The following is a 72,089-nucleotide window of genomic DNA, read 5'->3' as shown; positions in this document are numbered from 1 at the left end:
AGGTTCAGTGGGTGATATCTCGTATTGATTCAGCATCCTGTGAGAAAAATCACCTATTATATCTCATACAGCTAATCAAGGCATACATGCTAGATTTCATTTTTCTCATCTGAGAAAAGTATATTGATAAAATACATTTTGATTAAAATCTTTAATGTTCAGGAATAGGTTTGACTTAACAGCATACTTTTTTTCTGGAGGTATAGTTCTCTTAGTATTGCCTTGACTTCAGATAATCCTAAGCAACAAGCATAAAGGACTCCTTTAAAGCTATTTGTACTCCTTTCTATTCCATTAACAGCTTATTAAAATAACAATCTTTTTCAGTAGGAGCTTAAATAGAAAACTGTAAGAAAAAAAACTTGGTCCTATCTATGAATTCATTCAAAATGCAATAGTCTTAATTAAATTAGAGGGTTTTTTAAAAAAGATTAAACCCTCTAACCAGGTATTTTTGTTTCTTTTTTAGTTAATGAGCTTGCTCCCATGATCAGTCGGCAAATTCAACCAAGTTCACAGCAGCTAACAATTATCTGTAGAACTCCTTAAGAAAATTGACTGGGGATATTTGAGGAAACTGTCTTTTCCAATTCCAGTTCAGACTGATGTGTTCTATGCTTGCTGTCCTGAGACTCAGATCTGAAAGGTAGCACATTTTGAACTCGTGTACCAGTCTGAGACTGAGCCCCCTTCTGTCCATGAAGAAACCACCTTTGACTGAAGGAGATTCTCCACCCTTATATTCAGAAGTCTGAAAAAAATCTTCAAGTCAGGGGTGGAATGTACTCAGGGCAGTAGATACGGTTGATAATTCAAGTGGAGAGTTAAATAATGGCATCCACTAATCAAATTAGTGATTTGATTCACTAACTAGTAGAAGAATTAGTTGAAACCCATACTCAGAACGCTTAAACAGCAAGAAAAGCTAGCTCAACATGAACTCCCGTTCACAGGCAATGGGGAAAAATTAGCTCAGAGAAGTGCTTATATTCAAGTGCATTAGCAATTTTGTTTTGCATACACAGGCAAGTAAGAAACCAGTGGGGGAAATCATCACTGACTTTACAGAGGAGAAAATGATTTGGTTAGCATTCTCATCCTCTCCTGTAAGGAACACAAATTCTAAATATTTTAATAGTATCAAAGAGAGGCTGAAAGAAAGGAATCACCCTTGGGTTCTACAATCATTTTGAACTTTACAATCTTCAGAATGAGATAGCATCATGGAACTAGTTTTTTTCTCTTTCACACACACATTAACATCCTGGAATGGACAGTTCAAAGATTTCTTGCATCAGCTTATCAGCATGGCGATTACCCTTAATTAGAAATGCATTGCGTTTATATTAACTCCTCGGGGTGTATTTATCAAGGCATACATCTTACTTTTATTCAATTATGCACAGAAATATACATCAAGCAACAGTCAACATCTTTATTCCTGGTGGTTCCACAAGCCTTTCCCAGCTGGACTACTCTTCTTCAGAAACAAAAAAGCAAGCAAAATGGAAATCTCCAAGCCAAGCAGGCATATGACACCAAAGCACATGTGGTCCCCACATCTATATATACATTCATGTTTCAGTGTCTATAAAGTTTTTTTTTTAAAAAAAAAAAACTTACAAATTAACATGGAAAATATTGAAGACAGTTAGAAATTACCTGGAACTATTGAATCATAGAAATGGTAGTGCTTGATAGATTTGATAAATTTGATGGAGGAAAATATAGGTAAACCTGACCCAATAAGATAGGATCATTGTATTTTTGCATAAGCAACCGTGAGAGATGGAGTAAGGCAATGTCAGTAGTCAGTATTGTACTTTGAAAGCTACAAGATGTTTGTATTTGTAGACCAAGAAGGGTCTCTAGTTGACAAAATCTATGACAAAACAAATTTATTATTTTGGAAGACACACAAACTTACATTCAATTGGTAATGTCAAATTAGCCCAAAGCTTCTGCTTCATGAATTAGATTACAGTTATTCTAATTCTGGTATTGGTATTCTAATAACAATATGGGCATCAACTAAATAACTGTACCAAATACTAAAGAACCATAATAGCTGACTGCTATCATTGCAAACATTAACACACTGAGACCCCAGATTTCCTCACAGTCAACAATCTTTGATGGGGTCTAGCTCCATTTTTAGCTCTTCCTAGTCTTCAAGCTTATTTACATGCTGGTGCTCACCAATCTTGAAGCAGTTTTTCAGTACTGGGACCCTTAAGCCCTGCATGTTAAACAAAGACAAAACCTTTTATCCTTCCACACTTGAATAACAAGTACATTTATCATGTAGGTAATTTAACTCCCTGCTCCATACTTTAATCTCTCAATATTAGAACAACCCTACACAGAGACCCCAGAAATCCAATTTTTAAAATAAACCATTTCGGGCATCAGCATGTTCTTTTAATTATCTGGTTCCTTTCCATCTCCTTATCCTCCCTTAGCGAGTTTATTGAGAATTGGTTGGCAATTTTGCTGACACAATTCTCCCTCCTCCCCCAACGTCTACTATTAATTTCTCACACTAATGCTGACAAAACAGGGGCAGATCAGTTGGCTTTCCAGAGCTGAGGACTGAATACGACAGATTGCCTCCCTGTATTTTCTTTATCAAACTTTAAATATTCATAGCTCTGTCAAATTAAATGAGATGCTTAGCCTGTCATCCTTGGCAACTCATCAAGTCCACAGGTTTTTCCATCTAAAATTTTTCTGGCTATTTTACATCTTTCTCTTAACATTATTCTTTGCCAGCTCATTTATCAGTCAGATTCATATTGTTTGCTGTTGCTCTATCATATCACCCTGAGCTTATCAGTTAAGGAAATATACCAGGATACTAAAAGACCAATAAATAAATAAATAAATTCATATAATTATTGTTACTAAATTTAGATTGCAGTCTTCTACAGTAGTCAGCCTCTGAGGACATTCTAATAAGAGTTGAATGACTGAGCAATCTCTCCTTTCTGAGCATCAGACTGAAAGTATCACACCCATACATATTGTACACAGGGTGTACCATTAATCACACCCCATAGACAATTTATTATGATCAAACTGAATGCCATTTTCTGCTAAACACATCTTTACTCATTTAATGCATAAGCTTTGAACATTCCTAAGGATAGTAACATTTTCTCTGATATTCAGCAATACTAATACGATAGCCTTCTTTAGATTGCCTATTGGCCCATGGGGTCTATCTTTTGGTATTGTTTTTCTAATTGTTTAATTCATATCATGTGGAACTGTGTGTGTGTGTGTGTGTGAAGGTACAAACATACATATGAAAGATAGAATACACAAGCTCCATTCAAAGCAAGACATATAAGCAGCAGGATTTCTTCTGGAAGATTTCAGTTTATGCAGCACCAGGAGAAATAACAGAATTAAGATTTGCAATAGTGGTAAATATCTGTAGCTCAGATGTAGGATGAGGGTGAAGGTTCATTCTCTGAGCTTATGGCTTAGTTTCTAAACATGCTACCACCCGCCATGTTTGTGAGTTCATCGAAGCCTGGCACTCCACAAGCAATTCCATCAACAGACACATTGACCTACAACCAGCCTACGAACCCCTCAGAATCCAAATCAACCACACAGCCAACCAGAGACAGCACTGACCCTCAACCAACCCACACAAACCCCCTTCCCACCAGCAGTTCACCTCCCAATGATCCTGACCTTATACAACCTCCCCATCACAAGACCCATCACAAAACTCACTGATGACTCACACCTGACCCATCACAGATCCTCACTTGACACACCCACACCTGAAGCCCTTATAAACCGAATAACACTGACATGGACATCCCCTAAACTCTGCTGAAGATGTTACCTAGCCTGGTAACAAAACATTCCGAAACCAATACACAAGCTTGGAGAATGAACCTTCACCCTTATGAATTAAAATTTCTATGAAGGCATAGTTCTCAAAACAAAAATAGTTCCCATGTGAGAAAAAGGCACTGAAGGTCCCTTCTCTGAGGTACAGCAGGATAGGTCAGGAAACAAACATCATTACAAATCCTAGAACTCTACTTTATGGACATAAGCTATAATAATGGAATCTAAACAGCTTGATGTATCTGACCAAGTAAAAAGAACAAGTAACACTGATGATATTATTGAACCACCTTTTAGAACTTCTATGTAATGTGAGGACATAGAAGAATGGCTAGCCTCAAACAAGGAGTCCCATCCTTGTAAGCCTCTACATAGCATAATTTCAGTTTTCTCAAGTTTCAACAAAAGTAGGCACATTGGGGTGAAGCTCTGATCCTTTGAGATGCTATGACTCACATCATAAACTAGCCATGGTGGTAGAAAAATATTGAACTCCTTCTGGAAAATACAGGAAGGCAAAAGAAATTGCATAGGAAAAGCAGAACTTTGAATGTTTCAATTATTCATACTTCAAAAAGAGATAAAACTGAACTCCTTCAGGTGAAACAGACCTGCCTTAATACTGATTCACACACTTTCTGTTTTTCAGCATTTCAGTGTTGCAAGTTTTGTGACAGAAATGCTAAAAAGGTTTGAAATTTAAGCATTGAACTAACATTCTGAAAGGTTTCTCACTTCTGAATATCTGAGCTTTTCTGCCCAGAATTATTTTATAGTTTTGTTCATGAAGTGCTTCCCTGGATGTTTTTTTTTTTTAAGGGGGATCTTTTTCATCCTGTTGGTGAAAACGCTAGGACTAATATTGAGACTTGATATACCAACTTAGAAAAAAATAGCCCTTAAAATATAACTTTTAAAACTGAGGATGGGTTTTTAACATTGGGGGCCATATGAACAAGTTTTGCCCCATTTTATGACTTTTCTTGCCACAGTAGTTAAATTAATCACTGCAGTTGTTAAGTTAGTGTCATGGTTGTTAATTGAATCTGGCTTCCCCATTGACTTTATTTGTCAGAAGGTTGTAAAAGGGGATCACATGACCTTGGGACACAGCATCGGTCATAAATATGAACCAGTTACCAAGCATCTGAATTTTGATCACATGATCACAGGGATGCTACAAAGATTGTAATTCTGAAAAACGGTCATAACTCACATTTTTCAGTGCCATTGTAACTTTGAACAGTCACTAAATGAACTGTTGTAAGTTGAGGACTACCTGTATTATGCTTGCAAGAAACTCTACCAAAAGTGTGTTGGCAAATATTTTCAGACAATACTTAGAATTAATAGAAGATTTTTATAAACTTGAAACATCTATCTAAAAAAGTCTATCTTGCATCTCAGAAGCAAGATATATCAGTCCCCATGTCCTCAGTTCTTCTGAGAGAAAATTAAAGATCAAAACCGGACCCTCAAATTGGGATCAAAAGTAACATGGAAATGGAGAAGGAGATGCTTTGTATAAATGGGCCACTCTTGATTCAGTCCTCACCGTTGCCTTCTGGACATGTATTCATTTCTACTTTATCTTCAGGGCAGGTGGCATAAAATCTAAGGCAGGGGTAGGCAACCTTGGCTCTTTTATGACCCGTGGACTTCAACTCCCAGAATTCCTGAGTTAGCATAGTTGAAGTCCACGGGTCATAAAAGAACCAAGGTTGCCTACCCCTGGTCTAGGGGTAAGGGATGTTTGTGAATCAAGTTAGGCTTCAGACTTTTGGTATTTGAATAAAAAGCACCTGTTTGCCACTAAACTATAAAACTAGATCAAGGAAAGGTGTTTGACGGCTAGAAATAGAAATAGAGGCAGTACATATTTTATATCCATCCACCATTTTTCTTTGCTCACAATTCTTACCTTTTTACCAGCCCCCCCCCAAAAAAAAACAGGCAAGAAGACTTACACTATTGCTCCTTATTTCCAAAACCAAAAAAACCCTATCTTAATTTTCTTTTCAAGTAATTTTCAGCATATATTCCTCCCATGTGATATTTTTCCTCCATTATAATTTATGCCCTTGTTTTATCTACGTATGATTTACAACTGGAGGAAAGCTTTAAATGGGCTTTATTTGCTATCAGCACTGAGTGATTTATGCTGAATATTCTTTCTTGTATAGCATTAATTAAAAAAATCTTTGTCAAATGTTATTTATTTACTAACTTACTTACTGGAATAAAATATGACAGTTTCACAGATTAAAGAAGGCTGGCCTTTAAAAACAATTACAGCTTTGTGCAGCAGAATTCTTTGCTGTTAAAAGCACAATATTCAATAAAAAAAACAAAAATGGTTAGGAATTGCTCACCAAGGATTTTTTTCCAAATGAGACACATGTTTACTCAAAAGGAAAATGTAGCTCATTTAAATATGTGTAACATTATGTACATTAGAATGTTAGAAATATCCTAACTTCATAAATGCATTGATGGGTGGTGACATCCTGTGTGGTTTTTGTGAGTGTGGGTCTGGTGTCATTCTTTGTGTTAGGAACTCGTTTGTCAATAAGGGCGGGTTTCCAAATGGCTGGTAGGTGGGAGGTATCATCTCGTTTATTCATGCTGTGTGGGCATTTTTCTATCTTGATGGCTTCTCTGACTATTCTGTTATTAAAGTGTTAAAGTGTTCAGTTTTGGCGATAGTTCTGGTCTTTTTTTCCCCCCATCCAATCAGAGCACAGCCAAGCCCCTAACCAATCAGAACACACCTCCACCCAATCAGAACACAGCCAAGCTCCCACCCAATCAGTTTATATCCCCACTGGCAGTTAAAAGAAAGAAACAGCTATGATCACACATTGCTTCTAGAAGCATGAAGCCGAATACACCAGCCTGAAGATGACGAATGAGACATCGTCGAAACGTTGCCAAGACACTTCCAATTTGACGCGGGAGAAAACCCAAATAACCAAAGACCTACATATATATATGTTTTCTGAGGTTTTCACGGGTGTTTGTATGTAGGTCTTTGGTTATTCGGGTTTTCTCCCGCATAAAATTGGAAGTGTCTTGGCGATGTTTCAACGAAGTCCCATTCGTCATCTTCAGATTGGTGTTTTCAGCTTTGTGTTTCAGGGAGTGGGGGATTGGTCCCTTTAAGTCATTGTTGACTCTTGGCAACTGCCTAAACAAATCCCTGCAGTTTTCTTGACAATTTTTCAGAAGTGGTTTATCATTTTCTGCTTCTTAGGCTGAGAGATCCTGTGTGGTCCAAGGTCACCCAGCTGAAAGATCCTTGCTCAATGTGTGGAAGCTGTGAACTCAAAACAAAATAATTCCATGGAATCCATAGGAAAGAGATTGAAAACAACATTTTGCGGCCCTTGTACAAATCAATCATATGACTACAAATGGCTTATAATATTCAGTCTTAGATAGCCTATTTGAAAAAAAAAATGTATAAAGGAGGCAGAAAAAGTGAAGAAGAGGACAACCTAAATGATCAGGAAGCCCCAAAATGTTCCTTATATGAAAAGATTAAGAATATTTTGCTTAAAATTAAGAAATTTTGTTTTAAAAAAGCAATGGGGCAGGAGGGACATAATCATCGATGGCATGGCAAAAAGGTGGAACAAGAATTCTGTCCTTCTTGAAAGTACCACAATCAGGAGCATCCAATGACCTTAAGGAGAGAAAGAACAGCAAAAAAAAAAAAAAGTATTTCTTTCTACAGTGCATAATTAACCAGTGCAATTTATGGTATTAGACATGGTGATAATCACTATCTTGCATGGTTTTGAAAAGGGAGTGGATAAATTAAAGGAGGACATTTCTAGTAGCAACTTTGAGAGGGATCTTGGAGTCCTAGTGGACAATCACTTAACTATGAGCAAGTAACGTGCTGCAACTGCCAAAAAAGCCAAAACAGTGCTAGGCTGCATTAAGATAGAATCAAGATAGCATGAAGTGTTAATACCACTTTACAATGCCTTGGTGAGGCCACACTTGGAATACTGCATCCAGTTTTGGTCACCACGATGTAAAAAAGATGTTGAGACTCTAGAAAGAGTACAGAGAAGAGCAACAAAGATGATCAGGGGACTGGAGGTTAAAACATATAAGGAATGGTAGCTGTCATTGGGTATGTTTAGTTTAATGAAGAGAAGGATGAGGGAAGACATGATAGCAGTGTTCCAATATCTCAGGGTCTGCCATGAAGAAGAGGGAGTCAAGCTATTCTCTAAAGCGCCTGAAGGTAGGACAAGAAGCAACGGATGGAAACTAATCAAGGAGAGAAGCAACCTAGAACTAAGGAGAAACTTCTTTACAGTTAGAACAATTAACCAGTGGAACAACCTGCCTCCAGAAGTGGTGAATGTTCCAATACTGGAAGTTTTTAAGAAGAGACTGGACAGCCATTTGTCTGAAATGGTATAGGGTTTCCTGCCTCAGCAGGGGTTGGACTAGATGACCTCCAAGATACCTTCCAATTTTATTATTATTATTATTATTAGTAGTAGTAGTAGTAGTAGTAGTAGTAGTAGTAGTAGTATCTTTTATTCATTGAATATGAACCTCAGTCAACTGAACATTCAAATTGACTGGCACTGACAGTTGACATGGGTTGCTACCAGCATCCTAGGTGTCAGCTAAGTATCTCCTTAAAATATAAGATGTTCCGAGTAGCACAGTTTTTTTTGTAACATTGCTGGAGTTATTGCAAGAAGCTGCACTTTCTTGATGTATTTTGCAAAGTTTTTGGACATAGTTCCCAGTGCCCCGATGACAATGAGTACCACTGTTACACGTTTCATCCATAATCGTGCAGTTTCGATGGCCAGGTTGCGATATTTTGTAATTTTTTCCAGTTCTTTTTCTCCTGGTACAGCGATATCAATCAGCTGTTCACTTTGGTTCTCTACACCTGTGATATCCTTCTCCAACCCTGTCTCCAATTTTTGTGTAAATGAGTTAAATGTGCTAATCCAATGTACTAACAAAAAGGAAAAGACAATGTTGATGACACATGATAAATCTAGAGAGCTAAGTTTATATTTCCAGAAAAATATCTCAGAATGGTGTTTAAGATAAATTAAGAAATTGTTTTCCACTCCTAACTTTTGAGCTTGATAGTAACATATAAAGCATCATAATTTAATTTTAAATGTCTATAGTATTCCAGGTTAAAAGAATCTTTTTCTGCCCTTTTATACATCAAAATACATAAAAAAAAAATAAAGGAGAGCCAAAATGGAAAACATCAAAATCAGATCTAATTTTCAGTTTAGAGATAGCAACAATTGCATTTTGGACATACACACATTACCAAATATTGTGCTAGTTCTGTTCATCTCACCTTAGCTGCATTTCATCTATTACCCAAAAGGCCAATGTGTGTAAAACGATAACACATGCATCTTTTGAGCTGATTCAAATTTCAAATAGTATAGCAACTAAAGGTATGGGTTAGCTTTGCTTAGGTCAGAACAAACAATCTGAATAGTCAAGGCTATTACAATAACAATGCACAGAAGCACCTACCACTTGTCTTGCCTCAAAGCATGAGTTCTTAGCCCAGCATAACACTCAAGTGGGAGAAAGAGGTTTAACAACTGAACCGTGCTTCTCATGAATAAGTGATGATGTTACTTCTGCTTTAAACAGCATTTGTATTTTTCACTTGGCAATTACTGGATTTCTTTAACAGGTTTTCTCATTGTCACAAGAAACCATTTAAGATAGAGCTGTGTCTTTAAGGCTTCTAATTCTATTATCAGCTAGGAGAAGTCTAACACCAACTAAAGTTTTCAGTAAGTTTGGGAGAAAACAAAGCCATATTTCACCCAAATAACTCCAAATAGGTGAAATTGGATGGTTGAATATGACTGCAAAAAATAGATATCCTATCTTGATGTTAGCGCCATTGAACTCATGGGGACTTACTTTTGAGTAAACATAGGGCTTCTGTCTATTATATTTAGGCTGTAAAAATCCAGATAAGACATCAGCTGAGTTTCTTTTGAAAATCCAGTGTAGCATATTTTTCCATGTCATTCGTATAGCCTGTCATTTTTAAATCCACCTTCACTGGCATAATTTGTTTCTTTTTGATAACATCTTTGAAACATTGTCTATCTATAGAGGCAGGCATTCTTAAAATTAATGTCTGGGTTCAAAAATGCCCTTCAACACGTCCAATGTTCAAAATATTTGCTCCATTCTGCATTACTAAGTAAAATTTATTCTCCTTTAATTGTAATCTTTAATTCCCTCTGGTTCCCTCTAGTGTCCAATACACAAAATCCTATCCCATTTTTTTTTTTTTTTTAAGATAATTCAGAGCCAAAGCATTTTCTCACTGGAAAGATTTTTATAATTCCAAAATCTTATTTTAAGTTCATCTGGACATTTAGTCCCTTTTTAACTTTCCAAAATCAAAGTTTTTCTCTTTATTCCAAAAGTATTTTTCAAGTCCTTAAACTTGCATTTAAAATTTATTTTTCTAAGTATTAAAAGAAGCTTACCCAATACTGTAAAACCTGTCAATCCAAAGATTCCTAATAGCTGAAACACAATTACTTTCTCAATATGATTAGAAAAGAAAATATGAGAACTTAGTGTTCTTTCAAAGATGCCAGTCAAAATTTTATCAACATGGCCACTCCCCCTTCTCTCAGAGCTCAAAACCTGCCAATGGTTTTATGGTCTTATCACAAGTAGCAACAGTGGGGAGTATTTGTGTACAATCTCAAGTCCTCTTCTTATCCAGAGAGGACAAGGATTATAAAGAGCAGATCTACTTGCTGGCTCTTCATTCCACTGAGGTCATTGGTTCCACTTTCAATGGAGCTGTCTTCAGTTCACCATTTCTTGTCTAGAAGTCCCGCAGGCAGCACGTCCTTTTGCTTTCTAATACTTTAATAGTTTAGTCAGCAAATATGCATCCTAGCGAGCATTTACATCCCATTCAGTAGGCCAACTTTCTTGAACTTCAATTCACCAAGTGTCTAATTAATTATGTATCCAATCTACCTCTCTCTGCATTCAGAGCACAATGTTTCTTAAGCCCATTTCAAAAGGAGTTTGATGCAAAGCTAATCCAGCTAAAGATATGGAATCCAGTGGAGAATTCAACAACTGTTTACCAATGTCTACAGCTTTTATACATCTTGTTCGTAAAAATCTCAGATGATGGCTCTTTAATGGGTATTAAGGGGTACATATTCCCATCATTCTCTTTGATCTGCTATATTTCCCCCCCGAAATCACATACATTGATCCTTTGTAGCTGAATCAAAATGAAGTATTGCTGTTGTTGTTTTAACAAGGAATATATTTTTATTGTGATGTAGCCTATTTGTTTTTGATCAACAACAGCTGTTAAAATTTATGGAAATTTCTAATGAGGAGACATATAGCAACCCAGATACTCATCAAGAAAGCATAATTGATTATTCTTTTGGAGGAAAACTGTTTAGTAATGCATACTATGTAGAATCATGGAATATAAGCATAAGAGATCATTTAGGCCATTGAATTCTACCCTTTGATCAGGAATCCAAATTAAAGTATCTCCAACAGTTGAATATCTTCTTTCTGCTTGTGTGCATACAGTCAAGGGCAGCCCACCTCCTCTCTGGATAATTGAGTTCCACTATTGGACTTCTACTATTGTTAGCAATTTTACTTCCTAACATTCAGTTCTACTCTTTCTTCTGATAATTTAAATCCATCATTCTTCACATCACACTGATATTCTGCTTGGATGGATCCCCTTGCTGCCTAATTGTGCCAAATTCTGGAGCGAATGTGATGTTGGACATGCAAGACAACATTTGGCACATTATTTAATTCTTTGATTAAAAACATATTGTGGCTACAGATTGGCTCACAGTGGGTCATAGCCTAGAAAAAGGAAGCATAAGGAAAATCTAGATTGTAACAACGATCAGATGAAAAATCTAATTGAAGTCCATGTACATAAACTGTATCACTATAAAAGCAGCTGTCCGAACACAACTTGTTTCAACATATCAACTCATACTGAACCCTCAGATGTTCGAAGACTATCAAATGAAATAGTAGGAAATAAAATATTTGGGGAGATGCATGTAAAAGGGAACATTGGGCAATACATGGACAAGAATACTCTTAGGGAAGACAAAGAGACAAGATGTAAAAAAGCATGAAGAGAAATTGAATGTAGAATTAAAAACAGAGAAACTAGAAAGCAAGAATTGAGAAGAGGTATGAGAAATAACAAGGGAAAGCAACTAAAGAAAAACAAGGAGAGGTTAAAAAGAGAATGTGAATGCAATGTATGAGATGACACACAGAAACAAGAAACCAAACTAAACTAAGAAGGAAGAAACATCTATGATGATGGAGTTGAGAGCAAACTGGGCCAGTGGAGAATCAAAATAGATAAAAGTATAGAGAAAGAGACAAGTGAGAAGATGGTAGGGCAAGGTGGGATGGCAAGAGAAGATTGAGAGATAAGACAATGAAAGGGATATACCAAGAGTTGATCAGATTAGACAGGCAGAAGGCAGCAAGAGGACAACCAGTGCTGTTGGGGGGGGGAGCAGAAAGGGCAAAAGAAATTATGTGGTCAGGTCAAAAGAAGGAATTAAAATAGCCCAGGTGAAGATTTAGCAGTGTAGAATCATGGGTATTTAGTTGTTGAGATGAAGATACTGGTATTTAAATATGAGAGGCCTGGAAACCAAATTAAATATTTAATACAGAGCCTCTTGCTATGCTAATTTCTCAAATAGCTGCAAAAAGTTTACAACAGGACAAATTTACTGTAAAAAAGAGTTTGTCATAACATTCCATTGGTTAAATATTTCATTTTTGCTTGCAACCAAGTAGTAGGTTTCTTGAATTGGGCTTGAATTTCTCAAGGAGAAATTAAAGGGGATTTATCATTCCTTTGCCAAGTCCTATCCCTGACTGAGGTAGCTGCAACATCAAATATTACTTAAAGAAATTGATTGGAGCTGGAAAAAACCAAAGGGAAGCCTTGGGGTAAACCAGTTCTTGAAGAGATCACGAATCCAAGAGCAGGGCTGTAAATATTCCATAGTTTCAATCTGAATAATTTGCTGGATGTTTTTAGTATCAACAAAAGACACTGGAAATATGTCCCTTCATCTCTAATATCTTAGCCCTGTGACAGCAGGACATGGTTCCTCATTCTGTGAGACAGGACCAGAGTCTTAACTATAGGGTGCAGATACAAATGCACATTCTGCCATATATTTACATGCATACTACTTTGTATATATGTGATTACATATAGTTGTAGTAATATTATGGAAAATTAATACATCAAAATAAAAAAATAACAAGTATGTGGAGCCTACCTGTATGGACAATGCTTTCTGAGATTTCTTATTTAAGACATGGAAAAATAAAAGCAGATTTCCTGCTAGGCAGTTGAGTGTTCCACATACACTTGGATTAAAATGTTCTGAACAGAAACACAATGAATATTTTAAGGGAAAAAAAGATAGCTAACCTTTCAAGTTGTTCTCAGAAATAGGTGTTCTGTGTTTTCTACTACTAAGGTTAACAAAGCAGGTTGAAGGACTCCTGGCTGGGAAATAATTAGAAAGAAATTAAGGACAAAGACAATTGGAGGAAGAATCTTTTGAGATGTGGAAATCTATGAAGAACAACAAGCATACTAGAACAGAAATGAAGTTTCCATAGTGTCACCTAAGGGTTATAAATGTAGGAGATGACCAGGTTGAGCCTGGGGAAAGGGTCAAATGCATCACCAGTCATCAATCCCTTCGCATCCACAAGACAGCTAAGTCCAGCCATCTTGAATTCCTTCAACTCTTCTCTCCTGCTAATTTCCCTTGGCAGATTCTTGTACAGAACTTAAGCTTGCAATAAACCTTTATACCCATTTGAACTGTCTGAATCTCCTGATTTTTCTGGCTCTTGACAGTAAATCTGCAATTATTATGTTTCAACTTTAAGGGTTTTTTGTCCCAACTCCACAATACTTCAATTTTCTCTTTTAAGAAATGTGCTATTAGTATACGTTATGTGAATATTCCATACATTGGAACAAGCTTCTTCTTGTTCTTACAAACAGGTTTCTGGTTGCAATTTATCTCTGCTGCACACCTTTCCTTTACTAAAAGCAACTTTATACATTTCTTAAAATTGGGAATTGTATCACTACATTCAGATATATGCAGATGAACTGGACTGTGTCCAAGGTCACATAAAGGTTTGACAAGTTTGAACTGAATTAATCAGTAAATAAAAATGGATGGGTATGAACATTTTTCGCCTTTCTTCTTCTTCTCTGAACTCTGACAAATTTTGGTGTGATAATTGAAGCAAGCAAAGTGAATTGAAGAAAAGGAAAAGGTTGGCTGGTTGCCTATGGAGATAAAATATATCTCCAAACCAACAGTAACATTTTCCTTTTCTTTAATTTGCTTTGCTGGCTTCAGTAATCATGCCAAAACTTGCCAGAGTTCACAGTTGTATGGCATATAAGCCCCATGTACTTGTAACTCTCCTCCTTGATAAATCATTCTGTTCTTTGGTTTCTTCTGATTCTTTTTTCACATTAAATCGATTGCGTTTCATGTTCTTGTCAAAGATCTTTCCTTTTAATGCTATTATTTCAAATGGCTTATGGAGAAACAATTTGAAAACAGAGGCAGGGGAAGCAATTGGGAAGAAAGCAAGATTGTCTTCGTGCTCATTTTGCTGCTTTTTTAAATTAGAAAGGGGTCCCAATAGGCAAAGAAGAAATATGTTTTTCTAATTGAGGCAGAAGGCTCAACACGTCCAAGCAGACACTCAGCAGGCATCCAGACATTTTTTTTTAAAAAAAAGTTTTTGATATGGGATTTGGCTAAAGAATGTAGTGCAAGAAAATGTTTAGATTAAGACCCGCTTTAGCTTTCATACACACTTTCAGAAGATCCTTAGTTTAATTTTGGGTTTATTTATTTATTTAAACATTTGTACAGCAGCCTATCTTATAACCAGTGCTTTTTTTCTAAAAAAAAAAAAAAAAAAAAAGTGCCAGAACTCACACATGTCATACAACCTGCCTTGCCTACCCTATAAGGTTCCATCCCAAAAAAGTCCCGAAACTCCATTCTGGGCGTTCTATGAAAAAAAAAAAGCCCTGCTTATAAGTAATTCTGGGCAGCTCCCAATCAGGTTCACTACTGATTTTTTAATCTACCTGCTCTCCAAAAATGTTTTTACATTCTGTCTCATTTTAGTCTGTCAGAGCACCTTCTGCAGGTTAGGATAAGAAATAGTGGCTGGTACCAAGTCATGCTTGGATGGCCCTCATAATACCCCACAGAAGAACAGTGATGAGGAGGTTTGTTAGTTTGTTTGTTTGAATGACTTAATGCATTCCAGCTAAACACAAGCAAACCCAATTATAGTAAAAAATAGTGTTAGATTCAACAGTGTCTTTGGGGACGGGGTATGAAAAAATCAGAACTGAAGCCTCTATTCTTCTATTTGCATTTGCATTATAGATGCTACATACATCTATCTACAAAGGGCTTTGATCATATTGCTGTAACCACTATCTTGACAAATTCACTCACCCTTACCCATTGCAGGTTAAAGGTGTACTCACCAAATCTATAGAGATTCTGCCCACTCCCTCTGGTATATATATAGGTGTGTGTGTGTGTGTGTGTGTGTGTGTTTGTGTGTTACACACGCACATATACATGTACCAGAGAGAATGGGGAGGATCTCTTTAGGTTTAGGTTTATATATATTTTCTCTCACATACATGACTTAATTTCTTCCCCATTTTTACCTTACTCTACACATGCAGATGGGATTTTTTTTAAAAAAAGAAAGAAAATAAAAGAAAATGACAGCAATAACAGCTGTCCTGGTGATAAACTTTTTAAAGTTGTCCTGGCATCTACTAAGAAGACAATTTTGCCTAAATTATTCTGCTTCACCACCACAAAGGTTCCTTGGAAACTGGCCAAATCAATCTTATGCCTGCCAGCCTCCGAGTCTTTACCAGTGAGATGTAATGAGACGTCTCCCTCATTGGGAATGCAAAAATCCATGCAAGCATTATGTGGCAGGAAATATAGGTATCTATCTCTTGGTTGTCATCTTGTGGCTGTCCAAAGTTTTTCATAGCGCATCTATTAGTCATACAGAAGAGGAGACAGAAGTGCAAAGTGAACAAAAAGGGAACCAAAAATGTATCTGCCAAAGGGTGGAAATGGACTGAGGGCAAATTTTAGAACAACTGAAGTGGCCAGCATAATTGAACCCAAATGTTTCTAGTCCTAGCTAGAGCAAAATTCAAATAACGCCACTGTGTCACTAGAGTTAGTTAAGCAGCATACATGCATCAAAACACTATAGAGTAGGGGTGTCAAACTGCCGGCCCGTGGGCTGGATGCATCATGCCGAAACTGCATCCAACCTAGCTCCGGCAATGGGGAAAAAGTCATGATACATGTCACGTGACATTGCGAGTTTGACACCCCTGCTATAGAGGCAATATTCAGTATTGCTAGTATCAAAGACAAATGCAAGTCTCCCTGCCTTGAACTATTCAGGAATGCTAGCAGCTAGGATTTGTTAGTCAATAACATGTAATTTATAAGCATCAGAATGAATACGAACAACCTTGAAAGGAAATGTGATAAAATCAGCTGATTGACACTTTATACCGCTCTTTTTGGTGTATTTTAGTGTACGGTCAATACAGGAAGAACAGATTAGTGAAGTTATCTTGTGGGTGGGAAAGCAGTTAGAGTTCTAGCCAGGGTAAAGCAGGCCATTAGAATTGGGTGGATGTATGAAGCAGGTACATATGTAGTGGTTTTGGGTGCTTTCACAAGTTTGTTCCAAAAATAAATTTTAATGTGAAAAAAAAACAAGAAAAAAAAACACCCCACACTGGGCAAAAGAATTGTTTCACTTATTTCATTTAATTATTTAATTTTCTTTCTTTCTTTTCTTTCCAGTTTAATTAGGAATGTAGCAATGAATTTCCCATTACCCCTCTGGACAAGTTGAATTATTATCTCTGTCTGGACTTGCTCAGAAATGAAGGGCAGGGCTAAGCTGGGTTTTCCAGGATTCACAAGTCTTGAATTCTTTACTTCACAGCTCTAAAATGGGTAAGGGTTAGTATCTTGTTAGAAATGTCATCATCTATTTTATGTCTATGGAGATTCTCAATCATCCAGGTCACAGTACTCCCAAAGGTGCTTTTCCAAAAGGCAATTGGACTTTCTTGGTCTTTTTTTCTTTGAAAATGTTTTTCTTCTTCAGAATTGAATTGTTCAGAAAAACATTTTCAAGGAAAAAAGCAAGAAAGTCCAGTTGCCTTTTGGAAAAACATCTTTGGTACAGTCATCATCTACTGCTTTTATTCAGCTTTGCCCAGATAGGAAAGAGTGAAACTGTTACACCTCAAGTATCTAGAAAGTCTCAGCCAGGGTTTTTCTTAACCTGCTATTCAATTTAACCTGCTATTCAATTCAAATGTTGTGGCAGAACCATAAGAGGCCTGGACCTCCAAACTCATTCTTCCTATAAATCTGCTTTAATTAATTAAATGTAAGCCCCATGACCTGTTTAGTTTAATCCATGGAAGGGTAGAGTCACCATTCCAAGCAAAAATTGGAGGAAAAAATACTACTGTTCTGCTGGGGAGCTTATTATTAGAGAGTGGTATAACAATTATGACTCTCATCACCTTGAGGAGGAGGGCAAATTAAAGTGATAGATGTGCATGGAGGTTCTGTAAGGGAGCAGGGAATCAATTTCTCTCTATCCCTGGTGCGAATTTTATTTGCATTGTGAGTTGAAGGGCAATGACTTCAGGCTGCAAATTCTAACTTACCAATTGCTATTATTGTCCTGTTGCCTGGAACTGAGTTGCCTGCCGAGGAGTAATTGAAGCATTCAGTCTCTTGAGAGACCAGAACAGCATTTGCATTAGCTGACTATACACTTGAAAGCAAAAAGCTACAGATCTTCCTTTTAGTAGAGACAGACTTTGAATTTGCAATGTTGGGATTAATTTAGACTTGTGTGTTTAACTCTGTGGTTGGTTGAAATGTTTCTGTGCCGTTTTTCTTTTTTGAAATTAAATCTGTACAAGTTTCATCCAGTCTAGTTCTATGGGAACTACATGGGGAGAGGTTACATAAGTCAATTCTTACTTAGCACATCATCAGCATACAATGCTCCATAAACTATGCAGCAGGGGCACCACTTTGTTTTACTTTGACGCCAAGTAAATGTTCCCACAAGGCTACCAAAGAGCTAGGAAAAAACCTCTCTTCCATCCTTTCCTTTAAATAGAGGTAAAGTGCTTTATTATTGTTGTTGTTGTTGTTGTTGTTGTTGTTGTTGTTGTTGGAAAATGGATTTGAAGAGACCCAAAGAGAGGGCTCACAAGTCTACAGGCTCCAACAACTTCATAAAACTGTTGGAAGCTGCATTCCACCATTGCGTTGCAAGCTCTGCCTCTGTCATTAGGAATGTACAAAAAGGGTAGAGTATATAATGTCATGGTATGGTACTGTGTTCATCATTTGTCCTTTTGACATGCTCCCTACAGATTCCTCTAAGAAAGGCACTGAAGGTGGCTTCCGGTTCCAGTTCGCGGCTGTGCGGTCGAGCGAAGGGAGTCATCCCTTTGCCAATCGAGTTTTCCCTGCCGGTAGACCCCTTAGAGGGTCGAAAAGACACTCTTGAGGAGTGTCTACTGTTGAGGAGGCTTCTCAGACAGTTGCAGAGGAGCGGCAGCATCCTCTATGCACCTAGTATCTCCTTTGGGCCGACTGGGTAAAGATCAGCCAGTAAAATGGCTGATCATTTAGCTGTGCCAACCATAAGCCATAAGATCATCTAAGCAAGCAGACCCACCATGGAAGATTTGGTGAGATTTTTTTTTTAACCTCTATTTTCTTTTTTTTCCTGTGAAAAGTTTTTTCTTTCTGGAATTATTTTCCTTTTTGTTGAAGTGGCATTTTAAATGGGGGAGGAGAAGCTGAAGAAAAGGACGAAATCTATTTTTGTTTTAATGGCTGATTCTATTTTTGAATACTTGGGAGCCCCCCCCCAAAAAAAATTTTTTTTAGAGAGACTTAAGAGGCTATGTATCTGGAGAGTATTATTTTCTTTTATACTTTATGTTCTCTGAAAAGACTGATTAGTTGATTAACTTTGATTATTCGTCGGGGGACATCTTCTGCTGAAACTACATATTGTTCTTGCTATTTTTTTCCGTTCTCTTAGAATTTGCATAAAGGAAATAGACTAAGAAACTTGGGAGGAGATGGATATTGATTGATTGATTGTGTTTAAACATTTGAAGATAATGTCTTCAAATAGGATAAAAATGGAGTTCACTGAGATGGAAGAAGCAAATGTACAGTTGGATTATCTATTGATGCTGGGAAAAAGCCTTGATATAAATGGTCAGATGACCTATAACAAGGAAATGGAAGAGTGTACTCCAGAAGAACAAACTGATTTGCAGATACTATTCGGCTTTCTGATAGAGGAAAAACTATTGAAAGAAAAGCAAAAAGAGGACTATACTAAAAAAAATGATTTCAACTAAAGTTTATGCAACTTTTAAAAAGATGGGAAATGATGTTATGGCACGAGCTTTTCAGAATGACTATAACTTTTATATCAGCCTAAGAAAATGGATAATGGGAGACCTCTTATTGCTATGTACAGTGTGGCAGGAGACAATGGGAAAACTATTTGCGGAACTAGAGACTCGACTATAGAAACCTATTTAGAATAAAAGGAAACCCAGAATAAGATATAAATATTAAATCTGAGATGATAATTATGGATGGTAAAGGTTTTATAGCGATTTGGACTGTCTTGGATTTGGTTTTTGTTAAATGGGAGGCTATTATGAAATGATTTAGAATTTAATACTGAAGTATAGTGAGAATATGTGGGTTTTTTTGTGTGTATGTTTTTTTTCCCTTTTTGTGTTTTTTGTTTTGGAATGAGATGGAATTAATAATTGGAGAATTATTGAAAAAGAATAGAAATATAGCTGAGAAATGTAGGAACTTAGTTTTGGAGCTAATATGTTTAAATAAGAGAAATTTGGGGGTCCTGAATAGTAAAATAAATAGGTTAGTTTAAATTTAAATATTTGAAAAAATTAATACAGTCTAAAACAGGATCTTTGGGATAGATAAAGAGCTTTTGTAAATGTTTATTGACTAATGAAATTTATATCCGGCAATATATTTAATGAAAATCTGTGTTAGAAATGTACTAATGAGACTATAATAATTTAAATAGATAGAGAGCGTTAGTTTTGATTTAAGCATTTAATTCATATACAGCGATATATTAATGAATGAATTGGCTATAGGATTGTACTAATTTGATTATTATATTGATATTGAGCAGTTGAAAGTTTTTATTGATTAAGGAAACTTATATTTAGATATATTAATAAATGAATTTATTTGAATCTATTTGATTATAATATTCTACATAGATAGAGAGGGAAGTTTTAAGAAACATTGTGTGAATTGTATATATATAATGTTATTGTTTTCTTTTTGTAATTGACCACCATATATCCATGCTGGTTCTTAAGCTTCTGTTGGTGTAAAATGGAAAAATAATAAAAATTCTTTATAAAAAAAAAGGCACTGAAGGAAATCAATCTGTAAAATAATTCCATCAGGAGTTACTGGTGTCTGGTCTGGTCATTTGACTTAAAAATCTCCTACATTATGAAACTTATTTTTTTCTGTACTAACCTGTTTTATCCTATTTTCTTTTTCTGATTCATAAAAGGAGTTCTCTTCATTTTCTATGTCTGCTAAATTCATTCTAAAGTTCTTGATTTAAAAAAAGAACACTTCAAGATTGCAAATATAACTAATACTCTTTCCTCTTTCTATTTCCCCTACAATTCTGTGGTGTGAGTTGAGCTAAGAAAGAGTGAGTGGCCCAAAATCACTCAGTCAGTTTTCGTGCCTAATGCAGCACTAGAATTCACACTCTCCTGGTTTCTATCCTTAACACTAGACCAGTCTAGCTCTTTTCTTAGGAACAGTTTATTTATTTATTTGATTTGTTTATTTTATTAAATTTATTGACCATCCATCTTACCACAAGGTAACTCTGGGTGGTTTACAATATTAAAAACATAAATTATTATAAAACCTATACACAATAAAAAGATAAACACTCAGCCCTAACGAGAGGGAGGGAGTGGGATGAGCAAGGGGGAGGTGAGATCTGTTATTAGTCTATCAACACCCCCAGTGTGTAGCCCCTCCCCCATTAGAGCCCCAAACCAACTGGCTAGTTGCCAAGTGCTGAAGTTTGTTCATGTGACTGTGGGGATGCTGTCATAGTTGTAAATATAAGGACTGGTTGTAAGTAACTTTTTCAGGGTAGTTGTAACTTTGAACCATCACTAAATGAATGGCTGAAAATCAACGATTACTTGTATTGGAGCTTCTGGTGTTGTAAAAGGCAATGCAGTGCCAACGCTTTTAAAATGTTACATAAAATAGTAAGGAGGAAAAAGAGGGATAGTGTTCTGTTTCACTGACCATTAGACCTCATAGAGACATTGAAATAAACCATATTTGTAAATCATTCAAAAGAGACAAAAACATATGGAATATCCTTCCAATATCTTAGGGGTTGCCACAAAGAAGAGGGAGTCAAGCTATTCTCCAAAGCACCTGAAGGCAGGATAAGAAGCAATGGATGGAAACTAACCAAATAGAGAAGCAACCTAGAACTAAGGAGAAATTTCCTGACAGAACAATCAGTAGAACAACCTGCCTCCAGATGTTGTGAATGCTCCAACACTGGAAGTTTTTAAGAAGAGACTAGACAACCTTTGTCTGAAATGGTATAGGTTCTCCTGCTTGAGCAGGGGGCTGAACTAGAAGACCTCCAAGGTCCCTTCCAGCTCTATTCTATTCTATATAAGAAGGAAACAAAAAGATCAGAACACAGCTTTTCCAGCAGCCAACAGCCAGATAAGCAGGGATTAACACCAGGCAAACAATCAAGCAGAAAACAATACCCTAATCAAGGAAGATTTGCTCAGGGAGAAAACCATGTACCCATCAACACTGACAGGGCAAGCTGCTGTGTATAAACAGGGAACAAACCCCATCCTCATGCATGCTGAGGCTAATGGCTAGTTGGGGTAGAGAATGATCTGCAAGTAAGCGACTAAGCTCAGAATGCATCAAGGACTCTGAAATCCAACAGAACATAATTATGATTAAGCCATAATTGATTACACAGTTTACTGTGAAATCTGTGGACTTATACCAGAATTAATAATTATCTTTTTGTAAACATACAGCAAGAGAAAAGGAAACCAAAACTTCAAGTGGAAGATGGGATTTTTATATTTATACAATGCTACATAAGAAACCATGGACCATATGTTAAATCTGATTTTCATGACACTTTGTAAGTCAGTTTTAAGAGGATCTGGGGAACATGCTTTATTTTGATGATGTGAAAGCTTATGTTGGTTTTTTATCTTCAACACTGATTTATTCCATGATAGTGCAGTGACTGGTCTCTTTCTCTTACTTCTATAATAAAAATAATGTCAAATCCTGCAGTGAGCCAAATACCCTTTTTTCCTTGGGAATACTGGATAGGATTATCTAAATATAAACTCTACTTTGGATGAAAATGTGAGAGCAAAGAACTATCTCCTTTGATTCCATAGTTTCAAAGACAGACCAATTGCAGTGAACCGATGATGACTAAAACTTTTATAAGAAATAGCAGTGGGAATGTTCTGGTATTTAATTGTTTTTCTTTACATTTTTATATAATTGCCAAGCTGGGAAATTTCCTGCACTTGTATAATTTCTCATTCCATTTGTAGGAGAGAATTTGCTTTAGAATTTTCCCCCCCAAAAGATAAAAATATGGGGAAAATTCTCTTGTCTGGAGAATTGTTGTTATTTTATGTGTTTACTTATAAAATAACTTATGGCACAATCACTTATCCATTGAACTGAAAAGTTCATGACTGTTCATGCTTCAGTAAAATAACAAGTTATGATATCAGAAAAGAACTCTTTCCTCTCCTGAAGAATTTGAGACAAAATCATCCATCAAATTGTCTTACATAAAAGACGGGGACAGAATTTCAAAAGTTCATCATTTGTTAGCTATGTTTTACTATGTTTTATAACAAATCTATTCTCTGTTTTTCATTGTCTTGTTCACAAATTTTCATTTTGACTGAGGAAGGATATAGAAGATTACAGATCTTTGTCTATTTCCTATTTCTATGGAAATGTATGGGGATTATGTAACCTTTACAAGTGAAAATGATTCTGTAAGTAATTGTGGTGAATCAGGATGATTTATTTTAATTATTTTAAGAATAAATGAAAAGGTTAATTCAATTCTCAATAAAATCCTTGAGTGCTGTAGTCCTGAGAACTCAAAAATATGAATGTTTTTTTATTAAAATAATTTATGGCAAAACATTATACTCAAATCCAAATTGATTGAAAATTCTTCCACTAGTTATCCCAAACAATTCTTATATCTGTGAAGAAGGTCTAAGATTAACCTGCCATAGGTAGAAAAAATGTTAACTTTTCTGTTAGGTATTACAACATTTGAAATTCTCCTTCTAACTGGGGAATTTCACCATTTAAAGAAATTTATGTTTTAATGGCAAGTAGGACACATCTTTTCAGCTAAAATATTTTATACATAACACCCTTCCAACATATTGATGGTGTATCTGATGTTCATCAGGCTGGAAAAAGTTCAGTCTAAGTTGAATCATGCAGATATTAAAATGGAATCAGCAAACAACCCCAGGCTTCTATGAGAAGTAGCTGAATATTTTTGGTTATATCTTCTGTTTCCTTTAGCTTTCATTTAAGCAACTATCTAGAAGACACCTAGAAGAAGCAGATCTTTTCCTAATATGTTGCATCACTCTATAACAAATATACTGACTCAGGAGTAGGAGCATAAAACTTAATGTAGTGCATTCAGCTCCTTTAAACAATTGCTATTTTGATTCCGCTGAAACACATAACAAAAGATCAAAAGGTTATTTCATCCAGATGGTGTATTTTTTTCAATGCTATAAGGGTTTTTTTAATAACTTTTTCCCCTAGGGCTGAATACAATACAGAAGATATACAAAACATATTAAGAACTTTACTAAATTAGACGATCTCCAAGAATCTGTTCCTCCACTGACCAGCTGATGCTAGTGGGAAGTTTTAACTGGATTTTAACAAGCTGGATTTAGCTATGTAACAGTTTGCAATAGTTGATAGAACTTTGCACAGATCACGTTGCCCATGAAATAATCTCACTGATAAAAGGAAGGGAAATTATTTCCTCTTTCCATTGTGTATTTCTGTGTTCCTCAGGAAAAGAATATTTTCTATGTCTTCCAGAAAAAAAAACTACTCAGTTTTAATTGCAGATTTCTCCAGAACATTGTACCAGGTAGAACTACGACATGCAAAGGAAATGGATAATCCATAAAATCTGGCCCTATACTTCCCTGCCCAATATTTATTTTATTGTAGTTTCAGTTTAATTCTATTCTTCATCCAGAGAAGTCAGGATGACATATATTGTAATGTATGTTATCCTTATTCAACATCTTTGGAATTCATTGAGATTCATGTTATGGTTGTTTTGTTTTGCAATGTTGAAGATGCAAACAAAATCATACACATATATCTCCAGGAATTATCTCCCGATAATTCCTCAGGAAAAAGAAATATCTGATAAAAATGAATATTTTCTTATAAAATTTGGTCTGGTTGAGAAGCAAGATGTGAGGCTTGGCACTTATTTGAATACTTATTTAAGTCTTCTCCCTAAAATTTATGCACAGGCATGTTCTTATTCAAGACATATTTATGAAAGCTATAGTTTTGATTTAGGGGGAAGGATACCTTCAAATTACTGTTGGCTCCTGATGACCACCCAGATGTGGTCTGAAGTTTTCTTGGCAAATTTTTCAGATGTGGTTTGTCACTGCCTGATGCCTAGGAGTGAGAGAGAGTGACTGGCTCAAGGTCACCCAGCTGGCTTTGTGCCTAAGAAATTCCTATCAATTTTTCATTTTGTGTATCAATATGTAATTTGTAACATTTTTATCTTCTGATACTTCTTAAAATGTTGCAATTTACTTCATTGAAGAAAATGATGCAAAACATAAGCATTAGGCATGCAAAATGAATATTTTTATTGGACCAACACAAAACAACTATTTTTTTAAAATAAAATTTTATTTATTTACTTTTATTTATTAAACTTATGTGCTTCCCATCTCACTATCCAAAAAGATTCTAGGTGGTTTACAATGCAAAATGTACATGAAAAATGTAAAATGAAGAACATACATATACATTTTTCTGTATCTCTGTGTAGATATATATGTGCAAGGTAGGAATACTTACATTTTTGAAAAAGCACATCTCCCAAAAATAATAGTCTCAATAACATTTTTAGTATTTCAGTATTTTACTTGGTTTATCATCTGGCCTTTTCCAATTAATGCAGTGCTTATGAAGAAAATGTCATTTATTTTTTCATTCCATTATATTGCTGGTGTTACAACATGTTCTTATGTCAGAACACTGGCTTTTACACTTGATATTTGGGCAATGTATGTTTGTACATATGTACTCAGAAAACTATCTCTGTAAATTCAATGAGGCATATGCCCAAATGGGCAAGAGCTTTTCATGTTAACTTTCATGTTATGCATTTAAAAAAGAGTATTTTTTCCCCTGAGTTGCTATTAATAAGTGGAACATTTTGCTTTCTGAAGTTGTGAGTCCTGTATCACTGAAGTTTTTAAAGAAAGCAATGGACAGCCATTTGTCTGTTTAGATCACTGTCTGTTTAGTGTGAGAATATCTGCTATGGACAGAATTTTGGATTACAAAACCTCCAAGGTCCCTTTCAATCTAATGATTTCATGATTCTGTGAATCTTTTGAACATGGAGAAATTTATATATATATATATATATATATATATATATATATATATATATATATATATATATATATATATATATGTATGTGGCAGTGGAGGATTGTCTAAGAAGCACATTGTTATTAGTAACCTGTGATAGAAGATCAAACTAGCACTTAAAATTGTACATTGATGCAAATTGTCATCTAATGCAATTACTTAAAATGGGCCAGATTTAGAAACTATAGTAAGAAAAAATATTTGTTTTTTTAAGAGAGGAAAAGAGGAGGGTCACCAAGGATCATATGGGGAAGCTGATTGCTCACAATCAGACAAGCATTTAAAGTACAATGCTTGTGTCTCTCCTACTGTAGCAATAACCAAGTCAATGGAAAACCTAATAACAGATGTTCTGGACCACAAACTCTGATTTGTGAAGTGAATGAGTTTTAAAAGTGCCTGTTTAAAGTAGGCATACAATTTCATTTAATCTTCCCTTCTTATTATTCAGCTTGATTTTTTTTTCACCCTTGTAGGCTCTCTAAGGAATCCCAGGTTATCCTAGAACACAATTTGTAAAACCTTTAACTAGGTAATAATGAAGACATTTAAAGAATCCCCTTTGTGCTTGGGAAAAGAAGAAAATTAGCCTAAGTAGACAGCTTTGAGTCAAAGAAGAAAATCAGCCTAAGTAGTTAGCTTTTAATGGCTTGAGACAAAAATGAGCTTAAACATTTAGGGAATGGTTTGAGCTGGCCAAAGTATCAGCAGTCTGAGTTTAATATTAAGTTATTTGAAATATATGATGCAAGCAAATTATTATAGAACAAAAACTGTCAAAAATCTTGAAAAAGGTGAACTGGTACTGGAAGGGAAGCTCATGCTTCCATGTAATCTAAGTTGTAAATTAGCTAACAACAACAACAATAACAATAATAAAGCTGGAAGGGGCTCAGGCAGGAAATCCTAAACCATTTCAGACAAATGGCTGTCCAGTCTCTTCTTAAAAACTTCAAGTGTTGGAGCATTCACCACTTCTGGAGGCAGGTTGTTCCACTGGTTAATTGTTCTAACTGTCAGGAAGTTTCTCCTTAGTTCTAGGTTGCTTCTCTCCTTGCTTCTTTGCTTCTTGTCCTGCCTTCAGGTGCTTTGGAGAAATTCCATCATAGCCAAATGGAACCATTAAGGTAGGTATTTCTTTACACGAGTTTCTAGCATCTATTGTTGCAATTAGATTTTACTCTTTATAAATGCCCCAAAGTGTGATTTTGTTGTTATTCTTTGAATGTCTGAATCCTGGTAGGTGGGCATTTGAGTAACATCTTTGTAACTCAACTCAACTGCTTTTCACCATAAGGTGAAAAATAAGCAGGGCTTCAGCTTTTCTAAATTGTGGAAAAAACAAAATGTCCTGGAATATTCTTTGGACTGGCAGTGAAGCAAAGGTTCTCTTCATTTGTTCAGAGTCCTGCAATGTTTGTGTAGTACACATAAACACAAACACACCATGTTTTCACAGCCAGGCAGGAGAGAAATGCACTACAAAAAAGACCTACTGAACTTTGGCTTCATCCCAGGTGCTTAACAGTCACTAGAACTTGATTGGTATTATTGTAACTGGATTCTGCCTGGAGTGTTCTTGTGCTCTAATGTTATATGAGTATTATTTGCATTATTACCTATGACCATAATAAATGAATCAGGGGATTTTTTTAAAAAAAGACAAAGAATCATTGTAAAAGTTGTTTATTACTCTGTTTCAATCATTTTTCTTTCAATCAAGAAAAATCAGCTCCCATAAAGTTGATGTATTTACTCCCATATTAAAGAAAAAAATAGATTATTGGAGCTCTTGGGAGCTGAAATGGAAGCCTTCTTATGCAGCTGAAGTAGAAACATAAAATACAGATTAAAAAAGAATTAATATCTTTGCCAGATTTATCTAGACTCCAAGTATCAAACTGAGACCAAAAGCTGAATTCCAATTTGGCAGATTGAAGTCGTTCAGCTACCAGTTCCAGATTCTTTACTTTTATTTGTGTTTCTGATATTTGGATTTGTTCCAGATCTTACCAACAGAGAAGCTTCATGTGAGAAGAACATTCTTTGCCCATGCACAGAAATTTCCCAGCTTGAAATTGATAAATGCTAGTCACAAATTGTATTATTGATTGATTAACATGGTATAGTTTAGTTTAAAAGTCATAAATTGTATTATTGATTGGTTAACATGGTGTAGTTTAGTTTAAAAGAATCCTTCCAATGGAGCTATATGTACTGTATGTTTCCCTCTTTTTATTGTTGAAATTATCTTTTTTTTTCTCCCACCACTGGGTGCCACTATAATACTGTAACTGCTGGCAGAGAATAAGGCTTAATTGATGGACAAAGAGTTGGCCCTAAAAAGTAGCCGTTCCTTCCTATGATATCTATGGTTAAGCAGGATCAGACTTCTAAATTTCATAGAAAGGGACTATATCTATCCTTTTTATCACCTACACCCTCATCTACTTCCCAAACCCATCTGATTGCTGTAAGTAGGCAAATAACAGATTTTCATATATTGGATAAATGTGGCTGTCTTCTCTCATATGGTTTCCACAAGAATGTTGGCATACAATATGCAGGAATATTTAGGACAAGTGGCCCACCATGCCCACTCCTGCAGCTATCCAAGGTGCTGAGGTGGATCTGAAGAATCATATTATATATTCAATGTGTGCGTGTATTTGACAATTTGTTGGTACATCAGAGCAAAATATTATTTTCTCCATTCTCTCATCCTTCATCATGCTTGAATACAGGACAAGGAAAAACAGATTTGAGTTAAAAGAAGGGATATTTTGATGTTTTGAAAAGCTTCATAATACTATGAGTAGCTTGGCTCTAGAGCCTATTATCTAGAGAGGTGGCAGATTCTGATTCATTGAATAAGTTCAATTAAATGGGCTAAAATCTATTGGAGATGCTTTAGATTTTTACAATTATCAGGGGATAGACTCAATTGCCTTTAGGATTTGGTGAAACTCATTCCAAAAATGTTCATTAGGAGGACAAAAGCAGTTTATTTATTTATATAGCTATCTATCTCACAAATGTGGTTCTTGGCAGTTAACAAAAATTAAACACACACAGAGTCATTCCTAGCCAACTAATACAAAATGGTTGTCAGAAACACTGTTCATCTGCAGTGCGGTACTTTCCTGATCCTGTGTGGGATAGTGGTGGTGAGGAAAAGAGAAACAACCAGGTTTTCAAGACTTTCTGAAATATATCCTGAGTCATGCAAATGCTCACACATTGAACAAATCAACCAGTTTAGAGGCCTTTGCATTTTGAGATAATTCTGAAAGCTGAGAATTTTATTAAGCCTTTGTGCTTGCAGTCTTAAGAGCAATAACATACATGTGAAACAAAATAGTGCACGGGAACTGCTTTGCACATGTTTACTCTTTTTTATTTGCATTTCCCTGCTTCTCTTGGCAGGTAAGTCATGTACTATAACCCATCTATGAACTCTAACTTCTGCACAGTAAAGTAGTAAGAAAACACAGCAAAACAAACTGGCAGACATATACAAAAACACAGTCCTCTTCTATCTGGCCATGTGCTTAACTGTTCCTGTCATCTCAGTATACTATTCCAATGTTTCTCAGCCTTGAAACTTTAAAACTGTCTGAGAGATTTCAACTCTCAGAATTTCCAGAAAGGAGAATGCTGGCTGGGGAATTCTAGGAATTGAAGTTCAGACATTTTAAAGTTATCAATGTTGAGAAACAATGCTTTACTTATGCATTGTTCTACCCAATTTAAATCATCAAGAGCAGGAACATAACCGATCTATGTTGCTGAATAATCTTGATTGGAAAAAGGTAGATTTTTTTTCCCGCAGTCTAAGCTCAAAAACAGTGCTTGGAACATGTAGCACCCAAGGCTCTGCTTGAAATGGTTGTCATTTCTTTCACTTCTTCAAACCAAACTTTTGTAACAAGATGCTTTGCTTTGAACTTGAAGCAATCTAAATGACAATTGTAACCTAACCCCAACATTTACAATGTTCTCCTTTTCTTTCATTTTTCTTCTGTCACATCTCACTTCATATTTCAATCTTCTTTCATTTAAATTTTGACAAATCTTAATTTAGTCCTCTTTCTTTCATTGACCTTTCATGGGATATTGTACTTTATTGTGTATTACAATGAACAGCATAGCTGTATATAAGTGTATTTTTCTTGTCTTTTGGCCTTGTAAACAGTACTGCCAGTCCAATTTTGCCATACTGATATGGCAGAGACAGAGAGTACAGACAATTTGGGATCATTTTGAAAACTAATGGTTGGAACAAACTTACTGTCCCCAAAAGATAATGCAGCTTGAAAACACCTGCACTTATTTCTATGAAATTTGGTATGCCTCATTCTCTCATAATGGTTTAGCTTTCCTGAAATTCTGCCCATTTGTGTGAGAAGCCAAAGAGCGATAGGCATTTATGGGCCAAATTTGAAGCATGTAACTCTGTAAGTCCTGCACAGATTTCTATTGTTTATTCCTTTATAACAAGCTACCTTTCCTGCCATTGTTTGTTCTCTTTTGTCCCAAACTTATCAGTTATAGGTGCAATCAGTTGTTTATGTTTCTTTCCACAAGACCTATTTATTTAATACAATTTTGAAGCTACCCAACTACAAATGACTCTGGATGGCTTGCAATAAAAAGTAAGAAGAAAAGATGAGATGAGGAGAGGAGAGGATAAACACCCATGATGCAAACTCTCAATAACAACAATGTTTCTTATAGAGTTCAATTTCCACTCTGTCCAAAGCTTTGGGAAGCAACCAATGGGTGGTAGTCATACAGACCTCAGGGGGGAATCATATTCCAAAGGACAAGCTGGCACATTTTCTCGGCCCTGATAAATTACACTATTTTATCAAAGGAACCCAAAGTGCATTCACCCACTCTCACTGAATGAGAAAAACAATTAGACGGAAGAAAGTCTTAAAAAGAATGGTATATACTTTTAGAAGACAGCAGTTGTTGAATATTGTTCAAAGATGAGATTATTTAAATTGCAGTAAGACAATAGACACCGATAATGGTGCTTCCAAAAAGTGAAACCCTGATGTAAGAATAACAAAGGAGATACTGTACACATGAAGAAGGCTGCAGAAAAGACAGAAGAACACAACAATGGTTTGTGTGAAAGAATATAATGGTCTATAAGAATAAACTAGGAGTTAATAAGGAACAGGAGGAGCTGCATGCTAGAGTCAGACAAAAGATATCTCAGCCCACAAAAGGATAGGGATGTGGAAAGGGACCCACCCTAATTCTCAGGAAGGGACTCACTCTAATTCTCAGGAAGGCAAAGCCAAGGAAGAGGAGATCTGCTTTCAAACTTACAAGTTGCTGTTACTGTAACTTTACAATAAAAGTAATATTAGGAGTCATGGCTTTGGTTCCTTGTTTGGACTACCTCAAAGAGCTGACAAAGAGGAAAGAAGTAGAAAAGCAAGATTCTATGCATCCCCCCATTAAGTTGATGGGAGAGGGAGGAAGGTTATGGGGATAAGAAAGTAGGCCGCCAGCTTTAGATAGATTTGGGATGTTCATCTTTATCTTTTAATCATATTTTATAATCCACCAAGTAAATCAGAATTTGTAATCCAATAGGCTCCTAACAAATAGGAGAGGCAAATAGTAAAAGAATAATAGATAAAAAGAAGTTAAAAAGAAGTTAAACAAAAATGAAAAGCCTGAGGGGATTATGGAACGATTGCACTTTTTCAACTAGGGACAGTTAAAATGCAGTGGAGAGGAAGACAAATTCACTTTACACAACTGTCACTACCAAAGGATGAGGATGAGGAAAAGGTTTCCTCTACAAATCTAATTTTAATTTGGAAAAGAAACCAGAGGATGTCCATGTTATTGTAGTCAAACTTTTGAATCTTTCTTTCTTTCTTTCTTTCTTTCTTTCTTTCTTTCTTTCTTTCTTTCTTTCTTTCTTTCTTTCTTTCTTTCTCTTTTTCTTTCTCTCTCTCTCTCTTTTCTTTCTCATGTTGTCCATCTCATTTTTCAAAGTGATTCTTTCGTAACCATCAAATGCACCATTTCCAGAACCAATCTATTGCTATATCTTATCAGATCTTCTGATTCTTTAAATTAAACTTTACCTTTAAACTTTGGAGACTCTGCCTGTTCCTACAGATTAGCTACAGAAATGAGTGAGCAGTTTCTCATCTAATAGATTGATGTCAGCAGATTATTTAAGATCTTCTTCACTCTCTTGATGTATTCACCTCTAATCTTTTTCTTGACTTCAGTGTGCTTGATGTTGTCAGCTTGAAGGATACCCAAGTATTTGTAGTACTCTTCCTCATCCAGACTCTTAATGTTATTTTCGTGGGGCATCTTGATTCCTTCAGTTTTCACTATTTTTCCTTGTTTGATAGTAAGTGTGGCACATTTGTCCAAGCCAAACTCCATTACAATATCTTGGCTATATATACGGACAGTGTTGAGCAGCGATTCTATTTCAGATGATGTTTTTCCATACAGCTTCAGATCATCCATGTAAAGGAGGTGGGATAGTCTGGCAGATGTTTTTGATGTTTGATAGCCATGTCCTGAGTTATTCAGTATTGTTGACAGAGGAAACAGTGCAATAACAAATAGTAATGGTGATAATGAATCTCCTTGAAATATTCCTCTCTTGATATTAACCTCTCCCAGCTTCTCACCATTGATCTGCAACTGTGTCTTCCATTGTGCCATCGATCTTTGCACAAATTTTCTGATGTTTCTACTTACTCCTGTTATTTCTAGGCACTTGATTATCCAATCATGTGGCAGAGAGTCAAATGCCTTTTTGTAGTCAATCCATGCCACATTCAGGTTGGTCTTCCTTCTCTTGCAGTTTTCCAAGATCATTTTGTCTATTAGGAGTTGATCTTTTGTTCCTCTGCTATTGGGGCGGTTTCCTTTCTGCTCAGGTAGAAAGAGATTGTTTTCAACTAGATGCTGTTGTACTGCATCAGCTACCACATCAGTTAGTAATTTGAAAGTTGTTGGTAAGCAGGTAATTGGCCTGTAGTTACCTGGTGTTGCCCCTTTTGCTGGATTTTTCATTATTAGGTAGGTTTTCCCAGTTGTTAGCCACTTTTCAATTTCTCCTCCTTGTAGTATATTGTTGAACTGCTTGGCAATGAGTGGGTGTATAACAGTTAGATGTTTCAACCAAAACCCATGCAGTTCATCTTCACCTGGTGCTGACCAATTTTTGATTTTCTTTGCTCTTTTTTCTACCATTTTTGTTGTTATTACTAGTTCTTTCATTTCAACTTCTGTTTTATTTGCATCCACCTCTTTTAACCAAGCCGCATCCTTGTTGTATTTCTTTGGGTTATCCCATATCTGCTTCCAGAACTGCACTGTTTCTTCCTTGTCAGGTACTGACTGATTCCTTGCAGTTTCTCCATTGATGGATTGGTAGAAACGTTTCTGATTGGATTGAAATTGGAGGTTCTGCCTATAGTTTGCAATTCAAGCTTCATATCTACTGATTTTCCTGGCTATAGCTGTTATTTGTTGCTTTATTATTTCCAGTGCTTCCTTGATCTTCCTTGTTTCTAAGTGGTATTTCTTGATTAGGTATTCTTTGGTCTTCTTGTTCTTCAGCTTCTTTTCTTTCATCTGTTCTAGCTTGCTTGCATGTGATCTTAACTTGCTGATCTTATTTTCTAGTCTAACCTTCCATTTTTGTGGTGCACTGTTTGTTTGTTTTTCTTTTTTGTTGATTTTGCATCCCAGGTATTCTGTTATAACTGCAGCTGTGCTGTACATTAGTTGGTTTGTTTCTTGCAGTGAATTGGTGCTTATACTTGCTATTGCAGTATTTGCATCTTTTAATGCTTGTACTAGCTGTTTCTTTGGAACAAGCTTCAATGCAGGCAGCCTTATTCTGTTGTTTTTGTGCTGTTCTAGATGCTCATTATTCTTTGTTTCAATTCTTTTATTTCTTTAGTTAGAGGGTTTTGTTCTTCCTGAGGAAGAGGTGCCTGGTTTCCAAATGAGAACAGTTGTATATCTCTGCTGGATTCCTTCACTGCCAACTCCCCCTGGTTTGCCTCTACATTCTGAATTACTTCTGTAAGGCTTTGATTTCTTTGCCCTGGGTAAACCTTTGCAGTTCGTCCAATTCTGTTTCTGTGAATACTTTATTTCGTGTTATAAATCGGCGTTGATCTGCTAGTCTCTGTTCTGTTATTTCTGATTCTGGATGTTGTTCTTTCCAGAATTGGTGCATTCGTTTTAGATATCCTCGTCTTGTTGGACTTGATCTGTAGTAACAGATCATTATTTCTTTGTTTTCCATCACTGTGTATCTGCGACGGGTAAACACCTTTTCTTCCAGTAGTTCTGCAGCTGCTGGCCCTGGTTGCTCAGCCAACAGTCCTGAGTCCTGTAACCCATTTTTCACCAGATATCCAGGAACTCCAATATCTAGTGCGGACCTTGTTAACCCGGGCGACGTCCGAGCCGGTATGGCATTCTGAAATTTACGTCTCACCATATTTTTTATGGGAGAGACACTCTTTGTCTGACTCCTCTGATGAGACCTGTCCAGTATGGTTGAACCTCTGGCATAGCTCTCATCTTCCTCAGAGTACACAAGCCCCACAACTACGTCAAGGTAGTGCCTCACTGGGGGCACTACCTTGATGATGATGATGATGATGATTATTATTATTATTATTACTATTATTATTATTATTATTATTATTATTATTATTATAAACCAGTGTTCTGCCTTGCACAAATGGAAGTTCTTTGCACAATTCTTTGATGCATACTGTGACTTTTTAAATTCTCCCAATATTTTGAAATCGCACAGATGGCATTTTTCCTTAAATCAGCACATTTTGCCCTAATGTGAATAGTAAGATCTGTAGTAGTGTTTGGGAATGAATAGGCTTAATCTCAATAAACATTCTGAAAATACAAGATATTTAGTGCCTCAGAATTCCTATACTTGAAATATATATACAGAATCTATACACAATTATATACTTAATGCAATATTATATATTTTTAAAAGTGCATAAGATTGGCTTTAAATACATGAGAGGTTTTCATTTGTTCATTGGTAACAAGAGCTCTAGGTTTTATCAGAATAGCAGTACATATGAAAGTTTTTTTGTTCCTTCTCTAGCTGTGATCTCTCTGAATGTCATTCTGCTCTCTGCACTGCTGTTAGTAATAGGATAAAATAACCCAATGGCACCAAATAATTTTTTGTTCTGTTGCTGATTGCAGGATGGGAGTCATGGTTGATGAGGGGAAAATGAAGTCTCCTCTCCAAATGCATAATGTTCCTGATAAAAATCTATCTCCCATAATTGCTGTTATATAAGCAACAATCTCTAATATTATGAGCGTGCATATCTAATACATAGACAATATTATAGAGGAAACAATTGTATGTAAAAGGTGGATAGAGGGTAAATTTCTTTATTATTATGTACAATAATAAACTATTAAGATACCATTTGCTTCTTTTTCTTTGGTGATACGTATTACTCAGGGAATGTTTTGTTTTCAGATCATCTTGAGGAAAACTACTGTGATCTTAAGTTTACACCAAAGCTTCTGCCTTTTAATAAAATGTGGTAATTGGAAAGGTACTACCAGACTTGATTTTTTGCCATTATAAATTTACACATTTTCTCCTATAAAAAACCGTTTCACTACATTATTCTATCCTTTCAACCATCCTATCCAAAGAATTGTTGTAGAGATGTACTTCCTTATCCTCCTTTTGATCAAAATCTTCTTCAAACAATACTTTGTCCATTTTAAGAAATGTTATGAGAGAGAATGGGGGGGGGATTCTATTGTAGTTCATGCCTATATCTAATCATGTCATCTAAACATTTGTTTAATTTACTTAAATTAAATATACATTTCTTTCTGTTTTTAAAAAAGTCCTGTGAAAGGACAGGCCGTTGTCAAACATTAACATCCACTGGCAGGTGAAAGATCAAAAAAAGTCAAGACTGTAATTTTTCCCATCCAGTCCATTATTTTCATCTTGAATTTTGGCCCTTCCTGTGGATAACCCAGTACTCAGGGTTGTCTAGTTTACAAACTCAGTTCCAAGGACTCCTGTCTCCCCACCCAGAAATGTATCTGATACATGAATATTCCCCCCCACCATTTTTGGGGTAATTCATATGCCAACATAATCCTATCACATAAGAGCAGTAGAACAGGCCAGTGCTCTGCTGACCATATCAATAGGAACACTTGCCTTGATCCATATTTGAAAATATTGGATTAAGAGACTTGATTAGGGCAGGATGAGAATTTCATCAGTCTATTTCTGATAAGGATTTGCTAGAATTCTTAATAAAATAATAAATCTCTAATGTTAGAGAAAGCAAAACCAGCATATTTATTTTTCTTGATTTACAATGTGACATTTTAAGACTTAAGATAATTTCACAATTTACTTTGTTTCCTGAATAAAATGTTCTTTAAGGAAGAAATCTTTGCCTTGAAGTTCTTTTAATCAGTTTCAACTATCGGAACCATGACACCTGTACTGTATATGTATATCTAACAGTATTGCCATAGTAGCATTACTTCAAAATTAGAGGCAAAGAACCCGGAAAATTAAATCATAAACACAATATGAACGTTTTTTGAATAATATTTTTTTAGCTCCTTGGCTTATAATTTTTGGGTAACGTTTTATAGAGTTATTTCAGCATGATAAAATATATAAGAAACAGATTTAATCTGCCTTGAGTTCCAAATGTTTTTCCTTTGTTCATTACAGGCAACTTAAAGAAACATGCTTTAGAATTTCTAAATCTGAAGTCTCTATGAAAATGATGGAAGTCATGGGAATTGCAGCACAAGCAATAGACAGACGGATGTGAGCAGAAGAGGGGAAAAAAAAGAAAATTAGATCCATTTGGCAATCCCAGCAACAAAACGATACATGAAAACAATTCAAAGTTGTCAATAAGAAACTAGCTACCATATAACTATGAATGACATAGGAATTTCAATTCAGTGCAAGAAAAGTTGAGTATCCTAAGTAGTGCCAAGAAAGAAAGCTACATAGATCAAAGCAAAAGAAGTGGAATTATGCAAAGCTACTTCAGTCTTATTGAACATCAGTATCAGTATTATTCAGATTTTTGTCTGAATATACACAAGAGAAGTACTCATTTATTCTACTTTCAAATGGCACAAGCATTTGGCATAGCCACTGAGTGTACAGATGAAGACACTGCTCACACAAACACTTTGACTGTGTGTTTGGAAAAAAATGAATAGTTTGAGCCTGCAATCCAATTAAATGTGCATCCTTGTTTGCAAGCCTAGGCTGTTTTTGACATACTTCCAAAATCATGTGTCAACTGGATGGATGGGTCTCTAATACAAGCCCGTTTTGTTAAATATCTTGGGAATCAAATACCTTACTGAACTGGGTGAACTGAATTTTCATTTCATAAAAGTAAATGAGAAAAACGGTAGGTAAATGAGTGTTGCAGGGGTAGGGATTCCAACTTTGCTCCAAGCTCAGTGAAGGCAATCTGATACAATTAAGACATAAACTATGCTACATCTTCTGATGTTTATGTGCGTTTCTTTTTACATTCTATTTACAAAGCATATACATAATTCATTACAGAGCTAACAATGTGGTAAAGGTGAGCAATGCATCTCCCTTTAATCTGTCTTCTTTTCAGATGTACAGTGTATGGATTGAATCCTGGCATTTAAAGGTAGAAGAATGTCTCAGGGCCACAGAAATCTCTACTGTCAAACCATGTTTTACATTCAAACGCATATCTTTTTTTCATCAAGACTCTTTGAAGTGCAAAATAATTGGGAGATTTTGAGGGGTGTTAGTCTAAATTCTTTGCTATCTCAGAGAGTTTATCAACAGTCAGCCCACTTTCCAGCTTCTCTAAGCCATTGTTGAAAGTCCTACGTTGCCTCTGGATTAGTACTACTCATGAACGTTATGGTAATGTCAGCACCATTCCATAAAGATTGACACTAGGAGAAGAAAATTGCTTGATGTTCTGTAGTAATGTAATTTCAATTCAAGGCACTATAGCAAATTTCAAGTGTAATTCCAACCTTTTTGGAACTCACAGGAGACTTTTGGCATTTCCAAAGACCAACTACCAATGTAGAGTAGGGCCTAGAAGAGCCCTAATCCTGACCCAGCTTGAATGGAATAGAGACTCAGCAGTTCCTGCTAGGCATAATGTTGTTCAGTTGCTTCCACTGTTGATGGACAACAGTTTGCCAGATTGTCCATCAGTGAATGCTTCTTTGAATTCTTATAAGCTCTTTCTCTTGATATGGCATCAGTGATAACATCTCACTATCTTCTCTTCTTCAGTCTTGTTTTCTACAGCCTTCACTTTTTTCAAGCATCAGAAACTTCTTCAGTAGCTCTCACTTGATGATGATGATGATGAGGATGATGATGAGGATGATGATGATGATAATAATAATAATAATAATAATAATAATAATAATAATAATAATAATAATAATAATAATGTTGGAAGGGACCTTGGAGGTCATTTAGTCCAACCCCCTCTACCATTTCAGACAAATGGCTGTCAAGTCTCTTCTTAAAAACTTCCAGTGTTGGAGCATTCACCACTTCTGGAGGCAGGTTGTTCCACTGGTTAATTGTTCTAACTCTCAGGAAGTTTCTCCTTAGTTCTAGGTTGCTTCTCTCTTTGGTTAGTTTCCATCTGTTGCTTTTTGTCCTGCCTTCAGGTGCTTTGGAGAATAGCTTGACTCCCTCTTCTTTGTGGCAGTCCCTGAGATATTGAAACACTGCTATCATGTCACCCCTCACCCTTCTCTTCATTAAACTAGACATACCCAATGACAGCAACCGTTCCTTATATGTTTTAGCCTCCAGTCCCCTAATCATCTTTGCTGCTCTTCTCTGTACTCTTTCAAGAGTCTCAACATCTTTTTTACATTGTGGTGACCAAAACTGGATGCAGTATTGCAAGTGTGGCCTTACCAAGGCATTGTAAAGTGATATTAATACTTCACATGATCTTGATTCTATCCTTCTGTTAATGCAGCCTAGCACTGTGTTGGCTTTTTTGGCAGCTGCAGCATGCTGCTGGCTCATATTTAAGTGATTGTTCACTAGGACTCCGAGATCCCTCTCACAGTTACAACATACCCCCTATACTATACCCGTACATTTGGTTTTTCTTGCCTAAATGTAGAAGCATTACAGTTGAGCATTACAGTTCCAAAATAGTGAGTCTTTAACCTCATTATTGGAGTTTCCAATGAGAAATCTGGATTTATTCCATTTAGTATGAAAATGAATGTCCTTGTGGGCCAAGGTATTTTTAACATCTTTCTTTAGAAAGTATTCATATTTTTCCCTCTTTCTAATGATCCAGCTTTCACAGCCATACTTTATGATGTGAAGATAGTAGGTATCTTTGTTGATAGGGTGAAGTTTTTGACATTTAATATGTTGCTTAGATCTGTGATACTGTGTCTCCCAAGATCTTTATTTCATGGATATAGTTACACATCTATAGAATTGTGGGTCCTGAGGCATATAGTCTATCAATACTTCCATTACTTCTTCACGTATATGCATTGGGTTGTCATCTGCAATTGACATAATAATGAACATCAGGTCAGTTTTGCCCTTTCATCTTTCACTTTCAACAAGAATTTTTTTTAAGCCTTTCTCATTTCTAGCTAGCAAAGTAGTATCATCAATATATCCTAGGGTCTGCTTCCATTAGATTTAATTGCAATTTCACTATCAGCATTTTTCATTATATGTTTTGCATGGAACTCTCTTGCTTTTGTATTGTCCATTTGGGGCCTTTTCAGAAACAATCTGCATCTGTGATGTTTTCATTGTATGCATTGTTGAAGTCTGGATTGCAGAATCATGAGCACAATCTGACTATAAGTGCAAATTGTTCAGTAGTTTAAGCATTCTATAGTAATGTTTTATTATTATTATTATTGGAATATACAGGACATTTATCTTTTCCAGTGCACTGGCCAGTGCTGTTTTTTCCATATCTGTTTACCCAACTGTGCATGGCACTTTAATTGCCTCATCTTTCAAGGCCTTAACCAGTTCAGCATGTATTTCATTATCTCTTTGTTGTTGGTAATATATTGCGCAACCCAATAAAGTTTATTTTTAGAAGATCTGGCTCTTTTTTGATTATTATACCTAGGAACTTATAGATGATTTCACTTTTTCTATAATTCTCCTGCACATTCATACCATTTCTCTATTCTTTTCATTAGATATTTCTCTTGTTTGTATTTTTAAATCTATTTTTCAATAGAATTCTATTTAGAATCCCAAAGACTCATTGGTTAACATCAGCAAAAACATTTAAACCCTAATATAAAATCAATAGCTTCAGAAAGTCACAACTCATCCATCTCCCAAAGATTCTCTAGAACAGGGGTATCAAACTGCTGGCCCACAGGTTGGACACATCACCAGGAAACCACAACCACCCCATTGCCGGCAATGGAGAAAAAGCTCAATGTCATGTGATGTCGTGAGTTTGACATGTCTGCTCTTGAAGATTTAATTTTGCCAACTTCCAGGTTATCAGGGTCAGCACTAACCTGGCCTAAAGAGGAAAGGTATTCTTTAAAACAAATGCCTTGAAGGCCTTAGACTCCCAAAGCCACCAAGATGTAAAACCACTGATAAAGCATTATAAAATAAAATTAGCTCTGGAACTTATTAACAGCCAATACAGAATCTACAGTACTGGTATTATATAGCTCTGTAGAATCTCAGTCACCAGTAAGCTGGCCATTACATTCTGCATTGACTGCAATTTCCAAGTGCTATTCAAGGGGAGGCCAATAGAAAGTATATTGCAGTAGTCCATCTGCTTCTTGTTGCTCTTTTGTGGGATCTGGCATTTAGAGAGATTTTTTTTTCCTCTGTTGTTGCTACTTTTTTCTGGTTCAACTATTTCCAGTGTATCAATATATTAAATATCTCTATTTTTTCTCTCTTTTTTTGAATCTATCCCTTCTTTTATGTTTTATGATGCAGAATATTTTTGATTACTTTATCTTTAAAGATATCACAATTTTTCATACAGAATTTGTTAGGAACCCTATCAAATCCCACCCATTAAATATGTCCTTTACTTTTTTTATGGAATATTGCTGAGACTGTATTTTGTTCATTTGATGACTGTTTGGTTCTTTAGTTTAAGTTGGAATTTGTTCAAGAAGAAAATCATAATTTGAGCTGTAAGCAGTACCAGATTTTATTCTGGTTGACTGAATTGAACTTCTTGATCTTTGCTTGCCAGATACACAGTCAGTTTGGTTTTGATGTTCTGTGTTAAGTGATGTCAGTTTGTTGAGATATATTTTCAAATACATATATTTTTCTCCAAGTCACCCTTATCTACATTCCATTCTTGTGGGAAGTAACAACCAGGTACAAATTTAAGTGAGGAAAAATCCTACTGAGGAATCTATCATGGCCCATTCCTCTTAGTTGTGGAAGAGAGAGATTCCAACTTGGGTTTTCATATAAATTTTGCCTTTATTCCCTGAGTACAATGATTTCAATATAGTTAAACCATCATTGTGATTCCATAGAAGCCTTTGTCCATGTGCATGTTTGGGTGTTTCAAAGGCTGCTGCCTAAATAATCATATGTCAGAGTGAATAAACTATAATGCTCATCTCCCTGTTCATTTAATCAATAACTATGCTGGAAATTAGAGTGCCTAAAGAGGCTAAAAGCCACAATTACAAGGCTATTTAATAAGTTTAGATTAATATATCCATCATTAGCTGTCAGTAAAACATGCCCATTAGGGCTGAATCATGTTAGAACATCATCTCATGTTGCTTGAACTTGCTGCCCAATTTTAGCTTAGCTTTGCTGTCTTACCATACAAACATTAATACTTTTTTTGTCTTTCAGGCAAATTTGCATTCTCTTTTTTACCACGTGTCTAGGAAGAAGAGGATATTTGCAAAGATGGAAGAATAAGGAATATTTGAAAATGTTAGCTCATTATCACACCCCTCCCTGGACAACAAATAAATAAATCAAATCATTTCTGCCTATCAGAATATGTGCTTCCTAGTTAGTGATCCATGGGCAGTAATATGTTAGTTTGCAAGGTCAGCTATAGAATTTAGCTTGCAGATAATAGTGTGAGCAAGCTTACAGAAAAATTGGGCTTTGATTTTGTTTGTGGCACACTGGCCAAGAAGTGTCCAAGTTGACTAGTAATTGTTGCATGTCATACAGATACCAAGCTAGTCCCTGCCTTTTATATATTGTTAAAAGTGTTATATAAAAAAATCCTTATTGAACCCAAAGCCACGGTGGGTAGTGGAGGTCAACATCTACGGTCCATCTGATGAAACTAAATGAAATTATATTTCCTCTTTTTTCTTACTTTTTTTCTTACTTTTTTCTTGCATAAAATTGCTTGTCCCAAAAGCAAAATAGGCAGATGTGCAGCAAATAAATCAGCAAGAAGAAAAAGGAAGCAACTTGTCCCCTCTCAGTTACATCATGTTGTCTTCCCCTTTTCTTTCCTTTTTATTGCCAGGGCTGTTCTTCCTATCGGTGCTGCTTGATATTCATGTAGAAGGATTTTAGATTACGGTACGTAAGTGAAGGAAAGTAGTGATTCCCAGCCATTAGCCACCACAAAGAGTTTTACTAAACAGGGAAGCTTCTTTCATTTTGACTTTGCCTACATTTGACATACAGCCTAGGATCTGATCAAAATACTATCACTTAACCAATAGGATAAAAATAGAGGGTGGAAAAGAGTGACCATTTGAGTTTGGTCCCATTTTATACTATTGGAAAGTTACTCTATTGATCTTCTAAAATTTTTACCCTAAGTTTAATCAGTACAACCATCTATTGTTTTGTTTTCCTTTTCCTTTTTGCTCTGCTTTCCCTTGACTGACTGGAAGAAATTACTGACTTTCTTCCTTTGAAGAAGAAAACCGAAAGCTCAAAGATAGTGGCTTTCTCTTGGATTTGTTCCTGTTTGTTCCTAAGCATTTATATATAGCAGTCTTTGTTATGGTCTCATGCATCTGTCCTGCTATATACAAATCTCAGTGAATGAATTGGAGAATTCCATCTAGAACTACTTCAATTGTTTCTCCCAGAATGCAATTGGATCAGCAATGAAAGAACTGTCCACATAATTTAAATAAGTGTGAGGGAAACAAAGGAAACAATTTCAAAACAGCAGAGCTGTCAATAGTAACATATTATAAGGATCAGAATTGGGACAAATGCAAAGAATCTTCAGTGTTTTATACATTCAGCATATCAACAGAACTATAAACTGATAAAAAGCAACAGGAATGTTTGCCTGCGAGAAAGTGGTCCAATTTTCTTTTCATTTAGGAAATAGGAGAAATGCAGAAGGGGTGGAGGAAATGTTGAAAAAGCTATGAATAAAGAAGTGTTTCTAGAATCTTGTTATAAGATTGTAATATGATACTGTAAGAAGGAATAAGCTTATGCAGTCATGTTAAGAAGATGCTAGAGATATTCAACTATAAATTTAAGCTCTAGCATGAATCCAGTTAAGGCTCCTTCAGATAAACAATCTTCTAGAATGTTTTGAAATTGTTGTGAGTGTCCTAGAAAGGATTAGAATAGTTGTACATAACACCAAGGAGATATACAGAAGGTATTAACGTAAAAAGCAGTTGAAATGATATGCAAATTAAGTGCACCAAGCGAAGAACAAGCCAAACCACATTTCAGAGATGAGGACTCACATGGGGATAATAAAAGCAAAACCAATAAGCAAAAACTTTTTTGGACAGTTTTTTGGGGAATTAAGTCTGAGAAGCATTATGAAGGGCTGCATCAAGTCTGAGGTAACTTTTAATTTAATTAAAGACAACGAGAGTTACTGAATTTGGCATGGTTGCCAAAATGCCATGCATTGGTAGATGTGTAGGTGCCTAAGGGAATGGGAGAGCTAGTGATAAAATGACATCATGACCAGAACATCAGATGCGGGAATGCAAGGACATGAAGGTCATTATGTCACTTTGTGCATGTCACCATTTTTATGTAATCTGGGTTTGCTGCAGATGCTTATGAACAGTTGCCTGAGAACAGGAAGACAAATCTTTGCTGAAGGTAAAAGGAATGGAAGGCTGCATTGCCCTGAAAAAAGGAAAAAGAAGCAGTTGAACTGATTGTTCAAAATGTCATACGTGTTCCAGTGCTAGATGCTAATTTGACGTCAGGGAAATAAACCATCAAAATAACTAAGAACCAAGTTTTTAAGTAGGTCACTGTTCTGTCATGATTCTAGATGGAGTTTTAAGGAGGACTCTCCAGCAGACTGTCCTTTATGAAGTAGCTTGTATGAATGAAAAGATCCAAGTCGCAAAACAACGCTACCATAAAAAAACCTGTTCAAACTGTGGCACAGATGCCAATTTAATGGAATATCAGAAGAGAAGGGAGATTTAGCAGGAAGCCTGAATATAGATGCTAACAATATGGGATCTAAATGTATGTAGCTTGTAAAGGCAAAAGGAATCAAGCTTATTTTTTCTCAGGCATGAGAGAAGAGACACACCACCTCATAGAAATGATTCACAAAGAAAAGACTAAGAAAACAGGTATTTAGGACCTCAACAACTACGCGTTTATTTAAGCGGGTTGACAATGAGTATATTGTAGAAGTCAGCAATATATTATAGATAAGACTTCAGATTCTGTATTCAGATAATGATGGAGAAATGAACGATGCAGCAATTATTTCCACAAGAGTGTATGAACACAAGACAACATGGGCATCCAGAGGGAAATAAAGGAATACAGGCAACATACAGAAAAGGTGCAGCATTTCCTGATGAAGCATGTTCTTAGTGTAGATAGTAAGGCAGGCAGGATGCAGGATATCAAGCAAATTCTGAGGAGAAGCAATCAGTATTGCCATCTAGCTGCAAAATGTTTTCCGATAAAACCACAGCAATAGCGTCATATGAATTATGGTACAGGAATCAACTGGTACCTCTCATATCAGTAATATAATCTATTGTATGCAGCATACGTACAACCTGTAAAGAGTCACAATGAACCCAAAAGTATTGCTTGTTGTAAGATGTTCAAAGCTGTAAAAGATTGTAACCACAGAAATGATTCAGGATGCATTGTAGCATGCTTCGATGAGAAGTAGCAACCAAATTATTGGATGGGCCACACATCAAAATAGGCATTCTAGCAGAGTCAAGAATGGAACTCATTAGAAGCTTTTAGCTAATCATTAGCCAATTTGAATGAAAAGGGAAGGAAAAACTGAAATTGTGGTGAGGTGCTCCACAAGGCTGAACAAGGGAATTCCACTCAAAAGATTATCCTATACCAGGAGTATAGGATAGGAGGAGTCTTCAAACTTTGCCCTTTTATGACTGCTGAGGAATTCTGGGAGTTGAAGTCCACAAATCATAAAAGTGCCAAGTTTGAAGACCCCTGTCCTACACAAACAAAATGAGCATGATCTCAGATGTTGAATGAATGCTGGTTAGTGAAGAGATAATGCAAAGAACGAGATTGAAATCCTACACAAGAATGCTATATGCATACTCACAGCATTCACAAAGAAAGCTGAAAGATGGAAATGTATCTTTGCAAAACAGGCATAATGAGTAAGGGGCCCTCCAGCACCATGTTTATTCCTTAAAATGTTGATGAATATGATATTTGCTCCATAAAATGTATCTCAGTATTGGAACAGCAAGCAGCATATAGATGGCTTAGATGTGAAGATTCTCCGTATGCAGCACATTTAAATGTCAGACTACAAGAAGCAGTTATCGTCACACTAATGGGATATGTATATATGCAAATTGCACTGAAGAGAGAGTATAGCATTAGTGGCATCTATTCTTCTATGAAGATGGGAACAATCATTTGGGCTAGCCCAAGGCAGTCAGCTGTTATAATTTTATTCAGAGATGCACAGTATGTGTCAATGGTACAGGCACACTATCTAATCCTGCTTATCTCATCTTTAAACTGGTGAGCCAGTCAGTTCCATCTGGTCTGTTTCCTTCCTTCTCCCCCTTTTTCTCACCATTCAGATATGTTATATTTTTAACACTGCAACTAATGTTTGGACTTATATCGGCTCTGCTAAATAGAGATTGTAGTGAACCAACTGAACAATTTATGTCAATGAAACTTCAGAGTTTTACTTACATAAAGGATCTCTAGTCTCATGGTTTAGTCTTAAAAAGATTAAGCTCCATATTTTATCATGCTAACCCTTACTTCTCCTCTTTGTGACAGTCTCAGCAGGAATGATGAAACCTCTAATACTAAGAGCATAGAGAATTCCAATATTAATCCAATAAGTGAAACTGTCTTACCAAGCAGTAGATTTGGCAGTACAATGATGTTACTGTTCTTTATTATTTTTGAATTTTTACTATTCAGCCAGATTTAAGTAGAAAGGCACTCAAGAAGAGGTCATGATGACATGTGACCACACCCTCATATTTTAGCTCAAAAGTAGGAAAAAGGGAATTTTAATGGTGTTATTCATAATACTTACAACTAGAACTCCATTTTGTTTCTTCCTTTGCAAAATTATCCAAAGCAAAAGAGCTTTTAATCTCTACCTTTTTTGTGATCAAAGTTTGAATGTTGGAATGTTTCATTATGTTTATGGGTATGTCTTGCCTTACAGTCCTTCTTCTTGGTCTTCTTGAATTCACCAACATGTACCGAACATTAGGATACTTGTTTCTGTAGAAATTAGGTTGGTAATGAAAAATCCTCACACCATGCCAAGTAAAAATGAGTTTCAAATGGTGAAGCATCTATTGTAAATTCCTTCATCTCCCCAAAGTCATTTAAACAGGCTTCTTCACAATATGTTTTGACTTCTTCCAACAATTTGCCATGGTTTGCCTGCCAGAAGCTTCTTCAGTTGTGGCCAGGATGCTGGAAGATAGATCTCTAACTGAAAGGAAAGTGACATGTTGAGAGATTAGACTAGAGAGGAATCAATCAATTGGCATAGCACTTAGATTTCAGAATACATTTAACCCTCCTGGATTTATAACTGCAAAGAAGCTTTTGAATTACACGAAAAAAGCCATCAAATATGCAGCTGGCATTCTGAGCTAAAATGCTTCCAGTTTCAACTTTTACATATTAATTTTTAAGGTAATGTGAGGCACCTTTGGCTGCCATCCCATGGCATAATTCAAGATCTAGTGAAAAACTTACCATTCATAACTTAGCTATTTTGGTAGGTAAGGTAATAGATAAAAATGCTGGGGAAAATGAAAACCAGGATAGTCATTGGTAGTGACCACTGATAGTCTCCTGATAATTTTTTACATGTTTGTTCAGGAAGTTTAGATTTCATTTTTCTTTTATATTTTTTTTTCTCTTCCATGTCCTCATTATTGATATCCAATTCAGTCTCCTCTGCTAATAAAAAACCAAGACTAGCTTTCAGATTTATGGAAGCATGCTTGTGCTTCCTTCTGTATATCTTTATTAAGCACACATTGTTTTGAAATAACTGGATTTAACTTAGTGATCAATGGTTAGGTTATTTTTGTCTCTACCAAAGAGGAAATATGCATAACTATGTCCATTCTCAGGATGCAATGAGAATGAGTGAAACAAGAAAAAAATAATCTTTGGAAATAAGTTTCGTACATTTAACAGTTGATAAAATATCACACATAGTAATAACTTGTTGATCAGCTAATTTAGACAATCTATGCAGGGCCTCAGCTAATTAGTGATTGGATAAGAGAACACCAGGAAAACTAAGGAGACTAGGCTAGAAAGAGTGGATTGGCTTCTTGGTATTTTTCAAAATAATCCACGTGAATATATCAAAGTGTTCATTGGGAGTTCAGCTGCATTTGACAGCCTTAAAGCACAGAGGGTATGAAAAGAGTTAATTTATGCCAAAAGGTCTAAAGGACAATCATATGGCTTTAAATGGAAACATCCAAGGAGGATTTTTAAAATGACCAGTTCCAGTGCGTATCTTAGACACTATGATTTGGAAAATAAATTAATAAAGAATAAACTCAGAAAAATTGTTGCCCATACAAACTACTTGGGAGCTTTCCAAAAAATTTTTCCTTTGAAATTCAAGTGATAACATAAAGGGTTTTGACATAGATAAATATCTACAATCAGTACATTTTCCTAAACTCTCAGAGGAACAACAAAATGGGATGAATAGTTTAATTACTGTGGAGGAAATTGGTTTAGCTATCAAGCAGTTAAAGGTTGGAAAGTCTCCTGGAACAGATGGACTGACCTCGAGGTACTATAAGATTTTATCTGAACAAATGATAGGGCCATTAAAGGAACTTTTTAACAGTATTTTGTTGGGTATGCAAGTTCCTCCTTCTTGGAAAAGAGCTTTTATATCATTGATTCCGAAGGAGGATCAGGATCTTACAGAGCCTAAGAATTATAGGCCAATTTCATTATTAAATGTTGATTATAAGATTTTTTACAAAAATTCTGGCAAATAGATTAATGCAGGTTATGAAAGATTTGATTCATAGTGATCAAGCAGGATTTATAACAGGGAGATACATGAAACATAATGTTAGACAAATTATTAACTTAATTGAGTACTTGGCCAAGAACAACCAGATTCCTGTGGCTTTTATCTTTTTGGATGCTGAAAAAGCTTTTGATCAATTAGACTGGCAATTTCTATTTTCATTGGTAGAGAAAATGAACTTTGGGGATAATTTTTTACATGCACTTAAAGCTATATACCAGCAACAATCTGCACAAATTGTCGTAAATGGGGGACTGACTGAGAATTTTAATATTCAAAAAGGGACAAGACAAGGATGTCCATTATCCCCATTGTTATTTGTTTTAACGCTGGAAATCTTATTGATTCAGATTCGAGAATCAAAGCTAATCAAGGGTGTAAAGATAAGGAAGAATGAGTATAAATTGCAGGCTTTCGCGGATGATTTGGTTTTAATTTTGGAACAACCGAATCAAGCGATTGACTGTTTATTAGAACTTATAACACAGTATGGGAATGTTTCTGGTTTTAAAGTTAACAATTATAAGACCAAGATATTATCTAAGAATATGTCAGTTAAGGATAGGGAAAGTTTGATTAAAGCCACAGGTTTTCAGATGGTAAAAAAGGTTAAATATCTGGGAGTATATTTAACTGCTTCAAATGGAAAATTGTATAAGAATAATTATGAACCATTATGGGTAAAAGTACAAAAGGACTTAAAAGACTGGAAAAAATTACAATTGTCATTTTTGGGGAGAATTTCAGCTGTAAAAATGAATGTTCTACCAAAGTTTCTTTTTTTGTTTCAGATGATACCTATTCTAAAAAAAGAGGCAAATTTGGACGAATGGCAAAAGGGTATCAACAATTTTATATGGGCCGGGAAGAAACCAAGGGTTAAGTTTAAGATACTACAGGATGCTCGAGAAAGAGGGGGACTTAAGGCACCTAATTTGAAATTATATTATGATGCAGCTGCCTTAACTTGGTTAAGTGACTGGCTTAATTTAACCAGTCACTTTTATTCTCTTTTTGGAAGGTTGGGATTTAATATATGGTTGGCATGCATACTTAATTTTTAATAAAAAAGTCGATCGGACTTTTAAATCACATATTTTGAGGAATGCCCTACTTCGTGTTTGGGAAAAGTATTATTATAGATTAAATTATAAAATACCTATCTGGGGGATTCCCAGACATGCAATTGAGGGAACTTCTAAGGGGATAAATTTTGATAAAATTTCGTATAAAGAATTGTTGTTTTTTTTATTGAAAGTTTTTGAATTTTACAAAGCAAATCCCTTCCCCAAACCCCCCACCCTCCCATACCCTCCCCCATCTCCCCAAACCTCCCATACCCTCCCTCAACCTTCCCAGAGCTGAGTACAGGCTTAATTAAAATTTTTCAAAGAAAATAAAAAATAAAAAAAAACTTAAAACACATATAAATCCTAAACAAATCTAAATACATTAAATTAAACAAAATATCTTCTCTAAAAGATAATAATTGCAAACATTAAACACACATTATAATATACTCTAAACCTTTTCTAATATTATACTTATATTATTATCCATCATTCTATAAAGAATCCCCAAAACACAAATTTAAACATTACTTTCTTTAAATATCTATACCTACAATATAAAATCTAATCTCCCTTTCTTTACTCTAGAACACAAAAATAAGCATATAAACATTCATTATACCATCAAAACTGGATACCCATTTAAATAATTAAACTAAATACTTATATTTAAACTTCTTATCTAAAATTTTCATTCAATCTCCATGATCTTCTCTCCTATCAAAAAAAGGACTTAAAAAACATATAAATCCTAAACAAATCTAAATACGTTTAATTAAACAAATTAACTTCTCTTAAAAATAATAATAGAAAAAATTATCCATCATTTTATAATATACTCTAAACCTTTTCATATCATACTTATATTATTACCCCAAAACACATATTTAAACATTACTTAAGACATTAAAATTCCCTTATACCTGTTTAAATCTTTACCAATAACAAATTCCTCCACAATAAACACATTCCTTCTCTTATCCATAAGTCTCTTAAAGGTAATTCCAAAAAGTTTATAAATCTTACTTCTCCCACAATTCAATAGTCTTCTGAGTACTTAAACTAAGTACTTAAACTTAAACTTGTTATCTAAAATTCATTCGATCTCCATAATCTTCTCTCCAATAGCCAGTTCCATCCACTATAAACACAATACTTATCAGTCTCTCTTGTCCATAAACCTCGAAAAAAATGCTTTAAAATCTGCCCTTGAAGATAGCTCCAAAAAATTTGTGAGTCCTGGTTCTCCCACAAGCTCAGGAACCAATAGCTGTGAAGCTTCCTTAACCTCCTTCTTCTGTTGGTCTTTCTCTTTACGTTTATATGTTGCACGAGTTGTCCTCTGCTCTTTCATCTCGACTTGTTGAGGCCCCTCAGACTGAAATTTCCCCTTTTTAATTAATATAGGCTCTTCACACTGCAATTCTGCCCTTAAAGGTTGCTCCAAAAAGTTTATAAATCCTGCTTCTCCCGCAGATTCAGGAACCAATACTTGTGAAACTTCCTTAACCTTCTTCTGTTGATCCTTTTCTTTACAATTGTATGTTACACAGGTTGTCTTCTGCTCCTCCATCTCTACTTGTTGAGGCCCCTCAAACTGAAGTTTCCCAATTTTCGTAAATGTAAGCACTTCAGACTGCAATTCTGCCTTTTTATCTTCCAAAGCTTTAAACGTGGTAGGTGGCGATGAGCATACCCCCAGGACCGAAGTATAAAAGTCTTTTGCTTTAGAAACAGTATTAAGACTATAACGTATCCCCAGGTAACTCACCACCATTCCAGTCGGAACGTCCCATCTAAACAAAATTTGTCTCTTTTTAAGTTCGTCTGCTAAAAAAGCAAACTCCTTTCTTCTTCTTAAAATTTTAGATGGGATCTCCTTTAAAATTATAACATCTTGTGAAGCAATTTGAAACCTCTTCTTATAAAAAGCTTGTATAATTTCATTGCGCAGAGATCTTTTCCCAAAGTAAATTACCACATCTCTTGGCAAATTCTTTTGCTCTGCCACCATAGAGTTAACTCTAAATGTCTGTTCCATTTCACTAAGTATTCCTTCTTTTTCTCTATTCAAAATCACAGCAAAGTCCTTTGCAACCATCTCTCTCAGATCTCTTTGCACAGACTCACCCAAACCTCTGATTCTTAAGGCATATTCCATTTGTTTATATTGAAGCATAAGAATTTCATCTTGAAAATTTTTCATCTCTTTTTCCATACTTTCAAATTTTCCCTCCATCAATTCCACTTTTTCTTCTACCTCTTCTACACAAGAATTCAACTTTTCAAGAACAGAGGCAACACCTTTTAAAGCCAAAACTATCTCTTGCCTCAAAGTCTTATTGTTTTCCTCTAAAATCTCTTTCATTTCTCCCCTAATTTGAAGTACAACATCTCCCATCATATCTTGCAAATCCTTCACCATTGTTGACTGTGCCAGGGAAGAAGGTAAAGCTATTAATTTAGGTTGTTGCGCTGATGATAACACCGAAGAAGAAGCCACTTTAGGAGCTGTAGGGATTACTGGACGCTTTGGAGCCATCTTAAAAAAATCTTTACTCCTTCTTGGAAATTGCAAAAATTAAGCAAAGGGAAAAAAAAGAAATTAACTCCATAAAATCAAAAAAAAAAAAAATATCCTTCAAAAGGAGATCATTATAATAAAGAGAAAGGAGTTCAAAAAAAAAGAAAAAAGAGAAAGAAGAAAAAAATAATTAAATAGAAAAAATCCATTCCATTTTTTAAAAATACAAAAAATACAAGAAACAAAAAAATTAAACAAAAATAATAATACTAACACTCCATTCCAATGATTAAAAAAAACAAAAAAAGGAAAAAGGGAAAGGGAAAAAAGAAACCCCAAAAGCCTGCCGGTCGCCATTCTACCTTCCGAAAAAAAAACACCGAAAGGCTTGCCGATCGCCATTTTACTTTCCCTTTCAACAAAGGGAAAAAAATAAAATAAAAAGAGGGAATATAAAAGTAAAAATAAATCTTTAGACTTAAAATCCAAATAAAATCAAAGAAAGCAAAAACTAAATCCTCTACTCAGCTCTGTCCGCTTCTAAAAAAAACTCACCAGTTAACTTTAATCGCAGAGGTGGTTCCAGCAGCTTGTTTTGTCCCTAGGGACAAAAGCAGCTGGGAAGCGGAGACAGTCTGAACTCCGTGGGAGCACTCTTTTCACCCCCCAAAAAAAACTTTGGGGGAGCATAAGAGGCTCTACCACTATTCAGACAACTCTCTACCCCCCCTTTGCCCGGGAGGGGGTTTTTGAACCGCTGAACAGCTGATGTCCGCTGTTCATAGCGATTCAAACACTTACCCAGGAGGATGGCTACAAAGTAGCCGCCATCACGCGCGCAGATCCACCAGAAGGGCGTATAAAGAATTGTTAATCTGGTCTGGTTTGAATTGGCATTTGAAATCCCTAGATGTATTAAGGCAGGAAAATATTCTACAGTCATGGTTTCAATACTTACAAATAGTGGATAGATGGACTGTAGATAAGAAAGAGGGAATAACATTAGAAGATAAATAATTGGTTATTGAAATTAAAAACCAGAGTCCGGCTCATATAAAAAGAATTTACAATGTGTTATTAGAGTTAGACTCGGAAACAGAACTGGTTAAAGATTGTATGATTAAATGGGCTCAGAATATACAGGAACCGATCTCATTGGACTTATGGGAGACAATTTGGATTAGAAATGTTAAATTTACACAAGCTCAAAATTTGAGAGAAAATTTTTATAAAATATTTTATAGATGGCATTTAGATCCTAAAAAATTATCTTGTATGTATCCTAATATACATCCCAAATGTTGGAGATGTGGTAATAAAGATGCGACATATTTTCATATTTGGTGGAATTGTAAAAAAGTAAAGGCTTTTTGGATTATGATTTGGTGGAACATTCAAAAGATTTTTAGAAGAAAGATAAAGTTTACTCCTCAACTATTTTTACTGGGTATTTTCGTTGATTTAAATGAAAAAGAAACTATCTTGATGTTGAATTTAGTAACTGCAGCAAGGTTATTAGTAGGTTTATACTGGAAGAAAGATTCTTTGCCTACTTTAGAAGAATGGATATTTAAAGTATCTAGTTTTGCAGAAATGGCAAAAATTTCTGCTTATTTAAAGGATCATACACAAGAAAGATATATCATTGTATGGAGAAGATGGATAGATTATATTCAGAAAAAGTATGGAATTAGAAAGTTTCATTTATTTTATGAATGAATATTATAACAAATATTATAGAGAATTGTCTTATAGGTTATGGAGTTAAAGGTTAATTATGATTTTTTTTCTTTTCTTTTTTCTTTTTTTCTTTTCTTTTTTATTATTATAAATTTTGTTATTATTAACCCTGTATTCTGCTCTAGGAAGTGAAGGGAGGGGGGTTGGGGGTGGGAGGGAGGGTAAGAGGGGGGCTAAGTGTAGTATAGATAATGGTTGTTTATAGGAGTGCGGCCCGGGCACTCCCCTTATGCTGCATTCATGGGTTTGATAGGGATGAGAGGAGAGAAGGTGTAGAGAGGAAGTAGGGTATTGAGAGGAGAGGGGGAGGGGAAAAGAGTAGGAGGGGAGGAGAGAAAGAGGAGGGAAGTAGGGAATGTTTTAAGAAAAGGTGGACGCAGCCTGGGGGGAATGGGCGGGTCGCACAAATGGTTATGAATTTATCTTACTTTAAAATTGTATTGTATTTTTATAATGTTTAAATGGAAAAAATAAAAATTTTCAATAATAAAAAAATAAAAAAAGAAATTCCTGAGATATATCATTGCAAGCTGGAACATGGAAATGTAAAAGAGATTCATAACAATCCCCATGTTTTAAGGGTAGTCACAATTACTCATTGGTTCAATAAATCATATCTACAATATTACAAAGATAGCATCCATAATAAATCTCATTAATAGTTTCTGGGTTAGGGTAAGGCAGTGTGCAAATCAAACACTGGCCAAAAGCCAGAAATATTAGATAAGGTAGCCCCTGCTTTCAGCATTCAATATTCAATTCAATAAAGCAGGGGTGTCAAACTCACAACATCACGTGAGGTGTGACATATTGTGAGTTTTTCCCCATTGCCGGAGCTGAGGTGGGTGCGGTTTTGGCATGACACATCCGGCCCATGGGCCGGCAGTTTGACACTCCTGATATAAAGGATATTAGTCAAAATTAAGAGGCTTCTGGTTCAAAAATCCATTGACTGTTTTCCTGTCTTTCTAATACCAGCTACATTCTTCAGCGGTCAGAATGGGCTGGATAGCAGAATGTGTGGATCAAAAGGTTGTAAGCTAGAAATAAAAGATTCAGAAGATGAAAAACAAGAAGATTAATAACTTGCATAGTCAGCAACAGGATGTGATGCTTATGATAATTAAGAGAAGGGAGCAAATTTTAGAAGGTGCTAGCAGTAGAAATAATTAACAGTAGTTCACTGACCAAGAGAGGAGGTGGGTTCCCTCACTACAGGCTCAACAACTATCTGTCACGGACAGTTTAAAGTGACACTTGCACTGAAGGACAAAGCTAAATAGATCCTTCCAGTTCCATGAGTAAATTATTTTAAGTGTATATCTAATCAAAATCTGATGGACTTTTGAATATCAGTTTATGTCACAAGTTTTTTTTTTTTTAATAGATGGGGGTGAGTGGAAACTCATTAACTCCATTAATCTAATGTGAAATAGAAATAATAAAAATACAATTCCTCCTCTTTTCATATAAAAGATTTTGCTTTGTACTGAGTCATGTTTCTGTATTTTGTGCATTCTGGATTGCATGCCTAGAGTTTGGATTTTATCATAACATAAGCACCAATATGTTGGCCATTAAAATGGTGCTGTGCACCAGTGAAAAAATGAACCCAAATCCTCTTCAGCTTCTAATAATAAAACCTGAATGGAGACATAAAATAATTTCAATATACCAGATGAATTTCCTGAAATGGATGAAAACAGCTGTATACTCGTAAGTATAACGATATTCCTCCCCCTTCTGTTCTGTCCCATTTTAGTAGAACAGTTGAATAACTAGATGCCACATTCAGTGTGCACTACACACTGCCTATCAACTTGACAATGAATATGTTAACCATACAATGCAGGATCACAGGATATGTCCCAAGATATATGGAGCCTTCAGGAAAGAAATTTTCACATGAATACTCTCTCAAGTAAATCAAACTATTGAATTATTAATACCAAAGCACAGAATTTTTTTAACAGGGAGTTGAGCCAGACACTCATAATAGAGATATGACCCTGCCCTAGCAGACTCTACTAGCTCGGCATGCAGAGGAGAGTTTGCATGCTAAATATTAAAAAAACAAAACAAAACCAAAGAACCAAAACAAAACCATTTTCCATTGTACAATGTATTCTGTTGGAAAGAAAACCTGCCTTCATGGTTCTATGACATGTAGAAACAAACTTTTGGTGTCATGCAGCCTTCCCTTCTGGTGATTCAAGGAGAGATGTAATATATGACAAAGGAGACAGCAAATAAGGAGCATTAAAGATATCCTTGAATCATGTAGCCTCCTTAGCAGAAATACAGAAGTGGATTGCCAGTGCCTTCTTCCAAGATGCTTGACAACTTTGGAAATGCCAAGAAGTTCCCCATATAAGTGCTACCCAGAGATTTCAGGGCTGTTGCAGGCAAACCACTTTCCTTCCATTTCTGCTTGGAGCAAACTGTCACAAAGGCATATTATACCTGACTGGTGTTTTCCAAAGCCTTGTCATGTCTTTGGAGATTGCAGATTCAGTGCCCTCATGAAAAAGTTGTTGAAAGTCAGCACCCACCCACCCTCCTACAGAAGGAAATATTTTGGGGGGATATTAAAAAGGACAGAATGTTATATTTTTCCAAAGAAATAATGAAAAATCTTAGGCAAAGATAGCCCCAAGTCTCTGTCCCCCAAGGAGAAACCAAGCAGGCCAGCTTTTAGAAATGAGATTTGATAAGAAAGGCTGGAACCAGGAAGTTTGGACCTGATGGGATTAGAAAGACAAAGATCCTTAGAACCAACAACCTCTCACCCAAAAAATCCAACACAGGACATAGCCATTAGCCATAGCCCTAAAGGAAGCAGAATATGACCTTTAGGACATAATAGGATTAACCTATCACCATCAGAATACGAAAAAGGACACACTCAAAAGCTCAGGTCAACTTTCATGCCACAGCAACAGGAAACAACTCCAAACACAAAAGCCCAAGAAGGTATAAAAACCAACCACTCCCAGCTACATGTGGTCAGCTGCTCCAGAGCCACATGTCTTACGTTTCTGCTCTTCAATAAACTACAACCTTCTTTCTAAAGCAGTCTCCCTTTTGTTTATTCCCAGCTTGGACTGGACCCTGATTTTTCTTTCAACAAAATAATAGAGCTGTTTTGAGTCCTAGGTATAGCATGGTCTGAAGGTCTTTGGCAGATCTCATCCTTTATTTATTGTTCTTCTCCTTATCTCCTGCTGCACCTGTCCCCCTATCTTACAGTCTTTAGGTTGGTTGAACACACTATTCCAAACACTTTCCTATACTTTCCTAACTCTGTCTTGTGATGATACTTGTTTGGAGGAAAAATAATACAGGAAGAATCAGCCAAAACATGCTCTTAACTTTAAGAAAAGAAAGCAAGAATTGCCAGCCTTGTTTCTGGCTTGTCTTTGGTGGTTATATACATTGGTAGTTTAGCCAACCATCTCTCTGTATCTTTCTTACTGTTGTGGTGGTAGCGGTGGTGATTTTTTTTTTTTTCACTCTTGCTGCAAGTAGGAACACATCGGGGAAGTTATGAAAGATGAGAAGTCACTTGAACAACAGATCCATAGCTATTACAACTCAGCCCCATGTCTAATTTTCACCTTGCTCTTTTTCATCTTTTCAAATGCTGAGGCTTTCAAAAATCAGGATCAGTCAATTTGCAATAAGTGATCAGCATAAACAGATTCCTGAGGGCCATTTGGGATTTAGCAGTTTTTGGTGTGTGATGATAACTTACTGAATAATAACAGATTTTTTTCCTGTTGTGGCAACAGGGAGATTTGGGATGGCAGAAGGACTTCATGCATGTTCTCAAAATGGCATATATCTTTAAAATCAACGTAACTTTAAAGATAATTGAAAATTCCCAATTCCCTCATTTTCTAATTATTGTATTCCATTGACCCAACATCTAAGCAATAGCACATGTTTTCATATTATCTTTAGAAAGTAAAAAACATGGTTGGAATTAAAGATGATAAAATTGAGTGAATTTATGGCTAACTTTTATCCTCTCCCCCTTTCCTCTCCCACCTCCAAATATGTGTTTCCTGTAGTTTATTTTTATTTATTTTTTATTATTTATCACATTTATATAGTCATCCATCTCATGCAGTGACTCTCTAATTATAGAGAAATATCAGCTGTGATAAACTGGAATACTTTTAGGGTATTCAACTGTCAAGTGAATTCAGTCACATCTCATCTTCACTGTGAATGAGATTTGAAAATGAGTCTGCTGCATTATATCTGCTGTCAAAGCAAAAGATAGAAGCAGTTCCCCCAACAGGGATGGGGAGCAATGGAAGGAGTACATTCAGTATCTGCCTAGCTACCCAAAGCATTTTTCATTTTGTACTGCACAGAGCATGGAAGGAAGAAGAGTTTAGATGCCAGACAAACCTGTCTTTTGGGCCTACAGTAATGCACTTTAACACGGGGGGGGGGACTTTAAAATTCACTAGTGTCTCCCTCCCCCCTCAAAGCCCTCTCCCCCATAAGATGGTTTTAAATATTTGGAGATGATGATGATGATGATAGATAGGTAGGTAGGTAGGTAGGTAGGTAGGTAGGTAGGTAGGTAGGTAGGTAGGTAGACAGGTAGATAGGCAGGCAGGCAGGCAGGCAGACAGACAGACAGATAGATAAAGATAGAGAAAGTTTTTTTGTCTGGAAGACAACACTAAATTGTAGTTAACTGTGTTTTAATTTAAAGTATACTGCCTTGGGTATTCTTCTAAATTAAAAGGCAAAAATAAATTAAAAAACCTAAAACAAAATAGAAAAGGAAAGGAACATGTGCACTTCTTATTAGAGCTACAAGCATGGAAAATACAAAATGTATTGGAGCATCAAAATAAACAACTTACAGTATGCTACCAGAAACAATAATTTTGTCTCCTTCCCATTCCCAGGTTTTGAATAGGAAACCAATAACAAATAACACACGCATACATTAACACATAACACAGTTTTTCAGAGGAGAGTCACTTTTGTATAGCACTAGACTTGAAACCAGGTGTGTGAGAGTTCTAATTCTGCCTTAGACACAAAAGCATCTGACTAACCTTGAACTGCTCACTTTCTGCTTGGGGAAGCAGGCAGTGGCAAAGTACTTCTGAAAATGTTGACAAGAAAACTGCAACAACTTGTCCACGCAGCTGTCTGGAAAAAGGATTTTTTCATAGTAAGAAGAGCTAAATCAATCTTCAGTCTTCTCCAAGGGGGGGGGGGGGGCAATCAAATTAATATGAATTTCAAAAAGGGGGAAATAAATAATTGACTCAAAGACAACATTGGAAGCAATTCCTAATTCTAATGTTTGTAACCATGTAAACATAATTATCTTTTGGGTACAAAGGAGATAATTTAGTTTCCCAGTATAGATAGCCCAAAATTTCTGTTGTTAAGTGAGACAAGTGAATTTTGCCTCATTTTACGACCTTTCTTGCCAGAGTGGTTAAGTGAATCACTACAGTTGTTACATTAGTAACACGGTTGTTAAGTGAATCTGACTTCCCCATTGACGTTGCTTGTCAAAAGGTTGCAAAAGGTGATTACATGATCCTGGGGCACTGCAAAAGTCATAAATGTGCCAAGCTTCTGAATTTTGATCACGTGACTACATGGATGCCACAACGGTAGTAAGTGTGAAAAACGGTCATAAATCACATTTTCAGTGCCATTGTAACTTTGAACAGTTGTAGTCAAGGACTACCTGTATTGTTTTTATTCATGTTTTTTTTCTCCTTTTCTATTTTTTTCTCCTTTCTCCCAGCTTTCCCCTTTTTCATGATTGCATGCACTTACCTTTTGAACAGTGACAAATAGTAATGATATCAATATTAATATCATATCTGGAGTTTTATAGTTATTTCAAATAATTTCTTAAGATAATACATTTAATGAATGAATGAATGAAAATAATGAAATTATGTATTTTGAATTTTATAACTGTAAATTCTTTGTTTATTTACTGCTTTACTTTTTAAACACCATGTCTCTTCCTATTATATTGATTTCTTTCATGTAACTTTAAATGGGAAGGAAGAGAGGATTCTCTAGATTTGATTTAAACACCTTTTAGTCAACATCTATATAAATTTCTTGGTTAATAAAATGCTCATAAAGTAACATATGAATATGTTATGAAGAAGAGGAAATAAAGACCATAAAACAGAATATACGTATGCCTAGTTATATATTCAACATTTGTCTACATGCCTCTATCTCATTAAATAACTAATGAGGCATAGGTTCAGTTTTAGTTACCCCCATAATAACAACAGCAGCAGCAACAACAACAACAACAACAATAATAATAATAATAATAAAATTGGAAGGGACCTTGCAGGTCATCTAGTCCAACCCCCTGCTCAGGCAGGAAACCCTATACTATTTCAGACAAATGGCTGTCCAATCTCGTCTTAAAAACTTCCAGTGTTGGAGCAGTCACAGCTTCTGGAGGCAGGTTGTTCCACTGATTGTTCTGTCAGGAAATTTCTCCTTAGTTCTAGATTGCTTCTCTTTTTGGTTAGTTTTTATCCATTGCGTCTTGTCCTGTGTTCAGGTGCTTTAGAGATTAGCTGTACTCCCTCTTCTTTGTAGCAACCCAAGATATTGGAACACTCATCCTTCTCTTCATTAAACTAGATATACCCAATTCCAGCAACCATTCCTTATATGTTTTAGCCTCCATGTACCCCGTAGTTTTCATTTACTAAATCCCCTGTCTGTTGCCCTTAAGCGTCTTGTCTTTTTGTATACAGAAGAGAAGAGAGAAAGTGTGGAAGAAACTGTGGCCCAAATTTTACTGAATTAAGTATGTTATAAATTCTATAGTCTAAAATCTGTCTGGATTCAGAACGAATGCCTTTAAACTCTGTCAGTATACTCCTCAAAGCAATGAAAGTTATCTGATTTATTGCTCTTGAAAAACTATGGTTCATCTGTAATGTTGAGGAATTGAACTGAAACTGAAGAATTCCTGCAGCAGTGAAGTTGTACTGCCAACTTCGAAACATGAGCATTAATCCTATAGCTATGCACAATTTAAATTCATGACAGGACTATGAATGGCTTCTGGATATAGATGTTTAATCAAGTGTAACCCTAATATTGGAAACCTGAACCTGAATCTGAAATCTATACAGTAATATATAGGCACCATCTATTCATACAATTTAATAATTTGTATGTGTTCATATGTAGAGGCAAGTGCAATGAGCAATGATTCCACAGAACACATACTGTATAGTAGATTATAAAATAGGAACAATTACTTCAATAAAAGTGATTCCTTATCATAGACCAATAATTAGCTTATCTATCAGTACTATACAGGCAAAGAATTGAGAACAAACTCAGCAGATATTATTTTAGAATCTGAAAGTACTTAGGCAGGATTTATAGACTGGAGATCCCAGCCTCCACAAAGCTGGTATTGGCATTCTATACTGTTACATTCTCAATACATCAAGCAAGTTTCAATTCTCATCCAGCCATCAGTTTGTAGTTAATACAATGAGTACGTTACCTCTTACTTGAAACCAGTACTGTAAATTGAAATTGTGGTTGGCCAATATCCAAGGCTTTAAATAATAATAATTTCTTTTTAAATATATACATGGCTATTTAATAGGAACACCAGAACAATTATGATGATGAATTTTAGTCCTGAAGCAGAAGTTTATTTGACACTCCATCGCTTGCTGAAAAAGTACACATAAAATGTGACTGTTTGGGCAATTCACTGGATGCAGAAGAAAACTGAAGTGTTGAAATTCAGCATTGGTCTTGGTCTGGCTCAATATTTTATTTCTCATCTCTAAAATGGGGATACTTGTGTCTCTGTTATGCAGGCAAACATGTTATACTGGAGAAGTAAAAGCAGAATCCCATGGCAGCTGAAGTCTAAATTTTCATAAGAATGTTCTTAAATCAAGTCCTTTTCTTTTTACAGCCTTGTGCTAAAACTAGAAGAGACACTAAAGAAGTTTATATAATTAGACTGTTTATTAAAGTTGCAATCTTATGCACATATAATTTGGAATAAATATCACTGAATTCTATTAACTTTACTTCTGAACTGAAAGGCATAAGACTGGTAACTGATCTTGGGGACAGAACAGTAGGTTTATTTTTTTATATTTTTGTCCAGGGATAAGGAAGAGTTCATACGGTATCAAACTCTACTGAACCTTGAGGAATTTTGTTAATTAGTAACATCAGAAGGACCATGACCTGGATAACTGAGAATCTTCATAGACACTGGTGACTCATAATAGTGCTGATTGACCCAAAGCAGACAAATTCTTTATATTCCCTCTTCTTTCCTTTGCAGCTTCATTCCCTATTATAAGGAAACTGGATAACTCTTTTTCTGAATCCTTTTTAAATCAGATACTAAATGGCTTAGATATTGGATACTCATAGTCTGGCCTTTATGTTTTCCTAATGCCTAGAATCCTTCCTTTTCTTTCTAAATACAGTGAACAGAAACTGAAAATGTCTTTCTCTCTGTAGGAACACAGCACAAAAATTGAATCTTTGAGCAGTGCCATGAGTGCTCCAGGCCCTACTCAGAAGTATAAAGAATAGAAACCATAATTCTCATGGACCAAAGTATCTATCATAGGTGATAAATATTCTGTGGCTAGAGGTACAGCAACCTCACAATGTTGAGTATTTCTGAAGAGAAGAAAGTTGTACCTGCTATTTCTGCTGGCTGTTAGTAAGTGGGACCAATTGGAAGGACGTTCCCTTTTTCATTTTCATAGGAACTGAGAACCAATGGTTACAGTGTTGATCAGGGAAAATGTTTAGATCGAATTAAACCTGGGAAATCACTGTAAGTTTGAACCCTTTACTTTGTTGTAGCCCAATCAACTTCTAAGAGCTGTTTTTGTGAAGATAAAATGAAAGGTGACTCCATGGCGTCCCTATGAACAGAAAGTCATAATAGATTACTATAAAAATAAGATAAAAATATAGAACTATTGAATTTCTAACATCTCTCTTTTTTACATATATGCTAACTTGCAGTATTTACCAGCACATATTACCTGGTGTTCTTCAGAAGAAAAGCAGGGTGCAAACAAAATAAATGAACTAATAAATAATGAAGCCCTAGACATCCATGTGCAGCCATGACATTGAACAGCTGGGCCAAAAGGTCTGTTTTCTTTCAAACTGAGCCTGGATCAATATCAGGAGTGCCCAGAGGATCCATCATGAGATGCAGGGGAAGTGGTGAGAATAATGGACCAGCATGCAGCCTGGCCAGAAGCTGTGTCGAAGTTGCAAGCCAACTCTTGGGCCCAGTTGCTTTGTGAGAAAAGCTTTAAATGTTGACTTGTTCCCGGCTGACAGACAGTGCACTGTACAAACACAGCAAAATCGAATCCTAATGTAACAATTTGTCACAGCAAGCAAGCCTAAATTATATGGAACTAATGAACTGCAAAGTCTCCCTATTCACTTTAGAACTAAAGCTGTTTGTTGATTGTTAACATTTCAAAACTACGGGTAATGAGCCAACACAATATTTGTTTTCTCTTCCCCCTCCTTTACTGTCAGAACTATGATACTAATTTAGTTTCCAGGTTTTTAAAAATAATGTAGTCTTATTTTATTGAAGATATGCCATAATGGTTTCAGATATTAGCAGTTAGTAACTCTCTTTTAACTTGCATGATTAAACTTCAGAATAAAGCAGAAGACTAGTGATAAGCAGCAGGAGAACCACTAGAGATTTGATATAGCTGTGGGTGGCCTTCACTGCAGAGAATGAAGATTTGCTTAATCCTTTTTGTGGCCCTCAGAATCTCCTTTTGAATAAGACTTCTGAAAATCAATACCATAATTCCACACTATTCCTCACTAGTAAACAGATGGAAACTTAGAGTTAGCCCTGTGATAGGCTCCTACTTAATAACAACAGCAACAATAATAAAACATCACCAAATTCTCTTTCCCAACCATGTGTGATGTGACTCCACCTATTTTGTTATTGCTGTTATTATTGCATGGTATGTATGTATACAATGTGCTTGTATGTATGTGTGCTTTGTATTTATTAATAAAAGAAGAAACAAATGAACAAATTTATCAATTATGAAATTCTGAAAAAAAATTAAAAGAAAATTAAAACATTTTTAAAATATGGGAAACTATTGAATTTCTGTTTCTTTGCAATATTTACCAGCATTTAGGCCCCCATAAAACTAAACTGTGGGTGATTATATTTTCCATGCTGCATGATATGTGGTATGTATGGAAATCATTCTTGCTTAAATTTAGTTACGTTGTTTTGTTAGAGTTTTATTAGGCATTAATTTTGCCATTGGTTCTTATTCTCCAGTTTTGAATTCCCCAATCAGGTATAATTTAAATTGTATCTTTCTTCCAATGTTGAGCAAAATCTTTTCTCACTGCTGTAATTATATATTCCATTAAATTATGATGCTGATTATTTCTAACATTAACTTAATTCCTAAGTTTAAAGGTTGTGGTTTCATTCTGAATTTAAATTCCAAAATTTTCTACATGTATGCCTTTCCAGTGTTTTTGTGTGTTTTTTAATATGAAAACTACATGTAATCATGTGATAAAATATTCTTCCTTTTTCCTGGCATTTCAACCTAGTTCTATGAGCCTTAGTATTTCTCAAGTTAGGTTGCTCATCTTTGCCCTAAGTTATACAGTAAAACTTACTGGATGAAGAGCAATTTATACATCATATTGAACCAAAACCAAACATGCCATATATAATAATAGTAAAGTTGGAAGGAATCTTGGAGGTCATCTAGTCCAACCCCCTGTTCAGGCAGGAAACCTTATACCATTTTGGACAAATGGCTGTCCAGTCTCTTCTTAAAAACTTCCAGTGTTGGAGCATTCACCACTTCTGGAGGCAGGTTGTTCCACTGGTTAATTGTTCTAACTGTCAGGAAGTTTCTCCTTAGTTCTAGGTTGCTTCTCTCCTTGATTAGTTTTCACCCATTGCTTCTTGTCCTTATACACTGGTAAAACCTCTGAGAAAGTAAACCTACAGCCTATTCTGCTAAGTTCCTTCTCCAAGCTCTGGAAATATTATGGTTTACAATGATATAAAAAGCATATTAGTGTCTTTGAGTGGAACAGAAACAGAAGATGGATTATACTAATCTTCATCTATTTGAGAAGCAATCAGAGACACTACTTCAATGGTGGATGAGCTAGTTCCTTATAGTCATGGTTCTATGGTCATGAATATAATAAGTCAACACAATTAATAGAATCTCTAGGGGGGTTCCACAGACATGCTTTCAACCAAAGACAGAAGGTCAAGGGGGAAAAATCAGAAAAGATGAAAAGTAGTGTCATATTTTGCTTGTCCTAAATTACAAAATAAATTCAGTATCTCAGCTGATACCCTGGCTTTTCATCCTTTTGGTATTTAAGCTAGTGAAAATGATACAGTTAAAATTAAAACAAAGTCAAGAGTTTGGAAATATTAAAGCCCTGGCCAAAAAAAATGAAAAGGCTGAAAGCAGGAAGGCAAATGCAACAAATCAGAATCAGTTCTAGAGATATTTGTAGATAAACAGGCCTCTAAAAGATTGAATTTCCATAGCAGAGCTTCTCTTGCTGATTTTAAGTTTTCTGAAGGTTTATATCAAGATAAGTAGTAATTCATTGAATAGGCAGGCTGTAAAGATTCTTAAAATCAACATCTTGAATTTTGCTCAGAAAAAACTGGCAAGCAATGAACATCTTTCCATATTGGTATAATGTGACTGTATTAATCTGCCCTTTATAGCAGCCTGTTGTTTTTATTTCAATTGAAGATTTGGACACTTCGTGAATATCCCTATATAGCACATTTTGCATGATGCACACAAATGATGGATCACTATTGGCAAAACTGGCAATTGAAGAATAGATGCTAATAGTGATGTGGATATAACTTGCTGTCACATTTCTGGCTCCCCCTGAAGAATCTGGTCTGGGACTTGAGGGTCCTCCTAGATTCTTATTTCCTGCTAGGTGGAGGTTATCACTAGGAGGACCTTTTCCCAGCTTTTCCTGAAAGTCCAGTTTCAGCTTTAAGTGTCCAAGGAAGATTTGACAGCAATAACTTACACTACTTTTCTGAACTGCAGTCACAGCATTGCTTCCCAATAGGCTTCTGGGTCCAAGTTACAGTGCTGGTTATCATTTCTAAAGTCTTATGTGGTTCAATTTGGGATTATATCAGGGTCTGCATTATTTAGCATGATTCTGATCTTTCCTATACAAGCATCAAGGGTGGGGCTTCTGAGGAGAAACAAGAAGTATGTGGGAATGAGGCCAGCCTTCCATGTGATGACCCCCACCTTATCCAAATACCCTCAGGAGTGTATCTGGTCCTACATTATCACATTCAGGAGTTAGCAAAAACTAGTGTTTAAAACTATTTTTTGTGGATACTTTAAAACATCATCAGGAAGAGAAATAGGAGGGTAAGACAAATAACAAAAAGAGATTTGCAAGTATTTTAAAATGGAATACAAATTCCCAAACAACATTAAATCAATACTGCTTATTAAGATAACTTGTTTCAATTAAGAATGTAAGAACATTATTAAAATCAAATACATATGCCATAATGATTACCACAATCAGTATAACAGTAACCAAAAGTCAAAGCGAAGAATTAAAAGATTTTTGCCTGATCCAAGAAATCCATCAATATTTAGTAATCCAAAGAAAAGCTTGGACATTATGTTAAGAGATACCAAAACTTTTGATCTGGTAAAAGGGCCATAGGTAGCATAATAATCCACAAATGACTTCCAAATTGAATTCTGCATGAAAAGTGTACTTTTTAAATAGGCATTTATTAGCTAGCAATTCTCTCTGTGTGACCTTTAGCAATATATTTTATGAGTCATGGATTTTATACTGTTTTAGGTTGAAAAATTTATGGTTGTATTTACTGTTATATACTGTATTGCTTTGTACATTGCCTTGTGTTTTGTGAGGGAGTGATATAAAATGGCATAAATAATCTAAAAATAATATTTGCAAACATTTCCTGAAATGTCCAGCTCTGCAAGTCAAATTTTTGAAAGGAACGTTTTTAACTAATATCCATATTCTGAATGTGCAATTTTTTAACTCAACCTTCAAAATATGAATATGAGATAACTGACTGAATTTGCTTATGATTGAATTATGAGGTCATGATCTGCACCCTGATTTCTTGCACTTAGGAACTCCAGGACAATGTAGGAGACAATTGCCAGCCTATCCTCATTGGGCCTGCCAGTGCTAAATTCCATAACTATATTCAAAGTAGTAAGAATACATATTTCTATTCAGAAATAGAATTATCAACTCTACTCAAGATTCTTCTATTAATTAAATCCATGCTAAATGGGGTGAGTCCAGAAAAATAAACAAAGGGCTTAAGATGAGAGTAAGGTTATTAGAACAACACACTAACTATTCTGTTACACTAACAGTATGACAAATGATGAAAGCAGCATTCAAATCAATCACTTGTGAGAGAATGTGGCAAAAATGTAATTCATCCATCATTCATTGGATTACAGAACTAATTACGATGTTTCATGTAGGGACCACAAAAACAGAAGTCTAATGCTCAAATAGCGGAGAGCTGATTCATCCTATTACAACTTCTAAGGCATTTAAACAGAAATGTATTTTGGCTGCTTTATTATTCAAAATTTGCATAACGGATATTATTCAAGTCTTAACCAATGGCAAATTTCATCCCCCTTCTCTGGCCAGTAAATCAGTTTCCATTCTGCTATATGATGATGATGGTATAATCTTGTTTGTTTCCCAAGGAAGTTTGCAACACGGCCTTCATACATGAATATCCTACTGCCAATCTGGAATGCTAAATAAAATCAATTGTGTGAACACTAAGGTGTTCATAATCAAGCAGCATGTTATGTATCCCATATCTGGAAGATCAATAACTACCAAACTGAGCAAGTGGAGGCTTGCAAATATCTTAGCATATATTTCCAATCATTTTCTTTTCAAAGGTTCAGTCGTTAAATCTTTTTTTTTCAAACAACATCTAATAGAATCAACCCATAAGGGTAACAGTTATGAACCTGCATCAATTATTTTTTTCCCATTCTGTTTAATTTAATAAATTAAGGCAAAGCCATTAGCAGCATCTCTTCTTCCTGCCAAAATTAGGAAATTTTCAACCTGTTATGTAAAGATTTAAGATTTAAAGTTTGATTCTGCCATATAAATACAATTGCTTTTTTTTTAATTGGGGACTTTTCTTACAATAAAACTAGAATAAAAAGAGTTCTATGCATGAATCACTTCCTATAAGACTACTGCTTCCAGAATCAATTGGGGAGAACTTAAGACTTATAATCCATTGTACTATAGCTTCCAGAAGAAGCTATAGTACAATGTGTGGATGATCTTAGAGGACAAGAGGATGAGATTATGCATAGGCAACAATCAGATGAGAGAGGTGGAGCCTCCAGTGACTTAAATGGACAGAGGAAGAATCTTAGGAAGGATCCGCCCTAATTGATTAAGTGATTAAAAATGGCAGTGTGAAGTTTGTACCTTCAGTCTTGCAAGATTTTGTTATTGTAGCCTTACAATAAAGTAGAATTAGCTCACCTAAGCATGTTCCCTGATCCAGGAGGATTGATAGAAGGCAGCCACATTATCAAAAGACATTGATTAGAATAAAATCTGGAATATTGAACAAGGATTTAAAAAAAAAACAATAAAGTTGATTCATGCTGTTTATAAAAACAATTATTTACCAAAGTTTAAAAATATCTTCATAAACAAGGTGTGAGACCTTGAAATATTCAAATGAGCAAAAATTGAGGCATGTTTATTTTCATATACCACATTTCTTAACAATATAGCCGCTGGCCATGGTCCTGAACTCTTTTGACTCACCTTTGCCATTTTGGTTCTAATTCCTATTTTTTAACACAAGACAAAGTCAGGCATACAGAGACTATCAACTTATTTGTTGTTACTTATTTTCAATGACGGTATTGCTATAGAATCGGGACATTTTTTTTTTTTCTGGCCTCCTTTCTTAATGAGAGATGTAAGTTTCCAGGTACTACTCTTAGGAACTAAATGTGTGATGCAGAACAGAACATACCCAAATTCTTTTGCAAACCAGACATCTGGGGTATTGTAGCATATGTCTGGGGTCACAAGGGTTGAAAAATAGACAGAGATAAGAAGAACTCAAATTGGGTTAAGAGATTATTCAGGATTGCCTTTAAAAAATAGAAGAGATTTTATCCTTCCTTCAGCTCAAGGAGCTGAAGTTGCTTGACAGAAAAAAGGGGTAATGATGAAAAAACAAATCCAGCAGAGACTTAATCTGAAGATGAGAAGAGTGCAGCAATAGAAGAGAAAATAATTTGATGCACATTTTTACTATAAATTTACCTAATTACAAGAGATGAACAAAAAACCTCTTAAAATGTTTTGCTGTTTTATGAGCTAAGAAATATGTTAAAAAATCAGGAAGCATTTTGCATTTTTGTACAGAATATATAAATAACTGGAATTAGTGTCACAACAAAGAAATGTCAGATTTTTCAAGTATCGCTAGTCAGTAATAGTTATTTGAAATGCACTTCTGAAATCTTACTATCTGTTTGACATCCCCATGAGCACCAGCTTTTACAGCACCATTGCAATTAATTGGCAACAATTAAGCTCCCTCAGGCTTTTGGACTAGGAGACTTAAGTGAGTCCCACTTGCTGATGCATTCGGTTCCAATCCTTGTACTAGAATGGAATGTAGTTTGACCTAATACATACATTTATCTTTATTCTGCTATTTCTGGTTGTTATTTGTATTCAGTTTTAATCCAGCATTTTGAGATGACCAGCTATGTAAATTAATAAAATGCCGTATAAAATAAAAATGTTCTAATTTATTTTATTTTTAAAATTTATAGCCCACTTTTCTACTAAAATACTGCTCAGGGCAGCTGGCAGAAAGATCCACATTTTTTTCTGGCATATTGATTTTCTAAATTAGAGTTTGCCAATTCTATATACAAATAGGAAAGCAATCCATTATGAAATACTGGGGCATGATCTTAGACAAATCCAGACAATTCCATCATCCATTTGTATTAACAGGTCATCTGTTTGGTAATCAATAACTCTAGGCATTTTAAACATTAACATGAATTTATTAGTCATTCTTTGATTTCATCAATTTAACCAAAATTGATGGTGTAGGGTTCTGATAACTCCCATTTTGTGCTCCAGTGGTTGGTAAGAATCAAAATGTAGATATTGATCCAGTGTGGGGGTTTTCTGTAAACTTCAATGTTAAGGCTTTTGTCTTCCTTAATGTGCAATGGCCTTTCCTACACCATTGAGCTGAAGGTCTGCCTACCAGCAAAGATGGAAAAGAAAAAGAACTAAAACACATCAAGGAAGCCCTCAGAACATGTGGCTATCCCAAGTGGGCCTTCATCAAATCCCCAAAAAGACCCAGCAAGACATCCTCCATAACAAACAAAGAAGAAAACAATGAGTGAAGCAACGCTGTCATTCTATACGTAGCAGGAATATTGGAAAAGCTCAGGAGGATCTTCAGTCAACACAACATATGTGCACACTTCAAACCCACAAATACACTAAGGGAGAAGCTTTTCCACCCCAAAGATAAAACACCCAGACACAAACTGAGCAGTATAATGCAGTGAGCCATGGGCAGATCTGTACATTGAACGAACAAAACAACCAGTTCATAAATGCATGACACAACATAGGAGAACAAACTCATCAGGGCAAGAGTCAGCAGTCCATCTGCATTTAAAATACAAAGGCTACTCTTTCGAAGACAGCAAAGTCCACAGTTCGGACAGAGAGGACCCCTGGTTTGAAAGAGGCACATCTATGACAAAATTGAATAGCCCTCTCTCAACAGAGCAGAAGGGATACAACATATCTATATCTCTAGTCTATAACACAATCCTTTCAGCAGTTCCAAAAATACTCCACACTCATTTTCACCACTTATCTGTGACCTTGAGGACACAGATAAGCCTCCAGGTGCCCTCAATGACTCTCTAAAAGAATGCAAATGACCAGCTGTCTGCAAGAAGTATAAATCCTTCCTTTCCCCACCATCCAGTCAGAGCTGAAGAAGCTTCTTGGATGAGAAATGAAATGTCTTCAAAGAAAAATAAGTCCAGTTGCCTTGTGAAAAAGCATCTTTGGGATAATTATGACCTGGATGACTGAGAATCTCCATAGACATCTGGATGCTTTATTAAAGGAACAGGATGTGGAAACTGGGAAAAATAGAATACATACAATAAGAACCCAAATACAAAATAAGCAGTGTTGAGTTGCTGGTGAACCGTAACAATTACAGATAAATCTAAATCTCACCAGTGATATTGTGTGTACGGGATGTGGATTTTTGTCTTCAGATGATCATGTGCCACAGATTAGGCTGGATTCCTCCTGGTTCTTCTATTTCCTTCTGAATGCTAAAGGAGTCTGGCTTCCCAGGATGCACTTGTTCTAGGAGTGAGGATTCATGGGTAGATGATTCTTAAAGGCTGGGTCAGCTTCCAAACAATACAGATTCATATTTTGCCCCCGGCCACTAGATGGGGCAAGAGAGCAACAACAGTATATACACACAAATTATATGCTGGGACATGACATTGGGGTTGTGATAAATCTTGGAATATCTCTCTGATTATTATAGGCAATGCTGTGAAGGTTGTTTATTGTATACCCAAATATGTACTAGCAAGAAAGGACTAAATAACACTTCCCAAAAGGTTGCCACGGTCAATTAAGTCCATAATATGCATTTACAAAGCAGATTAGAAATGCGTATTATTCACCCAATAAAGCACAACAGGAAATGGTTCTGTGAAGCCAATAAATATTAAGTTGTTGTATTGTAAATATTGTTCTGGAAATTTTATCAGTCTGGACTGTTATGAAGGAAACTCTCCTTAGTCTTTTAACTCTAACAGACTCAAACCATCAAGGAGAACTATGACAAATAACTGACAGCACTTTGGAACAGTCCCAGTGGTGGGATTCAGCTGGTTCACACCAGTTCAGGAGAACCGGTAGCTAAATTTACCTGAATTTGGAAAACCGGCTGGCTTCTGAAGTCCAGTCTAGGCCTCAGAGGCCTCCCAGGCCTAGAACGGCC

The sequence above is a fragment of the Crotalus tigris genome, unplaced genomic scaffold, assembly GCF_016545835.1.
Source record: "Crotalus tigris isolate CLP2741 ecotype Arizona unplaced genomic scaffold, ASM1654583v1 scf7180000017668.6805642782:7212621, whole genome shotgun sequence".
Classification (NCBI taxonomy): Eukaryota; Metazoa; Chordata; class Lepidosauria; order Squamata; family Viperidae; genus Crotalus; species Crotalus tigris.
Note: the sequence above shows the minus strand (reverse complement) of the source record.